Source organism: Aythya marila (assembly GCF_965140915.1).
Source record: "Aythya marila genome assembly, chromosome: 6".
Lineage (NCBI taxonomy): Eukaryota > Metazoa > Chordata > Aves > Anseriformes > Anatidae > Aythya > Aythya marila.
The window spans coordinates 16,701,258-16,773,346 of NC_139047.1; the positions used below are offsets into that span (position 1 = coordinate 16,701,258).

General features: G+C 41.4%; 1 protein-coding gene across 2 annotated transcripts; it reads right to left on the reverse strand.

Annotated features, from left to right (window-relative positions):
- Positions 1 to 24,641: 24,641 nt before the first annotated feature.
- Positions 24,642 to 57,014, reverse strand: MTX2 (metaxin 2). 2 transcript variants are annotated; one of them, XM_082762967.1, is made up of 10 exons: positions 56,856 to 57,014; positions 44,323 to 44,370; positions 43,316 to 43,362; positions 31,411 to 31,483; positions 28,587 to 28,663; positions 27,780 to 27,872; positions 27,011 to 27,049; positions 26,481 to 26,606; positions 25,822 to 25,898; positions 24,642 to 25,071 (listed from the first exon to the last, which is right to left on the reverse strand). In XM_082762967.1, the coding sequence occupies exons 1-10, from the start codon at positions 56,893 to 56,895 to the stop codon at positions 24,861 to 24,863; spliced, it is 831 nt and encodes a 276-aa protein (XP_082619093.1). In that variant the 5' UTR covers positions 56,896 to 57,014; the 3' UTR covers positions 24,642 to 24,860. The 2 variants fall into 2 exon arrangements, with proteins under 2 accessions (XP_082619093.1, XP_082619094.1); XM_082762968.1 differs by lacking the exons at positions 43,316 to 43,362; positions 44,323 to 44,370 and having other exon boundaries at positions 56,856 to 56,940.
- Between the last annotated feature and the right edge of the window lie 15,075 nt (positions 57,015 to 72,089).

The window sequence follows — 72,089 nt, forward strand, 5'->3', positions numbered from 1 at the left end:
GATTCCAGCTCAGAAATTCCATAGGAAGAAGACAACAAATGTTCTGCTGCAAGAGGAATATCTGGGGCTTACCACAAATACCAAATGACATCAGTGTTTTCAGTGCTGTGTTGACAGAAGTGCCAGTTGCTCTGAGTTGTATTTGCACGCCTCATGCTCATCATGGTATATCCCTACACAGATGTTTCGCACAGCAGGAAAGAAAAGAAAGAAAAAAAAAAAAAAGAGAGAGAGAGAGAGAGAAAAAAAAAAAAGGAATTTCTTTAGAGCAATCTTTTTGAGCTATGTTTTCAGAATCACAGACTTGCAGTACAACAGAAATGGTTTTGAAATGAAAAGTGAATATGCCTAAGAATTTTTTGGCTCAGTACTCTGCCTGACTACTTGAGTCACATTTAATTCTGCCTTAATTTTGACACAGCAAAGGAAGTCAAGAAATTTCATGGTCTGAGTTGTACAGTTTGCTACTTTAGGAGCAGCATTAAAGCATAGCTAACTGCAGCAAGTTTCTCCCTATCTGAAGACCATTTTCTGCCATTCATGTTTCCTGTTAAATAGTTTGCGATCACCATATTTTATGATGATTTAAGTGACTTTAATCACTGATGGTTTCATAAAGTTGCCCACATCATCTTGTAAGAAAACATTAAGTTCAATTGTTTGTTGTTGTTTTGTTTTTTCCTTGATTTCTCCACTAGTCTGTATAAGCTCTTGTACAGTCTTTACCACACTATCTGAGAACCACCCAGAAGTGCGTCAAACAACATGACTAACATTTCACATGTGGTTTGGTCTTTCTTCAGCCCACTCCCTGGGGAGAAAATTGCATGCATAATGGAACATTTTGCTTTGGCAGAGTTTTATTTTTTAATTGTTGCTTTTTCTTTTTTTTTTTTTTTTTTTTCAAGCCTGTGCCGTGTGTTTATTTGAAAATTGGAAAATTATGTCTTGTACTTCTAGCAGAAGTGGGTGATACTTGTGCTGATCCTGAGTTACTACAAGAGCTCATTCTTGGCTGACTCTTGAAGTTCTGGGTTCTTTAGACTCAAGCATTGTCCATTTATTACTTCAAAGACAAGGCCTAATGTCTGAAATTTCACTGGTTACCCTCTAGGAGTTAGAATAGGCAACAGAGGATTGATTTGATGTGCTTACAATGCCTGGAATTATTACAAATCTTTCCATATCATCCTTTCTGATAAATATGAAAGTACTGTGGGATATTCTTCTGGTTCTCAGTGCTGTTTCTGCATGGTATATCAGGCTTCTATTCCATATTCTGCAACTACATTGTGAGTTTCTTTTGAAGCAATGTATTGATTTTAAAATTGCTCTCTTGACTTCTTCATCATTGTCCATTTTTATTTAATTGATTTTCTTTCTACATAAGCTTCTGGAGGCTCTGTGAAGTAAAAGTGGGGAAAAAAAGACAAACAGCTGGTTTCTTGCTTCTGGTTAAAGGCCCCATTGAATTTCTCAGAGATAAGCTATTAGTGCTAATTTTCTAAACGCAACCATCTTTGGTTAATATTGTCTTCATCCCCTGTATCTAAACTCCAACCGGATCTCTGGAATCAATATTCTCTTGTGCTGTGTCTTTATGGCGTATCTTATGATGCTATGTGTTGTTAAAGCAGTTTATTACTATCCTCGTAGGGTTTGTTTATGCAAGGCAGAGCAGCTAATATGCACATTTGTGTGTACAACACCCACACCCACTCTCAGTCATACGTAGTCAGTAGTCAGTAATAAAAGCACTTTGCTGCTAAATAAATTGAAAATAGTATTAATGCAATAAATGTCCAAGCAGGATTGATTCTGTGTATTTTATAGCATCTGCTATTGCTCTTTGTTTTCAAGCTGCTAATATCTTCAAGTCTGCATAATATTGTTATTTCCAGATGCAATACTGGAGTTTGTCTGACAGTGCCAATATTGGCTTGTATTATTTAGATTTAAGCTTAGGCAGAGATTAACCACTCCATGTGTGAACAATTTCTTATAGCCTGCATTTCTAAAGTACATCTTAGTTCTTACTTTTATTCATTTTCTATCAAATGCAGAAAATGTATATCTTCTGTTCCTTGAATTTAGTAAAACCTACTGAAATTCAACATAAAAGATCAAATGTATGTGTAGTGAGGACAATGGTTACTTTAAAATTATGAAGACAAATTAAACTAGTAGGAGAAACACCTCTTTGTCCTCCTCTGATTTCTGTTACATTAGAGGAGAATGTTACATGGCATAATAACACACTATTATTCTATGTTTACTCCTTCCATGTAGTTCATTTACAAACACAAGGCACAAGAAAGCAGTGATTATAGTATATAGGTATGGAAAGGCATGTTACCAGTTAATGTAATGAAGCAGCATAATTCATTCCTTGCTGTCTACATTATGTAGAAGGAAGCAAATGTACATTAATCATGCAGAAAGCAGGAAATTGAGATGTATGGAAGGGAAGAGTGATATGATACATGAACCCATCCCCCAGCCTCACATAGCTGGCAACAGGTCCATTTTTGAATAATGCATATTTTGACAGATATGTCATTTGACAGGCAGGGCTGACCAGAAGGGATGTAAGGAAGCAGCCACTTATTAGGAAGAGAAAGGAGGGAACAGAGCATGATTACATCTAATGCAAGTAATACTGACCCAGTTAGCATCTGCTAATGCAGAGGTGCTGGCTAACTGACAGCTTTCAGGCAGCAGCCGCCCATGGGGAATCGTCACGGGGCGCGGACGTTCCTGGTGTGTGATGCATCCTGCAGGGGCTGCTACCAAGGTTAATGCTGCTCAGCGCAGTCCAGCCTCAGTTTCCAGACAGCCCTGCTCTGCATGATTCCTACACGGAGAGAAAGGGGACGGGAAGCTGACTTTGTACTGGTTTGTCCTGGGGCAGAAGCAAAATTCAGCCTCAGGATACTACCTGTGGGAAAAGCAAGAGTGCAGGCCCTGCAGCCTGCAGGGAAGGGGGCAGCCAAGGGGCAGAACTCATGCAGAGGGTACAGAAGCGCAGAGCAGTTCCCAGCCCCTCCACTCATCATGCTTGATGGGTACCCATGCTGGGCCTGCCCACATGGCTCACAGAGGGAGACAAACCCATTTAATATCCGCTGTGCCAAGCGGAGCAGCACTTGCATGTTTCTCCCAAAAACTCCTGCTCCTGGGGTGCGCGACCAGCTTGGTGCTTGCTGTGCTAAGACAAGCAAGACAAAAATCCGGAGTCTGCTCAGCTGGTCCCCAACAGAGCTGTGTCTTGGCATCCTTCTTCTGTCACCCTTTCCCCAAGGCAGAGCACCAGGGAAGGCCAGCAGGGTGGTATCTGGGGTGCCACTTCACTGCTGCACTGCAGGCTCCTCTGAGAAGGGCTGGCAGATCCCAGAGAGACTTGGAGCTGCTTTGACAGGCCTGAGCCAACCGCTCCTCCAAGATGTGCTGCAGAACCGCAATCCCTTCACCACACACTGCTTTGCCGAGGGAGATGAGCAGATCTTCACAAGGCCTCTGTCCTGGTATAGTGCCTTTATAACCTCCCTAGTGCTGTCAGTGGGGCAGGCTAGTGGAGGTGGGACATGGGAGTAAAAATCAGGAGCTTTCCAGTTACAGCACTGCTTCGTGGGCTCTGCTATTCCGCGCTGGCCGTGGCAGAAGATGACAAAGGGGCCCAGTGCTGCTGCTTGATTAAATTTCAATTCACAAAAATGCTTCATATGACATTCATATATTCTTTTATAAGCATACATACATTTATACATTATTTCAATTGAATAAGGTCATAAAAAAGATGAAGATTAAATAGAAAAATCACAGAAAAGAAAACTGCATCTGATGTTCACCAGCCTAGCAAGCTCAATGTTATTATGTTATTTTTTTTTTTTTTTTATCTGCTTCCTATTTTTTCCACCAGTTGTCACTTAAGGAAAGTTAAAATATTTTTTCTTTATTATGAGTCTCAAAAAGAAGATCAGTATTTATTTGATTGCAGGTTTATTTCCTTTTCCCCTCTCAGCTCTGTTTTTTATACCTGTCTTGATTTTAGATTTAGTTTGTGGGAATTTATTTTGCTTTTCCATTTCCCCAAATTCCAACATGCTTTATACTTAACAGAGATCAGATAGATCTTACCAAGGTAAAAGATATTTATCTTGCCTAGGTAGTCTTACACCCAGACAAATAGAAAGTAATAAAAATAAATCCATATGGAGAAAAATGATGCTCATGGAATTGTAGGCATAAGCATTGGGTAAGTCTAAACTCTTGCACTGGCTTTAGGTAACATATTTTTACATTTCCTTTATTATGAATTATTGGAGGGCTGTTAGCTGAGAGCTCTGGTTCACTTTAATGGCACACAGTCATTAAAGTCACTCTCCTTGATTTTGATTGTTCTGCCCTCCTTTCTCTTTTCCTCTTCTCCCCATATGTTCCCTCACAACAGGAACTGTAGTGTTTTGCTGTGGAAAAATACTTTTTCAAGAGCCTCTGGATGATATTTTCAGTCACATTTTTGCCACATCATTTTGTCTCCAGCTGCCAGAAGAAATTTGAAATGCATCATAGTCACTACTCAAACTGATAACATGTGAGCGGGCCAGAAGAAATTGTTTATAAAATTTCTGACACAGTATGTCTTGTAATGCTGCTCTGTGTCATGTTCCATAGTTTTATGTCCTAATCTGACATTATGAGATTACATAATGGATTCGATCTTTGAACAAGTATTCCTTTGAAATGTTTGACAGAGTTATGGCACTTCAGGTATTATTTCTTATTATGGACAGATAGGTCAAATCTGCAAACAATTTAATGGCCATACATCGCTACCCTTGTCAAATCAATTCTCCTAGCAAATGTGCTATCGGCAGTAGGAACATTTAGAAGCCTAATCCTTCAAGGTGCTAAGCTTACCCGTCCTCTTGGCTCCAAGTGGAGGTGAAGGCTCTCAGCACCTCACCAGAGTAGGGCTCCAATTAGTCTGCTTTTATAGTGATGCCGAATGCATGGACTTCCTGTACGTATAGGGTTCAAACTACGCTTTAGATTTACTTCACTGAAACATGAGAAGACGCTGTACAATTGTGGATTAAAATGGCTCCATATGCTTCTTGGCTCCAGTATGTGCTGAGGATTTCTTTTTTGCTCTCTCTCAGCTGAGAATTCTGCTTTCAGTTCTGCTGAGCTTAAGAAAAATGTGGTGTTCTCATTAACACTTTAACCCTGCTCCCAAATAAATTACCTCACACCACCATTTAGCTTAGCAGCAGCAGGCAAATTGAAAGGATTTGAGGTGTCAGAAGGGGACCAAACTTGACCTCTGAATACTAGGAAAGAAGTATTTCCTTATTTAAAGAATTGGAGGAAAGAATGGTCCCTGAAATGCACACAGCCTCGTGGAGCAAACACTGATATGATTAATACCTCAAAGAGGTTGTCCAAAGAAGTCTTGAAAGATCTGCTAGCTTCCTTTGTTAAAGCACCAACCTTTTGCATGTGTGCATTAGCTGAAGTGCTATCAGCAAGGGGATAGCATCGCTTACCCATTTTATCTATCTTGCTGTGTAATTTTAGGGGATTTCCTTTTTAACTCATCAAACTGACAAAAGTGTTAATGAAGCAAAGAAAGATCGTACGCAGAGCCAGATGTAGGACCTGTAAGATTTCCAGGGCATTTCTTTTGCTTTTTTAAGGCATCAAGGCAAAAGCAGCTCACATTTCAGGGCACTGTACCGATGCCACATCCCTGTTTCTCCCCAAAGCTGCCACTTTTACACCTCCTCCCTGCAGACATGTCACACACAAGCTTTGTATAGAAGAACGACTGAACAACTCCCTGTCAGAGTGACAGCAATAACACAGAGGGACAAGAGGTGCTGTAACAGCCATGAGGCACTGTCACCCCCTCTCTGCTCAGTGTACAGCGAGAGGACAGCACGCCAATGGAGCAGCGAATGCGAATGGCAGCAGATTTCACCAGACCCAGGAAGCACATCCTGGCCCCATCTCCCTGCTGCTTATCCAACACCCTTGGACATGTTTCCCTGCTAAACATTTCAGATATGCAATCCAGGGCTGAGGGAGAAGGAGACAGGGTCATGACCATGAAGTCTGAGAGGGAATGTGTGCGCCTGGGAGGCTGTGGGCGGTGCAGTATGTTCCCTCAAGCCTCATGCAGGTGCACTGAATAAATCAGCCCCAGATTGCTTTAAAGTATGCATGAACATTTTTGTAGCCACAGGACCATGTTGTGAGGGTGTCTGGGAATGAAAAGAGGGTCAGCACTGGCTCTGTATTATTATGAAAGATAAGCAATCTAAATCAGGGAGTACATGGTGGTTGTTGGGAGATTCAGATAGTCCTGGAGCACCAGCTGAAAAAGGAGGATGAGCAAAATGCAGGTCTGGTATTGGACCTTGATCTGAAGCCAGAGCTGAAGGTGATAAGACCTCTGAATACACTGGCTGCAAATGATTTGTTTCTGACTCTGCAAGGCCCTGCTGTGAAGAGCCCTGGAGTTGGCAGAGATACAATAAATTCCATAATTCCATGTCCTAATGCTGATTGTTTAATTTATTTTTTTTCTGAAGCTACTATAATAAATGTTTTAAACAGGTGGTTTAAAATCTTTTTTTCACAGTACCATGGTGCCTCTGCTTGCTAGGAAGGCGTTTGTGTTCACAGAAGAGCAAAATCAATACGCACCTATTCAGTATAAATATTCCAATATAAAAGTTCATTCTATATTAACAGATTCCTGAAGAAGCAGCATTTAGCTGTAGTACTGCATAGTGTTAAGTAGTGATGGCAAAACTGATGTTAGCATCAAATGAGAATGAATAAGAACTAAGTTGATAATGGGAAAATACCTTTCATAGCACATTCGTTAAAATGTATTTATCTAATTCTTCCCTTATATTTCTTCTGAAGTATATAGTTCATTGTATTTTCTTCTTGCCATTCCAGTTTATTGCAACAGTATGAATTCCTACTGTGCTGACTGAGCCTCTGTATAAATGTTCATGCACACACATAACATTCTTAAGGTGATTTGAACAGCTTTGGCTTTAGAATAGGTGTTTCAAGAATGCTCAGTAACTCTCAGTGAAGGCACATTGTAAAAATAAGGGGAGTGTTTTATTAAATCTTTCCTTCTGCATTAAGTAATTCTGGTTTCTCTTAGGAAGTGCATAAGAAGGGACATTTTGACAATGAACATAGTGAAATTACAGCATTTTGACACTGTTTCGAATAAACAGGAAGATATATCACCTTATTTCTGCATTTTTCATAGAGGTGTTGGCATGGTTAAAATCACCTCATATTTGCCATTACAAGACTGTGGTCTGACATGTTTATTGTTCTCTGAATTTTTAATCAGAACAGCTGAGATTTGCTGTGACTCACAATGATTTTTTAATCAAATAAAAATGTTTAACCATTCCTGATAATGAGTTGAGAGAAAAATAGGTTGATTTGTTCCTGTTAAAAAATAAATAAATAAAATAAGCAGATGTTGAAAAAACTTTTCCATGCATTGGCACAGGAAAGTTGTCAGGATACTTGTTCTGCTGCTCAGGGCCTGTCTGATCCTATTCTTGAGGAAAAATCTGCCACACTCGGCAAGGTTTCCAGCAAAAGCATTGCGCACACACACTCACACACACACACACAGAAAAAAAAAAAAAAAAAAAAAAAGAAAAGAAAAAAAAAAAAGAGCAAAACATTAAAGTAATTCAGCTTGTGTGAGTTTACAGATTCAGTCGTGTTTAGTAATGCAATCATTTAGATGCCACTAGATGTAGTGTCTGCATCTTGGCAAAAGCATTGTCTCGGTGAAGCTGCAGTGACCACGCAGCTACTACCCTTCACCTCTGTTTAGCACTGCGTTGCTCAACAGGTTAGTAACATGAGTTTTGCACACTAAACAGACCTTTAATCAGTGGCTGTTAGGAATTGCTAAGGCAAAATATTGTCAGTGCAACTTCACTTTATCTGCATTTTTAACCAAAAGATATAAATTATTTTTAAAAGCATCAGTTAATAAAGATGTGTATTTGTTATGAGGGATTTTTAATTTTTATTCACAAACCTCAGGAACATGATATTATATTGTATATGGTTTAATCCTGTATAAATAACATTCAGAATTGTGTATGTGTATCATCTTCAACTAGTAGAGCACTGTAGTGTGTGCTTAATTTTAGATATATAAGGAAATTCCATGGAAGTTAAATGAAATAAAAAATATATACTTTGAATGTTTTTCCAAATATGTATAGATATACAATGAGTATCTCAATCAAGTTCACTTGCAACACCTTAAATATAAATGAAGTAATTGCTCTCAAGTTATACTCAGGTACCACTTCTGTGCTTGCAAGACATGTAATATAGGCTTGAGAAAATTGTTGTAGGTTGATATTCTCTACAGATTACACAACCAGATCAGATTTTCATAACATTTTTGGCCATACAAATACAAGTTCTAAACCTATGCTGGCCATAAATGAGAAACAATTTAGTAAGTGAACAGTTTTCCTCTAACAAATAACCAGAAGCACCACTTTACAGATATATTCAGTAAAGCTGAGCCAGGTCTTAAAACTTTATCTTTCCTTTTTCTTTGTATGATCTACTGATTTAAATATTTACATGACTGCTATCAGTTTAATATGCTATCTTTGATCACATAAAAATATATGATTACGTACCTCAGTGGCTTTGTCTGTATATATCCATTTACAAAGGTTATTGTCTGAGCTCCTGAAAGCAAGATATCACTAAGGGTTTAATTTATTGGATAAGTAGCCATGTTTTTTCTTAGGGAAATACAGAATTGCATGTGTACCCTCAGGAGAATTTCTGAAGAAATTCATGACCAAGAAGTTTGCCTTCTACATTTCTAGACAGCTCAAGCAGTGAAGGACTAAGAGAGAGTTGAAGGCTCAGAGCTTATGGTGGGAGGGGACCACTGGTGTCTGTAGTCCAGCCTCATGCTCAGATCAGGTCTATTGCCATCTCCAAACCAGGCCAGCCAGAGCTTTGTATAGCCTCAAAAACCTGCAAGGCTGAAGGTTTGAAAAGACTCCATGGCTGACCTGCTCCAGCACTGTGCTGCCTCCAGGGGCATTGCAGCAGTACTGGTGTTCAGTATCCTGCTCAGCAGAAGTCAAAGGGCCATGGAGGTCGTTGCCAGGTGGCTTAGTAGAGGTTTGTAATTTATTTACATGAGAATTTTCTGCCGACTCTCAGAGAGAAGTAGCAAACTAGAAACCAGGAATTGGGCTGGCTTGTCATTTTTGTTGACTTCATTTTGTCTTATCTGAGACTTTCACTTACTAGCGGAGGTCTCCCAAAAGTGGAAAAGTTTGCCACAGAAGCAAACTTGGACACTGCACTTTGAGCGGGGTGGGACTGAAGTCTCACTTGTATTAGAGGGTCACACTGAAGAATCTCTGCAGCTTGATCCAGCAGCTCCTGGCGAGAGATTAAGCGAGCCACATGATCTAGCTAAAAGTCTTTTGTGATCCTGAAGATCTTGGAAATGTAAGCAATACATTCAAATGTAATGTTGGAAGCAGGTTGCTGCTTGCAAGCTCATTCCAGCCTGCAAGCTTGCTGCAGCTTGTGAATTTAATTTTAGCTCTGGAACTTGCTCCAATTTTGAAGGATTACAGAAATCCTGAAAGAAGCCAGATTTCTCACATGCACCAAGAATAGTGTGTTTTCTTAAGAATTAAGCCCTCTCCTCCCCCCTTAAAAAAGGAGTGTGCTCCCAGCACCAAGGTTTTGAACAGGCTTTTCCCACCTGTCAAACACATGCTGGGCCACCTGGCCATTGCTATGCTATTTGATAGCAATTATTGCTCACTCCTTTCTTCCCAGCAGCTCCGGCTTTGCTACAAGGATTTAATTAGTGAGCTTTTCCCAGCCCCAGAACAAGGAGACACAAAGAAGACCAGGAGCCAAAGTTGTTTGGTGCTGCGTTTTGTATTGTGTCCTGCTTTGCTTTGTCTCTGCCACCCGCATCATCAATAAAACAATAAGACTATTTTAAAAGTTAGAGCAGCATTTGTTTGACTAACAGCCTGCTCCTTCCAAAGTATTTGTATTTGAGCTATTGAACATTCATTATGTATTAGACATTCAGCCTTGTAAAATTGATCCAGGAGAGGCACACCATACCGGGATTTGCCTCGCCTACAAACAGCAGCTTGGGCTGTCATCCCCAAGAGATCGCAGTCCAAATCCTGCAGCAGGACAAGACAACAGGGCAGCAGGCTTGCCCACATGTTGAAATTGAGGAGGGGCCGCTAAGACTGACCCACCAGAAGCTGGGCTTTAAGGTCTGAAATAACCCTGCAGCCCTTAGACAGGGGCTGACAAAGGCAAAAAGGGTCACACACATGGCTCATGGGCAATGCCAGACTATTCATGCAAGCACAGAAAATACACATATAGAGAGATGGAATTAAATATATATATATATATTAAAAAAAAAAAAAATCTGTAATATAATCATGTAATCAAAGAATATATTGCTTTAGCTTCCACATTCAAGCAGATAGCAAAAGCTTTCTGAGGCAGCCTACCAGTAAAAGCACAATAATAGCTCTTTTCCTGACCATTAATTCACACATCATGCAATCAGTCAAATGAATCTGTCCTCCTTTGCAGCTCTTGTGGAGATTGCTGTCCTCTCAGCTCCAATGAAAGAGACCCCGACTCAGTAGCCTGTGTCTTCCTTTAATTAGAGCCAGTGATGGCCCACGGACAGGATCATTTTGCCAACAGCCATATATCACACGGCCGTCGCTCCCTGGCACCAGCAGATTGCTGTCTATAAACACAGCATCTTTGATATGGAGGCAGCGAGCATGGGAACACCCTGTGAGGCCACAAAGAGAGCTCTTCTAGACCTCCTCTCTGAGGCTGTCCCACACTGTCTGGCTGGGTTTTCCTGTGATCCCAAGCTTTAATTTTTATCCCATATCAGAGCTGAAAGTGGCCTGTCAGCCTTGAACAAGCCTTTGAAAATGCCTGTGTAGGCAGTCTCATCTCAGTTCTGAGCTTAACTGCTCCGAAGCAATCTGCATTTTAAGGAGAAACAGCTTTGTCAGTCCATCAACTTTCTTCTGTTGCTGCTGCTGCATATTTTATGTCACCACCATAATACAAAATGAATATTCCATATTGCAAAATTAATACTGGAAATGTTTCCTGTGCATTTTATGGAATTATCTGTGCTTAGCTTTCTCATGATTGTCTTACTTTCCTCTCTAGAGAATTAATAGGATTATTATCAAGGGCAAACAAGCCTGGAATTAATCTGATTTAATGTTTAATTATTACTTATGATGATTTTTAGATTACATACCAGCATTGTAGACTGCCATTTTACAAGCCAGAACAGAGAGATGCATGGTATGCTGGGGCACTGGGATTACTCTGAGACCTCGTCAGTGACGTTTTTCGGCAGCAGCATCAGAGACTGCGTGGGGTGAGGCTTAGTGCAAATTGCTGTTCTCTAATCAAGAGAGCAGGAACAGCACTTGGACAGGAAGCTGAAAAATAAATAAATAAATAAATAAATAATTTTAAAGCTGAACTGAGAGCCACCACTTGGATAATTCAGTATCAAGCACAGCTCAGGTCTCAAAGCCTTCTCTGGCAGCAGCTGTTGTCTGGGAGGTTGCACTGAGCAATTGTTATGGAAAGGGAAAAGACAGAACCCAAAAGAGTATTGTTGCACATGTGTTCATTATCACTTATGTAAATGGGATGGAGTATTTCTGTGGCATTTTAGAAAACTGATAGGGTTGTGGTTGTGTTTTTTTTTGTTGGTGGTGGTTTTTGGTTTTGTTTTCAGTTGTGTGTACCTGAGTCTGCCTTGTGTGGTGAAATCCTAAACAATACAGACGAAATTTTGGCCTCCCTGAAGTTGATGGAAAATATCCAATTGGTTTCAAGGACAGGGAGGCAGTAAGAGGCTGATTCTCACCTGCTCTTTGCTGTCTAAGAAGCGAAGCATCAAGCAGGACGGGTGTTTCAGTACCCACAGGAAAAAATTAATCTTTCAGAGGGCACTTTCCTCTCAGTCAAGGAGCAAAGGCAGACACCTGTCCATGCTAAAAGTCCTGTGGCAGCAGGACCTGCACCATCCCTACTGCCTGCATTGCTCTGCAGCAGCACGTTTAGGAACAGGTTGTGCCGAGAAGCTCTGTGTTGGGGTGAAACGGAGCCACAATGGCCCATAGGAGGGCTGAGCTCTGCTGGGGATGTCCTGAAGATCTTCTCTGCAGCCCGTGGGCAGCCTCTTTCTGGGAAGACAGGGATCACACATAAGCAAAATAGGTGTCTTTTTTTATGGTTTAGGGCTCTGCAGTAGGGGAATGGATGCGTGATGATCTCTTGAGGACTCTTCCTAATCTCTTTAAGCCCCCAAACCCCATGCCCATCAGTGTGTAGGCATCAAAATCAATAGCATGGCAGCACTGTCCCCATAAAGCCAGGGGTGCAGGCCCTGGGGTAGTGCTGTCTGCAGCAGGGTTCATGGTCTGCATTACTGCAAGGCTGGGTGGGAGCAGGAACCGTATCCTCAGGTTTAGCAGGGTTGGAAATACTCTGTTTCTACTCCCTTTACCCAGAAGAAAGAATTGCTCTTATATTTCTCTTTTTCTCTTCTTCATTTTTTTTTTAACTTTAAGAGTTATGGAGCTAAATAATGGAGCTAAAGGGTGACTAAACACTGAATGCAAATTTTTAATTTAAAATAGGACTTATCACCTCCCAGCAAATTCCAGACAAATTGTACCTAAAAACTCCTTATTAAACATTGCTTATTGTTGTTCACCTTTGAAATTTAGTTTACATAAAGATTTAGGGGTAGGGCCAAATAATTACATGGCAGGATAATCTGTTCTGCTTATATATGGTTATAATAATTTAAAAAATCTACCCATGGAGTAGTTCAGGAACAAATATTCCTCAGCAGCTATTTTGGGTCAACTCAATGCATAGTCTATTAGAGGTATTACTTCTGCTGCAGAGTAATGAATCATATTTGCAGTCAGGAAGTCACTTGTGTAATTGTCACTAAATATAATGAATACAGTGCTATTTAAAGGGTTTTGGGACTGCCTGATGTTATGGAAGGTGCTATTTCTCTGGAGCAGGAGGGTAGAAGCCAGATGTCCCAGCTGCCTTCAGTTCTTATAACGAAAGAAAGGACACTGCCAGGATTTGTGCAATGGGATGCTGTCACACTCAGAATTCCTAGGTAAAGTTTAAAAGGGGCTTCTTAACTTGGAAAATTTAGTTCTCAACTGCTTATAAAAGAATAGCAAAATTCCTCTGTGTATTAAACCCTAGCTTATTAGTTTAAAAATCGTTCCTTTTGATTATTTATTCTGAGGCCTGTGTTAACAGCGCTAAAACCCACATTGCAAATCGAAGCAGAGACTCTGAAGATACCCTGGTTGTGGCAGATAAATTCCCTGGTGCTTCGTTTGACAAAAAGATGGATTAGAACAAGCTCTGGAGTGTTATTATTACCACCTCCATGAAAGATTGTTTCTTTTATTTGTATTAATTAGTGATTAGTGCTTTATATGACTTCAGCTCTATCAGATATTTTGAATGAGATGTATTGCTTTCCATAGTTTCTTATCTGAAGGGAACCCTGACAGAAAAACAGTGTCACAGCCCATGGAGCACAAGGAAGCCATTCGTGTGGCCACACACTGCACTTGGGAACTAACATGTAAGTGGAGAGTCTCTGTGTCATGGCAGAAAGCCCAACCAAATTCCTCTGAGGGGAAGCAAAGCAAAGGGCAGCACTTGGCCTCCCCACCATCATCATATGTAGAGGGTGTGGGAGATGTCATAGCCAAAGGCTTCATAGACAGTGCAGCCTCTTACTGCCAGGCAAATGTTACGGGTTAGGCAGCAGCTCCTGGTCTTGCAGCTGTTGGTGTGTCTCTGAGTCATTACAGCTCATCCTGGAGGGCCTTCTTGTCCAAATCCTTCTGGCTTCACTTTCTCTGTTCAGTATGAGCAAAGGCCTTTTTTTCTGCCTGGGAAAAGGCACTTGAAGGAGAAGTTATGTAGGTAGATGGAGAAGGCTGTGTTTAAGAACCTTAAAGTATTAATGATCCCAGGTTTAGCCTGAGGAGTTCTCAAAATGGAAAAACACAAGGCAGGTTGCTAAGAGTTAGGCCTGCACTTCAGCTTCCTATCTGAGAAGAAAAAAGAGTCTTTCTGAGATTTCATGCCTTTTGTCCATAAAAAGGACCACATCATTGGATGTGATGAAGAGGGGCAGTTGTTTAAGGTACCACTTAATGTGGGACTGATATTTTGTCAGGTGGCTGTACAAAAGTCATTGGTGTGCCATTTGTGGCCCAGGTTATGTTACAAGGATAGTTTTAAAATAGTCCATTGTACGTCATCAGCTGATCTGTCATTTTCCATAATTCATGAGCACTGGGGCAAGATTAGACAATAGAGTCTTAGGCGAGAATTCATTAATTTCCTCCATGTTTTTAGAAATGTCAGAGGTGTAAAGCTGAGAATAATAAAAGTCAAACTCCCTAGATATATCTACTGTGTTAGGAAGAATATTACTCTGAGCATCCCTGATAGTACACAGTGTCTTAGTGTGCATGTGTCTTTAATTGGTATGCAAGGAGTTTATCTACTTTACTGCCTGCACTTATCAGAAAAGATATAAAATGGGATGGCGGTAATGGCTGCCTTCAAAGAAAAAGATATGTTCTTTCAAGGGTGTAAGTGCAATAAATCTTTCTAGTTTAAGGGCTCACTGGAAGCAGAAGGATTCTGTACTGCTGACAACTGAATGTGGGGAACTTTCCCAGGGGAAAACAAATCATGTTTCTCTATTCAAAATATAGTAAAAAGTCACTGAAATGCAGTACTCCAGAATGTATATTACAATATTTCCTATTGACTCCTTTTTCAATTAAGACACACTTGCATACTAAAATGTTTCTCAGATGGTTAATATAAGGTATCTGGCACTGGACATACTTAGAATACACTTGTGAATGGTGAATGTTTCCCACAGTAATATGCAGTTAAAAAAAAAAAAAAAAAAAAAAAAAAAAAAGTTTACTTTAGGTCTTTCTGTTTGTTTGTTTGTTTGTTTTGTTGATGTTTGTTTAACTATATGATAGGAATTAATTTGACTGGAATAAAAGAGACAGTGCCGGAATTACTTGCTCTTCCAGAAACATTCTGTGCATCTATGGAAAGCAGGGTTAATACTACAGGCACCTACAGGGTCTTTTGTGAGTTGAAAAGAAATAGGTGCATTTACTTTAGAAAACCCCACATTATTCATAAGAATCAAACATTGTGCCTGACTGTTATGGAGAAACAAAAAAGACAAGGGTATTTTAAATTGATCTGTCAGGATGGTGCTTGCCAGTGCTCACTTTGCTCATGCAGCCAACAACTGATGTTAGCATGAATTTGAATAATTCCTCTTGCTTTGAATAATGACCATTAAAGTTGAGTAATGGTACCTAACAAATTTGCTAACTTTTGAGGAACTGGGTCTTATCTGAGACTGTTTGCTCCTCATCTCCCCCTGACCCTAATTGCAGCGAGGTGCTCCACACAGCCTATGACTAAACATAATGCAATTTGATTTGTGTTGCAGTGTTCTCCAAAGAACAAATCTGTAAAATTACAGCATGTGAAAGCTTAACACAATGATATAAAATGGCAGTGGCATGGTTCATATCTTAAACTGACAGACTGATGGTGATTATTGCAAGGACAATGCCCTGCATATGTCAAACGATTTGCAAATAATTTATGTCACCTTATCCTCCATTATTGTTTTTGCAGAGGACATAAACTGTGTCACTAATATTAAACTGTCGGCAAAAAAAAGCCTACCTCAGCTTTTTCCTAGCTGAGAATGCAAAGACATCTGCACAGAGACAAACATGCATATGGCCATCATTTGTCCAACATCTTACACATTGTGAAGGTTTTTTACTTGAAATGCCAACCTATGTGGCAGATGATGTATGTGTTTCTTCAGTCCTGTGATTACCAGCACAGAGCTGCTGTGCAGTGCTCTTCACCTCATCAGTTCCACAAGCTGCACTCCAAGGTGTGTGAAACATTTGCAGGAAGATGGCATCTGACATGCAGCAAGGCGAAAGCATTCTGGTGTGAATATTTGACTCCAGATTTTGTTCAAATCAGGGTCAGATTCTGACCTGGAGAAATTAGTGTGGGTAGAGATTTAGCACTACAAAATAGCAATTTGAAAACTAGAATGAATATATTTTAAAGATTGGAAAGCAGAGGAAAGTGGTGCTGTCTCCTGGGTGACTCCCAAGGGGCTGCAACAGAGAGGGGAAGGGGTAGTCTTTATAAATGACCTGGGTTTTATTTGTTTGGAAATAAGCAGAGGACAAAGCAGTCTTGGTTATTTCTATTTGTTAAGTTGCATCATCTCAACTGCTGAGTTCTTTGTTTAGGTTTTAATGCTTCATTTATTACTACCAAGAAATGCCTTTGAAGGGTTATTTTCAGAGGTTGTTGTGGTTAAAAGAGAAGCAAAGAATGCAGTGCGATGGCTGGAGCATGGAGCTGGAAAGCCAGCCTCAAGCCTCCTGGTCTAGATTTTGCCCTGCTCACATTTGGGACAAATTAATTGCAACTGCTGTGGCTTGACTCAACTCTTCTGTCAGACAGGTTTTTAGATCTGACTCATCCACTTGGATAAGTTTGCCAAATATTTCGTAATCTTTGGCTAGAAATCACTCGTTTGATTGCAGACCAGTGACATTTCAAATGTATCATGTAGTGATGCATCAAACAACTTCTGCTGGCTTCAGCGCAAGTGATGTCTCCAACTCACTGTGGTGAGGAGCACAACATACAGAGAAACTCACTGATCTGATTTAAGGATTGAAAGGTAACTCCAGTCTCTTATTGCTACCAGTTTTTCCTCTTTTGAAAGCCTCATTTAAGCATTTCACACTTTTAACCCCCTCAGGAGTGAGGAATCTGCTCCTTGCCCTTCCAAGCTTTTCTCAGCCTGCTCCTCAGTAAATCACGTTTTATGACTACATTGATCATTTTTATTATCATAATACAAGAATGCCAAAGAAATTTGAGAGAGATGCATTATCCAAATGAGTTTTAATCTTACTTCCCATTATTTTGCAGTGGTGAATTTTGTCAAAAAAAAAAAAAATATATATATATATATATATATATATATATATCTCAATTACTTCATTATTACAATTTTTTATGATTCGTAAGTTAGAAAAGTAGATTTTAGGTATTACAGTCTATAAAAATACACCATGTAGCTGATTTGCTTTGTAAGCCCTCTATTTCCTGTGGAACCAGCATTTGGAGTCACTATTGCGGAAGGTGATAGGGTTGTAGGATGCTTCTTAGTCTGAGCAAAGCCTAGAAAGCATGCTGGCTTCTCTGTTTCTTCTAAGGTGATTTTACTGGTGTGAGGAATCTTGCTCAGTGCAGACTGGGTGATGGGGTCCACAGGCCTAAGCTTCTCTCCCCAGTGCAGGAAAACCAGGAAGCAGCACTAAGGGGGGGAGGTCTCACAAACAGGAGCTGTGAGGAAGGCAGGATGGCACCAGGAACATGCACCGAACCAAATGAAAGCTCCTCCTTTGAAACCAGAATGCACGAGCTGTCCTGTGTGTGTCAAAAGCGTTTCCATCGGATGATGGGCAGCATTACAGCAGTGTGTTTCAACACAGCAGAAAGACCTTTGCACTCATACTTGTAGTATGGAAGCTATGAGCCAGATCTAGCCTAATTCTGGTGATCTTCACATACATGTGCATGAAACTACATACCTTTTACAAAACACTATAGCATATGACAAAATATGCTGGGGATAAATTTATTTAAATAGATAAAAGTGTACCCTTCCCATAATGCTCCCAAACTAATGATCTTCATCAACTAGTTCCTTAAACATGCCACAACACAGACTTAAGCTGCAATTGAAAGAGATCTCGGTGATAGTCTGTAATCTTAGCTATACACTTCTTGGCTAGGAGGCATCATAGATCAAGATACTGCTCACTTCTGGGGGAAAGAGCCAACAGGAACTGCAGAGGAATTTTAGAGAGGAATTTGCAGTAATCAAGGTAGAAACAGAAGTGGACCAAAAGGGAAGTTTTTATTGTCTTCAGAAAATAAAGTGGAAGCTCTTAGCCCAACAGATGGCTAACATCTGAAAAATGAGAGGTAATTTTCACAGAATAAACTCAGGTGATAATCCTGGGCCTCAGTGACAAAACTGCTGATCACAAGAGTGAGAGAATGGAGTGACCAGGAATAGATAGCTTCAAAGTCAAGAAAACCTGGCCAAAATTTTACTTTGGCATTCTCTCATGGATAGTGGCAGATGTATGACCAAGGAGGTAGGGTGGACCAGCTGCTGAAGTAGTTCTTTTCAGGAAGTGGTAGAAAGCGTAAAGCGTTTCTGAGAGAAGTTCCCCCCCTACAGTGCCCACACCAAGGCTCATTCAGGTGCCCTCTGATAGCTGCCTGCTTCCCCTAGGAAGATGATCTGTTCTCCAAGCCCTTAGCTGCTGCTCTTACTTTCTGTGATGGAGCATTCCTTTCATTCTTGTTTCAGATCCTTGTCACTAAACTGGAGTCACAAAACCTAGAAGAACAATGATTTGAGCAGCATTTGTAGAGGTGGCCATCATGTCCCACATCCCAGAGATCTCTAAATTTCTTCTCAAATGCAAAATAAACTCTTTGGTAAAAATAAATAAATAAATAACATAAGGAGGCATTTATGTGAGGCAAAGCTTTCTTACAAAAAATAAATAAATAAATAAATAAATGTCTTTATTAGCAAATGGGAATACTGTCAACATTAAGCCAAACAGGAAAGGCATGAATGAATTCATGCTAACCTCTCATGTCAGCTCACAGTTTCAAGTCAGCCTTTGTGCATGCTGGCTTGGTAGACAGCAGTAATTTTGGCTGCCACAGAAGTCAGCAGGAGCAGCCTGCCTGTGTGGACTGTGGGAAGCTCTTCTCCTCAACCAGCACCACATTTGATGTCTGCAGTGGTAGATCAGAACGTTCAATGCTCTCTGTGCAAAAAGCCATTGTCTTCTTTCCAGAAAATGCATTAGACGGAGCCAAAAGGGGCCTCTAAAATGTGTTTTTGTTTGTTTGTTTGTTTGTTTGTTTTGTTTGTTTTAAGCCAAAAGAAACAAAAAAAAAAATTGAATCCAAAGTTACTGTTCACTTTCAGTGGTGCCTTGTCCCTACTGGCCTGAGTTCCTCAACCATATTCGAAGCTGACAGTAAGTTTTTATGTGTTTTTTATGAGCCCAGAAAATAGAGTTTCTGTGGACAACTACATGGTCAGCTCCTCAGCTCCCTGCAGGAAGAGAATGTGGCATGGTATGGTGGCTTATGGCTATAATAGTACACAGAGACCTCATTTCCAGTATCCAGTGTAGGCCAACCCTTTTTTATTTACATGTGAAATAATTCTGATCAGGTGGTTAGATTTATTTATTTATTTATTTATTTATTTATTTTTATCCAGTAGGTAACTAATGTCCCAAGTACATGGAAACAGTTACCTGGTTATAGGCTTCTACTGATGCTTATTTTGATTCTTGCACCCTATTATTGCCTTCACACAATGGTGTTTTGCCAGTCTGGTAGCTGTTCCTATAGCAAAACCTTCCAGCCCAGACAAGCCCTGAGTTAAAGTTATTTCAACATTTCTTTCGAGGTGATTACACAATGGGTCTTGAGCTGCTTGCCAAATGCTACTTTTTGCAAAGCTGGCAATGGGGCGGGAGCCAAGTATTGCAAACCTCTGACGCAGATGAGTGCATGTTAACAGTTAGTGAATGACAGAGGAAAGATCAGCCAGGAAAGTTTCAAACTACATCATAGCAAAGCCTGACTTTGCTAATGCTTTTTACTTCCAACTCCCACTTTTATCCTAAGATCAGATAACGAGTAGCACTTTTTCTTTGTAACAATTCATTAATCAGAGAAATGATCCTTGCTAGTGTTTAGATGTTTTACTTAATTTGGTACTTCTGGCCTGCTGCCCCAGCAGTGCCAAAATTATTATTTCTCACCCAGCAGGTGATAAATAACAACTTCAGTCATGATTAATACCATGAATTTCTCAACCTGACTAATGCAAAAAACTTCAAACCTGCAGAACAAGTGGGTGATAATTGTTGTGAGAGCCATTGGAGCTGCACTCTGCTTGTAAAGAAAGAAAGCCACAGGAAATGAAGCGTTTTCTAGCAGCAAGGCTGATCCTAAGAGGCATCATTAAGTGCAGCTCAGCAGCATTCGCCATGTGCAGGGCTGTGCTAGGCTCTTTTTTCCACTAGACTGAGTTTTAAGTACTTTTAAGAAGCAGGAGATTGCCTGGTTATTTTTTTTTCCTTGGGGAGGAGGAAGAGAAATAAAATACAAGGCAGAGAAAATAGCAGATGTATATCTCATTAACACCACTCAATACTGCAATTTTTACTGTCTGATGTATGGAGTGATAAATCCTAGGAATAGCTGCTAAAACTAAAGATCCTTTACCTAATGTCTCTCTGGTAATCCCACCACATTATAAAATGCAGCATCAGAGGCTACCCCATCCAGGAAATCTGCCTTCAGAGAGGCACAGGAAAAGCAGGGGCTCAGGAGAAGCTACCAGCTGAAAACCAAGATCCAGCACTGTGATCTGAAATACCTGAGGCTGAAATCCTAGCCACTTTCACATCACGGGCTGTTTTGCCACTGCCTGCAGTGGAGCAGGATGGTTGCTCCATTTCCCATGTCGTACATGCAGCTCGTGGGACCCACACCTCCACCTGCCAAGCTCCTGGTGATAATGTCCATTCACTTGTAGATATGAGTGCCTTTATGACTTTGTACCATTTTGGCTGAGTGACTCTTGCAGTTCATGGTAGAGCATATTTAGAGGATGTACACTGGTACATGGTGCAGCTGCTTCTGATGTCCCTCTTGTTAGAAATTGAATTTTCATCTTAATTTTAGGAAACAAGAAGTTCCAGCTGTCTGCTTGCTTCACCCAAACAGCCTCTGGGAGTTTAGGATTTTTGAGCTTGAAAAGCTGTAAAAGAAAATCACCATCCACACTGTCCTGCTCCATGAGACAGACCATAGGCCTCCCTGACCTGATTCCTGCTTCTGGTGCAGTTGTACTTCACTCGGGGGCTGTCTTCTAGAAAAAGACACAATCCAAGTGTAAAACTCTCAAAGACTGCACGTTCATAGCGTTTGTCTCCTGGAGGGCTATTCAGACTAATAGAAAGACCTCTTTGCTTTGCCTTGGATGAGGCAAGTAGACTGACTTGCTCAACTCCCTTGTTATAAAGGTTATTAGGTTTGGGGTTTGTTTTTTGTTTTTGTCTTCCACTTTTTATTGCTGCTCATGTTTCAACTTTTCTTTCTTTTTTCTTGAGCTGTGCACAGCGGTTCAGCAGCAATCAGTATCCTTTATATGACTGTGACTTCCCCGTGTTAAAGCACGGTGTGCAAGCTTGGGTCCTCAGTGTTCAGCTCAGGCTGCTCTGTAGCAATACGCATGCTAGCAACATTACTTAAAGAAGCATCACATCATAATTTCTTGATTTATGAAGAACAACATCCTTTGCCTATGACTTAAATAGCTATCTTCAGCACTGGCACCAAAGCCAAGATTTTTCTTAGTTTTAAATTTAGATATTGCCTAGAAGGATGTGCAGTCTGAACATGCCATGTGAATAATTTTGCTCTTAAGGAAGTCAAAAATAGCCCTTCCCCTTTAAATTTTGTTTTACTAATGAAGTTATCAAAGTCGCACTAAACGAGCAAGGAGAGGGTGGTTAAACTTTCAGATCTCAGTCTCTGCATGTCTTCTCACTTCAGTATTGAAAACTCCAAGTAATTTGCCTGTCTCCATATCCCTAAGTGTAGTCTGAGTAGCTGAGATAGATTTACAAAACTTTGCTTGTAATAAAGATCACTATCTTTTGCCAAACCACTTCCACAGCATTTAGATGAATTTCTAGATGAGACATTCAAAATGGGTTCATGCATATGGCTACCTCAGTAGTTTTTTTGTTTGTTTGTTTGTTTGTTTCCCTCTGAAGTTAAAAGCGCACTAGGTGTTACCACACAAAATTTGCAAGGACTATCTGTTCAGCATTCAAAGTTCTGTATACCACTGCTTCTTCCTCATGGAAACCTGTTCTTGCCAAAATGTAAAAACATGGCTTAATTTAATGCTGTCATTTCAAAGCATTCTCTAAAATTTGGTAGCAAATTGGCTAATGGCCTCTGCAGCCTTAAAAGAGGAGGAACACATGGCCACCTGCAGTGCCAAGCTGTATGTAAGTTAATGCCTGCGCATAGGTGGCTTTGAAGTCCATCAAGTAAACTACTGGTAGCAGGATTGCCAAAACCACAGAAGCTAAGTTAAAACCTTCAGTCATAAATGATGCTCTGAACATAATGGGAAGTAAATGCCAAATGTAATCACTCTGGATTAAGATACTTCATTTTTTCACACAGGATTCCCTACCACCATGGCACTGCTAACTTTAGAGACCATTAGAGAGTAGTTTTCTCTCAAAGTCGCATTTATCACAATATGCCATTTTCCACAAATTAAGAAAAAAATATATTTTTTTTTCCCAAAGTTGCATTAATGCAGAAAATGCTAAAGGATTGTTTGGGATCTTGGCTACCGCCACTCACAGCAGAAACTGTCATGAAGCAGTCAAGAGTTGATGGGGTTTAATTTGAGAAGATATTCAGACGAAACAGCTTTGTGAAACAGACAGAAATGCAGAACAATGGAGATTTTCCTCTGTTGGCAAGTGATTTGATAGATAGCCAAGCCCCACTTATGCATGGATACTAACCTTAGTTTAACTCCAGTATGAATCCTGTATCAAAAAGAAGGCAGTAGGAATCCAGCTCCCTATTCCAGTTGAGCTGGCAATGCTGGTCCCTGCAGCATGAGTAAGTAGCAGTGGTTCATGAGCCACAGAGCCAAGAGAGCCCCAGCCAACCCAAGGCACACTGATACTTTCTGCTCAGGTTTTGAGAGGAGGAGGAGGTGGCAGCCAAAAATCTCGTGACCGTTGCATAACAGTTCGAGCCTTTAAGTGCTTTGACACTGAGAGGTGCAGTCAAAGGAACATGTTTCGTAGGAACAAGGCACAACGGTTCCAACCAGTCAGACTGCTCAAGCAAGTTCCCAGTTGAGCACACGGATTAGTTTTGGCACCAGCACATTTCTTGGGTTGTTAGCAGTTCTGGAAAAGCATCAAGCACAACCAAGAAAGCAGAGCGAAATGGTTATGTTTCATGTGTTCAAGGAAATACCACTTAGAGGCCTACACAGGCACCATCCCTTGAAGAGTTCCAAGTTGCCAGGGGTTTTGGAGCACCACAATTGTGTGGTTTTGCTTACTGTTGTATTACTGTGCCCACATACATCACAGGACAGGGAGGCAGAAGGACCAGGGCATGTCAGCCCCAGTCTCATACCAACCCCTTTGCTAAGAGAACCACCCCAACAAGTACTTCAAAGTTTAGAAGCAGCACTAACATACTGGAAGTGGAAACAGCTAGGCAGATGCTTAGCTAGCAAATTCATTTTAGACAGACCAAGACAAGCTGAGGAGAATAATTGGGAAATCATGGGAAGGAAAAAAAATGCAAATCTGAAAACCAAAGGTTAACAATAAATAAAAGCAGGGGCAAGACACACATAACAAAAAACCATGAAAGCCAGAAGTTACTTTGACATAAAATAAGGACTAAATAAAATCACATCAGTTATACGCAGCAAAGCTCCAAGACATTTTTGTCACCCAGCCCCTGAAGGCATTTTGGCTGAGGAACGCAACTTAAATTCTCTAATGCATTCGTTTATTTCCAGCTTAGCAATTTGGACTATTTTACAGCTATCCTCCAGGTGTCCTGTCAACAGGATCCCACTCATCTAGCTCACTCCTCCCATGGCCTGATCCCCAGATGTTACTGCTGATGCAGATGATGACATTGCTACCAGCAGTCCAAGCAGAGGATGAGGATAAAGACCTTTTTTCTTCCTTACAGAGTATCTGTCTGGGTCAGCACCAGAAAGCTTGCACTTCTATTGCTCATAATTAGTCTTGCCTTCTGTAGTGAAAGCTTTGACTTAGGTGCTAACTACCCATCTTCCACAAGTGCAGCAGATTCTTATTGTATTGCAAGGATGTAAAGAAAGGTTGAAGTGCTACTCTAATAGGAATAGTAGGAGGGGAGAAATAAAATAAGAGCTAGAGCTCTATTTTTACCCATTAGTTTATAAATGTTGGTCCCTTTGTCAACATGTATTTTTGAAGTGCAAGCACACAAAAGGCTGGTGAGTACAGGGAGAAGGAAGAAGTATTTTCTCATCATTAGTTTTATTACATAGTCAAATTATTTGTTTTCTATTTCAAGCAAATTGCATTCCTTGTCTTTTTGCTATAATGACGAACAGAAACTTCTATTACATTCACATAAAGCTCAGTTAAAAAAAAAAAAAAAGACATTTAGATCAGATAAACTTTTTAAAATATTTTATTTATTTTTAAATACAGATACTATGCTTTTCAAAGGTCACTTTAGAGGCAGTGGCACATAGCCAATTAATATGGAATTAAAATGGAAGTGCCCATAGTCATTTCAGGTTAAATGTGCACAGTATGTTCTACAACACAAAAACTATATTTAGAGTTTTTCTTGACCCAGAATGATTTGCAATCCACTCCAACCAAGTAACTTTCTTATCTCAGTAAGGACCTCTTAGCAGATCTGGGTGCAGCAGTTCCAGAGTTGTCCTTATCATGACCTTCAAAGTACTGCTGCTCTATTCGCCTACAAAAGGCTGTGAGATTACCATAGTTTTTCACTTTTTCAGAAAGTTCATCCGTGGTTAGTTGAGTAGTGAGGATTGTGAACAGATGTCCAAATACCAGAGCATCTAATTCAGTTGGTCTGTAAAAACAAATGGAAAAAAAAAAAAAAAAAGCAGGTATTTTGTCAAGTAAGGACTGATTAAGAAAAAAAATACACTGTTCTGAGTAACTGTTAGACAGCAATGCAATCTAAGAATGGGGAAGTAATCAAGCAACACTCTAAATTTAACAAATACATGAAAAAGTGTGTGTGTGTGTATATATATATATATATATATACATATATAACTATGCATATCTATATATGCATATATGGATATAAATATATAGCACATATAACAATGCAGAAAAACTGTCCTAGCATGATGTACATTTACTGTCCTGTACCTAGTATAGAATGTTACTTAAACACAGGTAAAGTTTGTTATAAAAAAAGACACATTTAAAGACAACTGCATAAAGGTGTAAATTTTTAGACTATATGAGATGTGGTAGACTCTATAGAAAAGACAAACAGGAATAAAATTAAATCAACAGAAAAAAATAAACAGATTTTCCTTTTAAAACCTATAATTACTTTTTTTTAAAAAAAAATATCATGTTTGTATTCCAGTCACACATTTGAATTTCTTCAACCAATAACACAGAATTGAAATAAACCAGGAGTTTTTTATATTTATATATTTAAAGTATACATGGTGTGTGTATATATACATATATGCGTGTGTACATTCATATGCTTTATATATATATTTATTTACACATACCACATGTACATTTTACAATATTTTTAGGGGTGGATGTAGCATTTCAGAAGAGGGTAACTTACTGCTTATTGAAGAAATATGGTTGTGTTCCTAATCTCTGGGAAAGAGCCTGACAACACTGATCTACATCTTCAAGCACCTATCAAAACACACAGGAGATAAGGTAATCATAATGTCAGGGAAGACCAACATTAAAAAAAATAACCTTCTTACTGTATTTGTCCTGATAGAGGGAACAAAGAATACACAATGTTGGCACATCAAAAGCTGCTAAAGGTAGGTGGCTAAGTGTTATTTAATCTAACATTTAACATACATCAAATTAAGTGCTTTCCATAAGATTTTTAACTTAGCTTAATTAAAAGTACTAACTTACACCTCAAAACTGCCTTTTTCTTTTTTGCTACAATCCTGAAAAGCATGACTATTAATACCACAGCAGGTGGGGGACTGTAATTTATAAATTATTTTCAGGACCATGGCGTAAACTAACAGTAGCAAAAAATACACATATAGCAAAGCATCTTTCTTCCCACCCCATCAGAATGCATATAATTTAAGATATATTGCTGCTGAAGGTAGATACCTGACTCTAGATACTGTTAAAGTACACAATATATATATTTCTATTGCTACTGTTTCAAGAAAGCATTAATTCTCTGAAATTTTAAATAAAAGAGGAAAAGGCGGTGAACAAATCAGCTTCACCTTTCATACTGACCTGCTCAAGCGACTTGCCAGCCCATCCAATGGCTTTCATCTTCCGCCTTATCTCCCACTGCTTCTGATAGGCCAAAATGCGGTTAAGAGGCCACGGGTATGGGGAGCCGTACCTTGGGTGGGTAATCTTTGTTTTAGAAACAGAAAGGTACTTAGTTATAACAGAAGAAATGCAGATACCTCTGTTTACAAAATAGCTAATATTCACACGTTTCTGCCACAAAAGGAGATGTAAAGGAGAAAGGGTTTTGCATGACATGTTGCAACTATTTGTGCAGAATTTATAGTTTGCAGTACTTAAAACTATTACCATAGAAAATTACACAAAACCCACATCTATTTTGCAGTCATCTACCTCCAGTAAAGACACAACTTCCCTAAAACGTATATGCAAACAAAATTAAAGCGAAAAGACTGTATCATTAATGGCACAAACGTCAATGTTTCATTTATAAGTAGGGACTTGCAATTGTGAGCAAAAGTGTTTCCTCATTAAATTTTAATTACGATAAATGTTGCAGAACCACTCACCTCCTCTACTGTAACATCATCACACCACTGGAGATACAGCTAGGAACAGAAAGAACATTTACTAAACTTCCTAATAAACAAGAATACACATACAATCATTTCTCACCAGTAGATTTTTTTTTTCTATATTACATTAAATTTAATTTCTTCTATTAGATCTCAGAATGTAGAAAAGAAATTAAAACTGGAAGCCACATGCCCAGTTGCTAAACCTCAGTTGGCCAGCACCAGTGCAAAGCTGAGGCCGAAGGCCCACCCACTCTCTTTGTCTGTGCCACACACAACTCAACACGCAGGTTTCCAGCCCTCAGCTACATGCTTGTGAGCATTTCCAGTGCTGGAACTGCATCATGTTAACTGGCCACGGATGCAACCCATGGGTAACCCAGCTTCTAGCAAGGCACATGAGCACATGCACTATGAAAGGCAACAGTGGGGCTGCCCAGCCAGCCAGGGGATGGGGCAGAATCCCAGGAACTGCTGACATTTTCCATCTGCAGAAATCAGTCGCTTCTACAGCTACACAGCACACTTCAGGTGGGTGGGGGAATCATACACGTGGCTTGAGTTTACAGGAATATTTCATCAAGTAGTCCCATAGGATCCAGAGAATTTATTCCTGCCTCATTTCTCCTCCAAAGTTGATGACCTAATCTAAGACTTAAGTACAGGAAAAAGTCCCATCCTTTCCAGTACAGGAAAAAGTCCTAAAGCTTTCTTGCCTATAATCACTTATGAAAGTGTGTGGAGTCACTATGGCTTGCTGTACCTCTGCTGTCAAGAGCATATTATTGACTAATTCCATGTAGGCTTTCATCTCAGCTTTTTGGACTTCATCCAACCCATCACTGAGAGAATGGCCCTAATGGGGAAAGAAAAAGAGAGACATGTAAGAAAGGATATTGGAGTATTCAGCAATGCCTGACCCAAGGACCTCTGAAGTCAGTGAGCTTTGGCTCAGATGCTGATCTCTTACATAAGCTCAATAACAAATTACATATGTACTTTTTACATAAAGTGTATTTAGAATGAAAAAGAAATCATTGTAACATGATATAGTTAACCTACAAGAAACGTAGGCTATTACCAGTAACAGTTTAACACAGTTTGAGCACACAACCTCCCAGTTAGTATATGTTTGTGTCAAGAAGTAAACAAGTTTACATCTGTGATACAGCCTTATCAAGGTGCTCAGTGAAAAGACAAACATTTTTGAAGGAAAAAAAAAGGCAAATACAAACAGTATCTGACACTTCAAAATTTAAACCAGCTATTTCAGGGTTTAAGAATTCTGAGAAACTAAGACAGGGCACATAGAAAAGGGTTCTCAGAAAGTGATGTTGGTATGTAGACAGTCTGCACAGAACTTATTTCCACAATTTAAGGTAATATCAAAGAAAAACATTTCCACCTCAACGAACTCCCACTTCAGGGTATCCTTCTTTTAAAATGGCGCCTGATTTCCACACTGCTTTAAAAAATGAAGTAACAGCCTAGAGGAGCACACCAAATAAGCACAAGTGCTAAGGAGAGCTAACGCACTATTCAGTAATAGATGAAGACAATGTATGATTACCTTGGCTTTTACAAACTGTACTATGGGCCCGAGTTCAGATACTACTTGATTTCCCACGTGAATAAAGGGCACTTTGCCTGTAAAATGAAAAATGTATTTTAGTAAGAGCTTTTTATGCATGTAAAACAACATTTCATATTTTCAAAGCAATTAAATATTATAGGTACACCTGAACACAATTTTTTTTGTTGTTGCTTTTGGTTTTATTTTTAAACAAGCACAGGTAAAGTTTTTAGATACATAGCTCACACAGTTTTAATTTGTAATAACAAACGTAACTGCCTGATCTTCCTCCTCCTGACCCACTTTTACATGCAGGACTTGCAGTTGTGTATTTCAAAGTTATTGAATGAGATCTATTGACTTGTATTTTAATAATGGGTTTTGTTTTGCTGGAAAGACCAAATTCAACATTTGTCTGAAGTACAGCTGGGAAATCCCAGGAAAGCAGACAGAGCCCTTGGCTAGTTTGACAACAACGCGTTCCCACCCTCCCTTCTAACCCACTAGCAGGGAAAGGACTGCTGAAAGAATGACAGGAGAGGTGGCCCTGTGCCCAGAAAAGCAAGCAGGGGGAAGCGAAATGCACACTCAGCAAGGCAGGATTTTGACTCTCCCTCCTCCAGTTCTTCAGATTTCCAGCAACTGGGCCAACTGGCTCCTGACAACTGCCCCAGCCTTCACCCTCTGGTTGTGAGTGAGCATTTTTTTTAGGTCACTGTGGTTCTGGGGTCAGGAACAGCATTAGACCCACATTTTCCCTGTTGAGGAGTTGGAGGAGGTGGGGAGCTTTTTCATTGTCATGGAAGCAAAACCGTGTTAAAGCTTAATATCAGAAAAGATCAACACTCAGTCTATATAGCTCAGCCCAGAAGGCCAGGCATGGGGCAGGACTAAAACCAGCCAGTCCACAAAAGGGATCTGGGAAGTGACTGTTAACTGGTGGAACTTGTGATGGTGTGAAGGAAGGCTCCTGAGCCTGTATGGACCGTGTTCGCTGCGTGGTGACTTCTGTTACACACAGACCCAAGCGGTGAGGAAGCACTGTTACATGCAGCAAAGCACAAAGAATGACAGAAGTTGCCAAATGCCCCTTTTTCACAGCTTTAAGCATGCAAAGTTGAGTGCTCCTGCTTCAATCCACCCTAAACACACTGCTCATTCTGTAAATCTTCATCCAAATGCAACTGACAAACTCCACCCTTAAGTACCATGTTAAGTTTAAGACTAAATCTTATATGACTGCTTACATGACTGAAGTGGGCCATCGAGTGGAGAGAAATGCTGGACATTTTGTATCACCAAAAAGGCCCTCATGACTAAAGACAGCAAACAAGCCTGCCCAGTACAATGGGGCACAGCACATGCTTTCCTGTCTCGTGCTGTGGGCAAACTGCTTTCTACAGAGAGCCCAAAGAGCAAGATCCATCAATACCTGCCTGACTCCAAATATGTTATTAGCAATACATGCATTCCTTTCCACTGAAACACATAAAACCTAGTGTTAGGCCTAGTTCAAACAGAGTTCATGCTCGCAGCATTCAGTCATGGTTTTTATCCCGAGATTCCCTTTCACTGGCTCAGTTGGCCTAAGGGTAATAAATGAAGTGCACCACACCAACAAAGGCTCCATCTGCATCCACACGCTGCATACTGCGAAAGGAAACGCAGACCTTCCTGAGCTGCAGAGTTCAATGATTTCAGCTGTGCTGCACTTTCCACACAAAGACAATCCTTTAGTATTCCACTTTTGACTCCCTCAGAATGGATTTTGTCATTACGACGACAAAGTAAATAACCTTCACCCCCAAGCGATGAGATGCAGATCTCTGTCTACCACTGCTAGAGACAGAGGGTGGTGGAAAGGGTGCAAATACAAACTTTTTTCGAATTATCCTTACAGAATGAAAATGTGGTAAAGAAAGGAAACTGGGAAAATGTCAGATGCCAGCAAGTGTGGACATGGGTTATGGAGGGCATGCAGCTGCCACCAGTCACACTCCTGCAGATCTAAGAAGCTCCTCTGTGTAGATACTCAGCATTCTAAAGCTATCTTTACCTACAAAAGGTAAATATTTTGGTATTTTTCAATGCTGCCAAGCAGCTTTCCTTCTTTCTTAATAGTATAACTCCAGCTGCTTTGACTGAAATATCAGTAGCAGCAGCAGAACTCGTACAGTTGGCTGACAAACTGACAGGCCCTTCCATATGGCAAGCGTCAGCTAGAGCCAGGCAATTGGCAAATAATATCTTGTAACCCAACAAAAATTGAGCAGGAGCGCACTGACTGCCAGACTTGCGAGCCCTGCATTCAGCAGTTTTCTCTGGGTATCCAAGAGAGGTTTAAAACCACCAGGCACCCGTAAGAGTGACAATGCATTCTTCCCCTGTATTTACTTACCTGCCACCATCTCCCAGACAAGGTAACAAAAGGTACTCTCTCCAGTTTTGTCTCACCCCAGGAACAGCAAAATACAGTACCATTCAGCAGGAATATTCCTTGGATGCAGATTAAATGCATTTTTGGAAACATAAGTCTTTGTTTCAACTCACAATCCTCCAGCTTTTTAGAGAAGGTTGCCACCAGGCATTTGAACTGTCTGCTACACCTAAGGATGGCATTCACAGGCTTCCTTACGTATTGTACCATTGTTACTTTACATTTAACTGTTTTAATTGTTTACAGGAAAGAAACCGCACCGAAGAGGAGGGGGAAGGCATCCCAGACACGTAGCACGACTGACTTATCAGCAAGACAAGGCACAGTTGCCATGGCATCCAACTGGAGGTGTAATGTAGTAAGCTAAATGAAGGCCGCACTTACCAGATGGGGACATGTACTCGGCATTTGCCCTGCAAACCACCCGGACCGGCAGATTGCACATTTGCAAAAAGGCCTGCAAACAAAGCATTTAAAAAGCATTGATACACCAGTGACAGACAAATGTGTTCTAGATACATATCACTATGTTTTAGCAAATTCTTAGCACATACCTATGACGTATAGTTCCTTGCACACTGCTTTTAAGCGAAAAGAAAAACACGGTTTTCTAACATTTTTAGACAATTGTTTATTGTCCTGTCATTGACTGGCATTCTTCTAATGAAGTTTCTTTCCCCCCTCCCCTCAAGAGGAGAGAAGAAGCACCATCTGAAAGACACAACTAGTGTTGTGGCTGTACAGAATTAAGTGACACTTGGCCCATCCTGAAAATCACAGTACTTGCTTCTTGCAGCTAGAGTTGGCTAACCAAACTCATGCTGTGTAACACAACAAACACACGTAGCACCTTCCCACATTACAACAGTTGCCAAAAGTTTTGCTTTACAACACTCTAAGAGCACCAGTCTGCTTTAGGGGAAAGAATTTATTATCTGTAATTTATGTGAATCACGGAGAGCGCAAGTCATCGATTTACTGTTTCTTTCATCTCTAACCTTGGATCCAAAGCATCCTCAGTAGGATACTGATTTTGTCAGCATCTGCTGTCACTACCAAATCCCTGGTGTGTTTCTGTTTAAAAAGCAAAGCATCAAGACAAATACCTACAATTTAGAGGTATCATGGCACATAAGGAACCTCTTAAACTGTAAAGTCTTACAACTGGGCTGAAGTCCTATCATTCACTTTGTCTTTGCAAATAGAAAGGTTGGGATTGCAGACTTCCAACATTACACCTATTTATCCACCGTGGCTTGAGGTTCAAAAAAGCATACTCCAAGAATACTACCAACCATGAAGGAAAATGCTGCTTTATCTTGAGGGAAGGCGTGGTCTGCATTAGCTGCAAGTGAGAAGATCAAAGCCAAAATGTTAAGTGCCTCGGGTCCCAGAGAATGGCAAACAGCACAGCATACTTTTAAAGCTCTTTTAGAAACAGCTCTCCCAGCTTGAGTGTACTCTATTTGCACTTGGATCTCATTTAGGAGATGGAGTAGAAAGCCAAAGAAAATAAAGTAGATAGCACCCAGCAAGAGCCCTGTCAGATTCCCAGAACGTGACCTAACCATAATTACATTCAGGAAACCAGTGCCCACAGCAGGTGTCACTGGCCACTTTCTGCACGAGCTTCCTCCTAGTTACAAGATCTGGCATTAAACTGTGCTCTCACAGTTTTAGATGCTCAGGCCCTAACCACAGACATCAAACTAACCCAAATCTTAACTGCACTGAGACTGCTCGTCTCCACATGAAGTCCGTAAGGCATTAACTAACACTGCCACCAGCACTCTTCCCAACTTTGTGCCTTCTGTAGTATCCATCAAACAATCCCCCTCCTCTCCCTCATGCTCTTCAGGTGCTTTGTTCCCAAACCCTAACCCAAGCACTGACACTAACTGTACCCAGGGAACAAAAGCTGAAATCTTCAGACCCTTTCAAAGCCTCTTCCAACCAACCCAATAACCACACAGTTCATTACACCTTTGGCTCGTGCATTTTCAGATGAGCTATGGACGTGAACTGTTACAAAGACACTGACTGCAGCTGACAGCAGCCTGCCTCTGAGCTCTAGAGGCTCTGCAAAATTCACTTGGATAACTTGGGTTTCTACAGATTTCCTCAGCCTAATCCTAGCTGAAAGCTCTGCTTGGGAGCCAGTTACTACACAGCCACATGCAGATCTGTGTGTGTGTGTATGTATATCTGCCAAGTACTACAAGTCTTGTACTACTCAGGAATAAACCGGTCCTTTGATGGCCAAAGCCTCACCCCTACCAGAACCTCTACAACTGCTTAAGGCAGCAACTATCACCCATAGAAAACACAGGGCACTGCTCACATTTGACAACATCCCACTTTTTAAGTGTGCAGCATGCCGAAGTCCACCACGTATCAAGACTCTTGCAGCCTCAGCTTCCCAAACTCAAACACAAAAGACTATTTCTTAAACAGGAATGTAAGGCATTGGTCTCAGTCCCAGACCTCTTCCTTTGCCTGTTGGTTCTGCAGGACCTAGGAATGGTGCAGAGTGTTCCAGCTACCGCTATATGTATCATGTCCTCTGCCCAGACTGGGGCTCTATATGCAACTTACGAAATATCCTCAAGACAAGAATTTGGTGATTTTGGTTCAGATTAAATACTCATTAGTGTGCCACTGCCAGATGCAGTGTAACCTGCTGAATACATATAACAACTCCACTGGAAGGCAGACTTGGTTCTTCCTATACCTCTGTCAGTTACAGCAGGATGCAAACAACCTCCCCTCAGCAGCTCTGTGATGTGGTGGAACTGCTGGCACAAGGCAGCAGATTCAGAAGGAAATTCATCCTCGGGCAGGAGAAGGGGGGATTGAATTCGTATCATACTACTTCATCCTTAGCCATTGAATTTCACCTCAAAAATATGTCAAGTTTCATTTTATCCGGGCTTACCAAACGAATTCCCTTTGCAGCAAGGCATTAAATTAACTCTGCGATTCTGCATTAAGCTAGAGATGAATTTTAAGACCGCCATGTACTATTCTCACTGCTGGTGCAGAAGAGAATGTCTGAACTGCACTGGAGTTCGAGTAACACATGAATAACTAAAGAGCTTGCGAGTGCAGAGACACATTCAAGCACGAGGAAGTGAATCAGAAAACTATTTTTACTTTTCCATATCAGTGTGTCAAAAATGAGATATGCCAGTACAGAACACTTAGGTTACATGAGTTCCTTCAGCAAATTATTGCCTACACTGTACATAGGCTCCTACACAGTACAAGATTACCACAAAAAATACAGTTTGTAAATGTGAAAAGCATTTCTCAATAGAGGCTAAGCTATAAATAAAATCTTATTAGTGTAAAGAGTTCAGCCAAAATTCCATCAAAAATCTAAATGTGACCTTTCTCTCTCTCCTTCTCCTCAATAAATATCCACAGACCACAGAATATCGACCTTTATTATATTTGGCAGGAAAATTCCACCTCGGTCTCTGGCCTAGTTCAAAGTGGACTGAGAACACATTGCCATTGGGACATCTTAGAAATGCAAACACACGGGGTCCGTGTGCCTTTTCAGCACTTAAAGAAAAGCACAGAGAGGAGGTTAAACTAGAATTGAGCTCTAACGTGGGAAGAAATTTTAACTGAACTAAACAAAATGTTCGCTACTCTGCATAACAAAGAGCAGACTCTAGCAAGCATAGAAGTCAGCTGGTCTACCCTCAGCAAGCTTTAAAAAAGACCTTCAAAATAACCACCAACACAACACAATAAGAAAACATCTGAAAATGGAGAACTGCTATCATGCCTTTAAAAAGTTAAAAAGGCAGGGAATTAAATACCAACATGCTTGACTGTACCCAAAGCAATCTTAAGTGCTCCTTAAATATTCCTGTGCAGGAAAATGAAAAGTAGAAGGAAAGTTCCACACTGGGAGCTTCCACTATAAGGGCTCAGCCTAAGAAACAGACCTTGCAATTAGCATCACTGCCGGAGTACTTCGATTCTTTTATCAAATGACTAAGAAGCTTTGGATACTACTTGTATTAACAACACAGGTGGATTCCTTTTCTTTTTTTTTTTTTTTTTTTGACTTTTGAGTACAATGAATGTTCAAATAATTGTGATTTCTTTTAGAGAAGAGATGGACAAAAGTTTTGACCAATGCATCCTTGTAAATATTTACTGCCTGAAAACCTCAACTTTCTTTCTGAGATACTCAGCTAGATGAATTAGATTTTAGCCAGTAACTGGCTAAGTGGCATGAACACTTACCAAAACAGTTGAAAATGGCACAAATTAAGGAAATCCCACAGAGAAAACATAGGAGAAAGAAGACAAAGCAGCAATTTTTGTGAGGCATTATCTCCTGTAACATTTTAGCTCGGTGATCAAGGGAGGCTATGTTCCCTTTTTGCCCACTCACTAGAATGTTAAGCACCAGCACATTTGGTGTGCAGATGGTATCAGACCACTACGGTTTCCAACCCCGTGAAAAGATGCAGTGGGATACTCATTATTCCAGCTCAGAACATCTCACTCTCCCTTGGATACGTACTTCACATACACATCTTGAGCAAGCCACCAGGAAACGGGAGTGAGCACCACTCCTCCGAGAGCTTTTGGAATGAAGGCTGGAACCACCCCACTGCAGTTCTGCTGAGATTTATGAAAATATCAACATCCCTTCAAAGACATCGCATCAAAAGCTGAGCGACCTGAAAGATCAAGGGCCTAGCCTTATTCTAGTACATCAGAGATCATTGTTAACATCATAAATTTGGCTGATCAACTTAAAAAGACCGAAAGGGGCCAACTGAATTTGAAGATAGTTAATCAAACCCTACCAAAAAAAAAATCATCTAAAAACTGGTAAGCAAGGCAGCAATGGTAAAACTAGAAACCTGACACTTAACTGAGCACAAGCCTAACTGTCATACCTTGCAAAGATGCTTTTAATTCCAAAGAAAGGCATGGAATTCCCCTCTCTCCTTTCCTCCTCTGGGAAAAAAAAAAATGCTACCACAGAATGAACAGAGGGAATCCACAACCTGGATCTCCTCCAGTATTTAGGACTCTCATGCAAGAATATTAAAGCAGTTGCTTAACAACTATCCAAAGAGTTAACTACTAAGATGAATCAAAAAAGGATTAATAGTCTTATTTCCCTTTGCACATGTTACAAAATATCAGAGGTGACTGCCCAATACACTTTATATAAACAAAGAAAACTTCATTCAGGCATAAATATACAGAATTAACTACAACTGAAGGACATCAAACCAAAATGCTCAGGCTTTTAAAATAAATGAGTAATTTCATGGTTCATACTAGCTAAGACAACATTTATGAGAGCAATAAAATCTCAGGTTGGGAAGGACTGAGTTCATTCCACTAGAATCAGCAGGGCTTCCTCCTGTACCCATATATATATCACTGGCTATTTGCATTTCTGTAAATTTAAAAACAGGGGCCTGACTTCTTGTTCAGTACCAGCATTGGCCAATGACTGAAGCAGAAGATGGGAAGACAGTGCAGGTTAGCAACTTATGTCCAGTGTAATGTCTTCTTCAAAAACCTTTCTCCCAGTTACTTCTGGAACAAAGACTGTCCTTTCTTTGAATGAGGTTAATGTGATAAACAGAGAAAGGTATTAAAAACAAAACAAAACAGAACAAAAAAAAAAAAACATTTGACTTAATGGGGTCTGTCATTATCTCTTACACGTGTGCTCTCTCCCCTCTTCTTCCTTGAGAATCACCCCCTTCTCATACCAGTCCAGCCTCTGTACCTGTAGCATCACCAACTCTTCTGGCACCCGGGAAAAGCAGAGAAATGTGAATGGTAACTTTTTAGCAATGCTACTGCTACCTTCTTCCAGACTGAAAGCTCTCAGTCTCAAGTTTTTACTGCTTCTGTGCACCTCATTTTTAATGGGAGGCTTTGCTGTACACTGCAAAGTGGAGAGCTGCTGCAGATCCATGGGGAAGAACAGAGGAAGGGAGAAAACATGCCACAAAATGAATTACATTTCTCCTTCCCTGTCCTCCTCATATTTAATGTTACAGTCTAGGGAAGACAGAGTCTGGGAAAAAGGACAGTAAACTAATAAAAAGCAGAGAAGCCTCTCAGTGCATCTCCTGTCCTAACGCACCCAGACTGGGCTGCTGTGTTCTCCTCCCAAACTGTGGCATAAGTCACTCTGTTTTGAAAGTCAGCATGGAACAAACCAATTTGTATTTTTGCTGCAAGAGAATGAAGAATCAGCAGCTATATGAAAAAGGTTGATCTGAAGCTTTGAGATGACACTTTTTACAAAATTAATCAAACAACTTATGCCTATCACTCACTTCAATCATGGCAGGTGACACCTGACAAAATCACTGAGGACATTTACAACAGCGTTGCTTAGAGGACACAATCAACTGAAGGCTTGTTTTGTTTTCTTACAGTTTACCCAATTTCAAATTCAAAATGTAAAGAGCATGTCAGATTTCAATTACCTAAAAAAAAATTACCAGTGCCATCACTTTTGTGCTGCTTTGCCAAGGCCCAAAAGCACAGAGCCCAGAACCACTGCCCATCGCGGGCAGCTCACCCCAACCCTCCCTCTCCTCCACTTCTCACACGAAGGACGTTTTCAGCTCTGCTGCTGCCCTAAAAACAATGCAAGAAAGTGATGCCATTGTGTCTTCCTACAATGACAAGAATGGAAAATGACTGTGCATGAAGTACAATGGGAAGGACTAAGAGAAGAGAGGTGAGAGTTTTGTATTTACTCCCTCGGTGACCTTCACTCTCCCTTCCTCTTTGCCCTGCCCCACAAAGATTGGGCACTGTCAGAGATCCATCACAATGCTCTCCTCTTCCCCTCCAGCCCCTCTCAGAATAATACATGTGAGCAAACACATATACTCATTAAAAATGAGTTACAACTTGATGTAAATCATATCCAGATTGCAGTTGCTGAGATCAGAGGAAAGAATGAAATTACTTATGCCAAGACTCAAATAGTTCACAACTTACGTCCCCACATGAGGAACGCTATTTTCAGATGGCACACACTTCAGGCTTCGTTTGAAGAAGATTTAGTCATGATTAGATTTTTAATAAAGAACGAACTATTCCAAGCAACTCTGTTCAGCAGCACTTCTAGAAGCACTCACACAATACTGTTGTGAAGAAAGAGTAAAAGGCATTTTCTGTTTTCATTCTTACATTATTTCATGAGCATACAAAGGACAATATGTGATGACAACTAGAGAGTTATTCTCTACTTTATTGCAGGAACACATTTTAAAATTAAAAACCATGAACAAATCTACAGAATAATTCAGTTTTCATATCAAACAGCTGCAGACCCTGTAACTGAAATAGTATGTCTAAGGTTATAAATGAAAACTGTTCAGTATCATTCTTTGAGTGACAGATTAAATTCCTAATCCAGTTATGGTAATGGCCACATTTGTAGTTTAACATAAATTAAGAGCTTAATTATATTTGTGACTATTTTAAACAAAATAACAAATTCCTTTGTACCTGTGAATGTAATTTATAGCAAAGCCACGTTCATTTTCCAAAACAATCTATTTTACACTGCAGCCCAACACTGCTCTAATGGTATAATGTAATTCTAGTTGTAGAATGTGGAAAGAGTAGATTCACTGGTAGCACAGAGGTTTTGAAGATAAATGAAGATGCTATTCATTCAGGGGTAATTTCATCTTAGAACTATATGAAAGATGTTTCACTCACAAAAGGTACCTGTATGGCTTGGGATTTAAGCATGTTTTCAGCTACAACATAATGCTGCTAGATTGATTATGTTGATACTGCATTTCTCATCATGAAGAATTCCAGCTTTTATTCTCTTTAAAAAAAGAGACCGTCAGATTTTCATTTCACTATGCCTTTGTTCAAACCTCTGCAACAAGTTCAAATTTCTCCTAATGTTTTGTCTAGAGGAAAACCAAACCACAATTCATACACACACACACAAAAAATCACAAATCTGTAGAGAGCAATTAATCATGTGTGATTTACACATTTATTTGATTACTTGTTGAAGTAAATAAGCAGTTAGTCTGTGTAACACAATTTTAAATTGCCCAAACATCCTTCTGTTATTCAGGACTAAGAACAGACAATTCTAAATGCACTTTCCTGGAATATATTAAGACCATTTACAAGGACATCAATTGCACTAGCAATTAATACATAACTTAATGTAATGAGCTGCAGGCTGTATAACCTCAGGATAGCTACTAGAATTTCCACAGTCCTGAACAATCTAGACAGCCTTTTAAGCAAGACTCTAACGCTACCTGCATAAATATTTCAGAAGAATCTGCAAGGACAGAGGTAGTCTAACCACTCACATTCCTCCTCCTGACAAGTTGGGACAGCACAGAGATGCTCCATGCTGCATTTGAGGCCAGAGGCCCAGCAAAGCACAGCTGCATTAAGCCCCATCCACCTCCTCTGCTCCACCAGTGCTGCCCAGTCGCTGGCCAAAAGGCTCTACCTGCACCCAGTATCAGTAGGAAGACAGGGCCTGGGCAGGCCCTCTGCTTCAGGGCGAAGCATGGTCTCATTTGGTTATCACATTTGATCCAAGTTCACGGCTGAAAGTAAATGAAAAACTGTAGCCTACTTGCACAAGAATAAAGCTGTATCCTAAAGTATATAAAACTCAAAAAGAAGTGTTTATAGACTTACAAACACACAGCGGACCTAACTCACCATCTGTAAGAGATGAAGACACAGGTGGCCTGGCTTCTGGAAGGCCTTGGGTCTGGTGATCGTCCTTACAGAAAGGCCCAGAACCCACTTCTTAAATTGCACAATTCTTTCTTTTACTTTTCCAGTTGACCAAGCATTACTGAGGTCTCTCTCTCCCAGATACCTCCACATGAAGTATCACAAAAAAACACCATGTTGCAAGAAATTATATGCAGAAACTCATACACATGCTACCTTCTGCTTGTCAGTGCATGGCAACAGCATCCAAAGGCACCAGACCTACAGACCAGACATGCATAAAGGCAGGCACAGCAGCACCTCAAGTACCTGGCAGACAAATGTAAATAATAATAATAATAATAATAATAATAAGGTTGAGAATACAAAATGTATTTACATTACTGAGAATGAGTATTTAACATTCCTTTTCCCTTCTTCCCTCTCCCCCACCCATGGTCTGATAATGGTAACCCAAAACCCCCCTAACAAAACACCTTCAGTTGTTCTGTGACTGACATAAGTTCTGTATTTGCTTCTGGTTTTTGGTGCCTTTTTTTTTTTAGTATGATATGACTGATAAGCAGGAATGCTGTATAATTGAAGCTGTATAATAAATAAAGGGAGAATGCTTTTAACCATGAGTCACACTATCTAGGAAGTATATGTATTTTCATTAGCTTTAATGAGAACGGGGCTGAACATCCCATGAGAAGAACACAGCCTTCATTCCACATACACCATTCTCATTTCTGTAGCTGGAAAATCATTGCTGACACTAAAATCGGGGGAAAATACTAACTGCTCTGCAGTGAAAAGAGTTTCATTCAATATCAAGACTCTGCAGCCAAAGATCAAATGGGCTTCATTTTCAGCAGGACTGTATAACTCCATGTTAACGAACAAGAAGTGCAAACACCAAGATGTAAGAGAGATAATGCACTAGCTCATTTGAAGTTATGTTGCATTTTCAGCAAATTTAAAGGACCTGAACACAGTAAAAGACAAAGGAATTCGTAAACCAGTCTGCTTTCAGGAACAACAATGGGTAGAAGAGGAATTAAAAAACAAAAGCAAAAAAACTACCAGAATCAGCAGAAAGATTCCACAAGATGAGAGGGATTTTTTTTTGTTTGCCTAGCTGCTGAAAGCACCACTAACACAGCTGCCTAACAATTCCCAGAAGACTCTGTCCTCCCCTCTCTTATATGAGATATTGTTATAGTCAGGAGCCCAGACTGCACTGCACACGGAGAAGTCCTAAATCCAATCGCTATCAGAACAGCAAGACAGAACCAACTTCCTACATTCAGCCTTCAGCCCCCACTACCCACCAACTCCAACAAGATGCCCACAACAGCCTTTGTTATACCTCCACTGAGATCAACTTGCACTGCTGTATGCTCGCTTTGCTGACTAGAGGTACCTCGAGCACCAACTGCACTGCTGGGTCATCAGTTTTACAACTGCCAGCCTCCACTTCCTACAGCATTGGATTTTATTATTTATTTTAGATCTATCTCTATATGGGTTCTCCAAGAGCTATCCCAGAGCAGCGTGCTGCAGAGATGCTGCAAAGAGATTGAGACAGATCTGAAAGACCAGTTACAGCACACGTAGAGTCCTGATGTGAGCCGCGTTCCTTCAGATTTGATGGCAGCTGACTCCGTATGCTCTTTTCATCAGATGTACTCTGATGCATTTTCACCATATGGAAGTTCATCAAGCCATGAATGAGCTACATATCTCTCTGGTGATATTCACTTACACAGAATCTGTAGTAGGGACAAGGGAAGGGCAATTGTGGGAAAAAAAGCCCCAGGTACCAGCCCCTATTCCTCCTCCTATCCTCCCCCTTCCTTCCTCAGGGAAGAAATTAAAAAAAAAGAAAAATACACAATAGAAAAAGATATGCAGTAAAAAGATAAAGGTCCTCTCATCAGTATAAAAAGCAAATTCTGAAACAGAGGCACTCAGCAATTTCCTTATGCAAACCACACTGGTATATTTAAAGCTTTCTGATCACTTAGCTAGTAATACATAACTACAGATCGTAATATCATTTCAAAATGGATTGAATACACCAAGGATAACTATTCTTTCACAGTCAGTCTTGTTGCACAGATTCATCCAAATAGATGTGATTCTCCAATATAAAATTGTTCTATAAAGTTTAAGATCAGATATCTACCAGAGCCATATTTATAGTCATGGCTACTATCAGCTGTCCAGCTAGAGAATATTGAAGAAAAACAAGCATTTTTAATATATTATAGCCAATTTATCATCTAAGTGGCATGTGTAGGATAACAACGGACTGGAAACAGTAAAGCAAAATGATGCATTAGAAAAGGAAATTTTAGGGTTATGTTGTTTCTTTTGTTTGTGTTTTAAATACAAGCCACACCTATATGCATTGCTAGATGGTAAGAAAATTCATAAGAACCACAAAATATAAGGTTTCTGGACTGAAAGGGAACACTGAGATCAAATGGGCAACAAAACTACTTATTTGCTTTAGTGTGATGCATGATATAAAACACACTGCCCAAACAAATAAATATTGCCCTATTTATTTGGTATCTCAGAGATGACTCATCTTTCCAACACGAGATAAAGGTACCTTTTTGCTGTGATAGAATTTTACAGTGTAGGTATTTCCTACATTGCCAGACTGGAATAAAAAAAACAGTTAGAGATCCTATAAGTAGTTACCACAATCAAACCATCCTAACATTCCTACCAGTAACACCAGTTACAGTCTTCAGTGTCCCTTTTGGATAGCCCTCAAAGATCCCTTGGTCAAGCTGCTCTGAGCTCAACCACACACTAAAAGCAAGGAGCAGGGGAACAGTGCAGCTCCCTACTACACAAAGCAGAGGCAAAGTTGCTTTCAAGAACAGGAACCTTACAGGCATCCGGCTCACCACTTCTGACAGCCAGACCCTCTCTGCTAATGGGGAAAACATCCCCTCGAGATTTGGGGTTACCAAACCTAACAGGTTAATGGAATTTACTCGGACTTCACAGCCACAGAGGTGCTTTTAAGTCAATTAGAGATGCAAGCTTGTCAATTATATGGACTATTTCTAAAAACCACATTGGATCTCAACTACGTATACATGATGAAATTGAAAAAAACTGTCAGACACGTGGAGATTCAATGCTCACAATATGAAGCACAGATGTCTTGAGTTGGGGGTATGAATATGCAGCAAGCATCATGCAAGATATTACAAGAGGAACTAGCATGCCAACTGACAAAAGATGGCAACCACACACGGGTCTTTGATTAGGCAGGCAAGAAGATTTTGTATGATATAATACAATATAAATAGGAGTACAAGCAGACACGCTGTATATAGAACGCTCAAAATCCTTGAGGCTCTGGCACATCAATGACAACATAAAACACATCAGATGCAGGAAGTAAGTCATGGATTTTCACAGAAAGAATTCTTAAATTATTCATTTAGGTAAATACAGTTATTTTAGCTAGAAGATAATCATTCAAATATAAAATGTAATTAACACCTTTAGTTTAGAAAAGATGACATTTTACCTGAACAGCAAGGGAAGATGCATTATCAGAAAGCAAAATTTGATCCTCTGTTGAAAGGAAAAAAAAGAAAAACAAAACCCACGATTACAAAAAGCAGTGCCCTTTTAGCTACCGACCTGTAACTGTAAGTCATTCTGGGTTGCATTTCTTACACATAAAACAAGATGCACATACATAATTATTATGCAGCTGGACTAGAAAACCTGTGATATGAATATTAAAAAATGTATCAGGAATATTTCTCCTGCAAATGCAACAGCATTTATCATATTATAGCAACAACGTACAATAAAAATGCTCACAATTGAAAACCAAATGCTTGAGTTTTATGCCAATTACTCTTCTTCTAATCAAAGTTAAATAAAACCGCATCTTCATAACTCCTCTGGCTAAAAAGTAAAAGCATTCAGAAACCTATAAAAACGGCTTGCAGTTAATATTGCACACTGTGTCTAGGTCTGTCACACAAAAGAAAGATGACAAGTTCACTGCAATAAAAATTCCATGCTTAGAAGACTAGGGCTGCTACCTATTAGTCTTCATTACTTTGCAGTCTTCTGACAACTGTAGCAGGCTGCTGAGCCCCAAATGGGGGCCATAATGTGATCTGATGATATATGAAGAGCTGCTAAAGGGAGCCTGAACCATCCTAGCCTATACATTTTAACAGTTCCTTTTTACTGAGAGCCCACTTTACCACAAGACTTCAAAAATCTGCTGCCTCAGCTATTGGTGCAGTAAATCTGCCAACTGTGCCTGCAACCACATCATTTTACACTGCCTACAGCAGCCAATATAATGAGTCAATAATAAACCAAGGACCTTATAGGCCATGAATAGCTGGTTTATATTGGCAGATGAAAGCGTAGCAAAAACCTCTGACCAGACAAACAACACAAAGAAATCTTTTAACAGTTTCTGTGCTTCCTTGCAGTTAATTATCTTAGTGCATATTTAATGTGTTTTTAACAACAAAGTAATTACTAATTGCAAAGAAGTGTACCCACCCTTCAGTTGCTGATACAATGCAGCATTTTCAGGCCAAGGCTCTGCGGCTGTGGAAAGAAGAAGAATTAATTAAGCAAGCCAAATGACAATGCGCCTGCAGATGCTAGCTGAACACGAACGCTACCTAGAGCAGGAACTCAAACTGTAAGGATGCTGATGCAAGATTCGACCTGCCCCAAAAATGTCCCACTGCCATTCACTTCTCCCGGACTTCTTTCTGCTCACAGAGGGACACCACAGGGCAGAAAATTAAGTCCCAAAATTGAACGGTGCAGTAAAAGCTAAAATTCAATCTACTTTGCAGAATGGCCCTGCAATTATCAAGCATCAAAAGCAGATAGCCTCCCTCCGCCAGAAAGACAACATGTGGACATTGCCATCACAACTCTGGCCACTCTCTACCGCGATTATTTATTAAGGTACTAAACAATGAATTCTGGAAGAACAGAACAAAACACAGAGGAGAGAGGCACAAATCTCAAAACCAGGTGTGAAGACTGCTTCAGAGAAATGGAAAAGCTTTCTGCCTTTGAGGTTGTGTCCTCACTGGTCCAATATAATACTCACAAAGCCAGGTGCTCGGGCATGTCAAAAACAAACCCGCCACAAAGACCAGAACTACCTTTTGTTTTAAATTATGTACCAGTCAACCCTAAAATGGGAATGTCAATATTCATTAAAAAACCTGCATCATCAATTGTTCAAAACAGCTGAACAGTTGTTCAAAAAAAAAGCAAAGATATAGAAGACAATAACATCTCCCAACTGAGAACTGCTGCACTTAATCAATCATATACCATGTGAATTTATGGGAAAACAAAAATAATAATCAGTAGTGATTTACTGTTAATGCTAGCATTAGGATAACAGGTCATCATATTTGTTTGGTCTCTGTCACATTCTTTAATTCATTTTAGAAATCTATTTTTAAATACCAACTCAAATTTGGATTCTATCCAAACTAGCTATTTGTAAATAAAATTAATGTTCTAATCCCATAAATAAAGATTTTCTTAAGCAGTGAAGTCTACAAATAATTATGTGTGCTTCAGACAGAAATATGCCACTGGCTTCCGTAAGGTCATTCTCTGTATCTTTGCCCTCAAACGCCAAGAAAATACTCCAAGTATTAACTTTTATGGAAGTCACATAGAACTGTAAAGCTGGTAACACTGTGCACAGTTTTACAAAGGTCACTACCTTTAACATTAAGGCACAGAGCCTATCAAAGCTATACTAGTATGGGCTTGAGAAAGCAACTAATCACACTTAAGTGTCACGAAGAAATGTTTTATGTTTTATTGTAGCAGTTATTGGTTTTACACCCCTCCATTAAAGTTTTGCCCTGGAGTAAAAATTCTTGAGGTGGAAGCACATTTACTTCTTTAAATAAAAAAGAGACTAGATAGTGTCTGCAGTACTACAGCCCTAACTGTTTGAAATAATTTATCTAAAATACATTTCTTCAGGTCCACTGGAGTCTTGCTATAGCAAATGGAACAAGGAAATTAAGAATGTTATTACTGTACTTAAGCAAACTTGCAGTGCTGAACTCTGAGATACTTACAAAAGTAACTAAGTCACAAAGGTACACTGCCAGCAAACAGAAAAAAATCCTTTTTCCATGCCCAAAATGGTACTGAGACCCTGAAATTTCATGAGCCCATTTCAACTGATAGTTCCTGCCTGACCCTTTTCAGACTGGAATGTCAGATTCATATCAAATTCCTGGATTCCAGCCCAAACTGGAAGCAGCCTGTTCTTCCACAATCATGTGGCTGAACTATCTCAGGCCCACTAAAATTAAATGAACTTTTCATGTTTCAACAGAAGAGCTAAGTATGTCTCAAGAAGTTCAAACACTAATTGCAGTCTGATCTTGGCATTAAGCTACAGGCAGCCCTGTAGCTTAATGCCAGCTTCTTAGCGCACAGAATCCAACAAGACACCACTACTACAGCATGCCATGTCTATGTTATAAAAGAAAACATGTTTGTGACATAAAACAAAATACAAGCAGAATAGTTTTGAAATACGATGGCCCTTATCTGCCTAAAATTGTCATCCACGTTCTACTGACCACGTACAGATTTTCACAAATTGTATTTACTGCGGATTTGACCCTAATTTCATTAATCATGATATGAAGTCTTCACCACATATAGTCTTAGCATATACAGGAACACACACCAAACTAAAGGGAAGGAAAGCACGAGGGTAGTTTTAAATCTTTGCATTTGCTCATCCACCACCCAGCTGTGTACTAACACATCTTTTGACAAGTCAATGACGCAAGGCCAAAGAGTTGCACAAAAGTCAGCCATTCTTATTAGGACACCTTAACTCCAAGTTCCAACAGTTGTAAGAAAATAAAAGAGTAATCCCCCTGTTCCCAGCCTCTGACAGGCTCCAGAGGGAGGTCACAACTCTGGCCACGTCTGGACGAGGTGGACACATGCCCGTGACCCTTGAACCGAGGCCTTCAGTTCTTCTCGAGTAGAACAGACCAAAGATTTTACTGCCACTGTACAGGTTGGATATTAGAACAATCAACTTCACACTAAGATTCACATTTTATTAGACATACCCTAGGAAATGTATTCTGCAGCATAGTTTCAGAATTGCATGCAGCACAGTCAGTGTTCAATGAGGTACACACAAAGCCTGGGCAATTCTCTGTAGGTTAAACGCCTAGTCGCTATCTGTCCCTTGTCTTCCAACTTCTACTTACTCTGTCTTCTCAGATGTTCTGAGTATGAAGTATTTTTTTCTGATGATTGAGAAGTTTAAATACACATTGCTGCATGAGATGTCCGGGTTTGTGAGGAGCAAGCTAAGTTCAAAGAGCAGCCCCACAGCTGCCTTCAGGCACTTGCAAGGCCAAAACCCACAGCTCGGGGAGCCCAGAGGCCCGCTGGGGAGCCGAGGAGGAAGAGCTGCTGAAGGGATGCCACATGCCTCCACAAGGAGAAAGCGTGCAACATCTTTAATGTACGGCAATGACTCTCGCCTTATGAATGTAGGTGAAGACATAATTTGTAGAGTAATAGGCACTAATATTACACGCTGCTTCAGCTCTGTCATATTTCCAATCCATCAAGTTGATTAATGCTATAACTCCTCACAAACTTATCATTTGCGCGCTAATAAAGTCAAATCCAGTTTATCCTTCGGCAACTACAATCTTCTGGTCAGTAGATGCTAGTTTGCTAGATAACAAAGGCTACTGTGGCAGTACATAAAGAGAAAATTAACAAACATTATGGCAATTCAGTTTCAGAAGCAGCTTTCAACACAGCACCACATTTACGTGTCAGATCCTATGCAACATACATTTTTATCATTAGCTGCTCACAGGATGAGGCAACTGCCTGGAAGTATGCCTTACAGGAACGCTTCTCTGCATACCTTAGCAATAAGGAACTCTTTGGTTCTTCCTTCTGCCTCCAGAACCAGAGGAACTACTATTGTGTGGTTTTCAATAGGTCTGTCTCTTGGGCTTGCGATCTTTATTAGAGGTTGTTTTCCCACCTTACTGATTTTTTCCCATGCCTAATGAATTCAAATATTCAGTCTTTCATGTGGATTGCCTTCTGTTTGTTCAGGACAAGTGAACCTCATCCTGTTATCTTTCCCTGCTTCTTCCCTACAATACTGTTTGTTTTTATGTCATTTATAGGAAATAACCCATCTGTGGGATCAGCCCTCCTTATTAAAATTACCTGCACTGTGTTCACAAGTTACTGGGAAGTGAAAATTAAAGGTACGTGGACACAGAAGGCATCACCACATAAGCCTGGTTATCCCAGGAGCTGAGAATTCAGCAGATGCAGCAACACGAGAAGCAGAGAAGTCAAATGTCAAGCAGACTGCCTACAAAAAAAAACTCCTTTGGTTTTGTAAATGACTAAAAATAAATGAAAATTTCACTAAGTTCAACGTATTTGTTAGTCAAAGCATTTTACTTATTAACAGTTTAGCATAGAACATGCATATTTCAAAGAGTTAACAGAGCTCTTTGGTATCAAATTAGAATTTTAGAGGAAATCTCTGTGAACTGGTGTGTTTCATGTTCCAGTGGAGTTTTAATTACTCAGGTTTACAACTATCAAAATAGATCCCTAGCCTCCTCATGAGGCTAGGAATGACTTACAAAACATAACTGCTCATAGAAAAAGTTTGCAAAGCACAGAATGAGGCACAACAGCTCCATCAAATTCTTTGCCACCAAAAAAATATTTTATCAGGTGCATTCTTCAGATTTGGGGATGAAATGTGTTACTTGAGCTATGCTAAGGGCAGAGATATATTCAATTAGCATTTTGCTTTCAACATTTCCAGATGTTTCAAGGCTGTCATTTCAATTGTAAGAGTTTATCCATCCAAATACTTTTGGGACAGCGAGAGTGAAATATGCACATATGCCCTAAGAAGAGATCATAGAATCATAGAATCATAGAATATCCTGAGTTGGAAGGGACCCTTAAGGATCATCAAGTACAACTCTTGACACCGCACAGGTCTACCCAAAAGTTCAGACCATGTGACTAAGTGCACAGTCCAATCTCTTCTTAAATTCAGACAGGCTCGGTGCAGTGACCACTTCCCTGGGGAGCCTGTTCCAGTGTGCAACCACCCTCTCTGTGAAGAACCCCCTCCTGATGTCAAGCCTAAAATTTCCCCTGCCTCAGCTTAACCCTGTTCTCACGGGTCCTGTCACTGGTGTTAATGGAGAAAAGGTCTCCTGCCCCTCGACACCCCCTTACGAGGAAGTTGTAGACTGTGATGAGGTCCCCCCTCAGCCTCCTCTTCTCCAGGCTGAACAGGCCCAGTGACCTCAGCCGTTCTTCGTACGTCTTCCCCTCAAGGCCTTTCACCATCTTCGTAGCCCTCCTCTGGACACTCTCCAACAGTTTCATGTCCTTTTTATACTGTGGTGCCCAGAACTGCACACAGTACTCGAGGTGAGGCCACACCAGCGCAGAGTAGAGCGGGACAATCACCTCCCTTGACCTACTAGCGATGCCGTGCTTGATGCACCCCAGGACACGATTGGCCCTCCTGATACTTAAGAGCACCAGGCTTCAGTATCAGTATGGGATGAGCAGCTGACCTGAGGCTTACACACATCTCAGCTCCAACTAATGCTCTGAAAACAGGATGCAGTGTACTTTTCTGGGGTCTTTGCACAGAGGTGAATTTCAGTTCCAAAAACTGGTTGCCACAATATTTGCCCAGTGATGTCTGTGGAAGAGGAAGGCATCATGTCTCAAGACTCTCTGCAGAGCTTCAGCCCCACCAGCAAATTGTTCCAGGCTGTTCAGACATCTTATTTAGCGTACCAAACTTTGTTTCAACTCCTACACTCTAATAACTGGGAAACTATTCATCCCATGTCAGAGCTGCCTGGATGGATGGGGGCCACAGACATTTTCATCCCCTTTCCCCAAGCAGCTTCACAATGATGAAAGAGTTGTAATGAAATAAATGGCTTACAGTTAGGCCTTTAATCCCGTTAGTTAAAAACTAAGTCTGACTGTAAAATAGAGAAGACGAGAACTCTTTACATGTTAAATTGTGTAATATGCTAAAGACCAGTTTTGCAGTTTCAGAAGTCTAGTGTGAAGAGCCAGTTTCAAGCAGTTTGGTACGTGATGTGCTTGCCTTGCTAGCCAGCCACTCCTTCAGCACACGCTATCAAGCTACAGCGTTCCTGAGTATCGGGCACAGGCACATGCAGGAGACCACCAGGTCCAGTCATCAGTGCTCTCTCTTGTGTGGGAAATGAAGTTATTAAAAGATTTTGCAGGACAATGTTCAACTTGAAGTTAAGTTGTTCCCAGCTCTCAGCACTACCACAGAATTTGGGTGGGGCAAGAACATTTTCAAAAGGCAATGCAGAGAGAAGTTATTTTCAAACTTCTAGCTATAAAACCAGCATACACTTTCTAAGAATCAAGGCTAAAGAATTAACACCAAATGTTATTATCCATAGATTATTTTTCAAGTACTAAAACTACACTGTGAGCCAAAGGAGTAGTAAAACAAGACACTCTCTGCCTCAAATCTCATGTAAGCCAGAATCTACTGAATTCTCACTATGCCAGTAACGTATCCCTCAGCATCTTCTTTCTGCTTCTGTAAATAAAGCTCTGAATCAACTAACCACCTTTTTCACGCAGTTTGCTTTGTGCTGCTATGTAGGTGAAGGTGGGACCTGGCCTGGGAACACCTGATCTTCTTGGACAGAGCAATTTCCTGAAACATTAAGTGGAAGTTCACAGACCGTGCAGAAACAAAGACTGCTTCTCTGAACTCACCAGGTTTGCACGGATCATTTTCCTTTCTGCTATATTCTTCTTAGGCACCTTCATATTAAACTTGCATAAAGAGGAGGAAAACTAAAACATCTGTATTTACCAGTTTGGTTCACATGGCATTAAAGGCCTGTTGAAACAGCCAAGAGGCAAGATACCCTCTATTAAAAACCAAAAAAGTTGGCATTAATTTGAATCACTGTATTCCAATATTACAGCTGGAGAGATTAACTTACACATTATTTCCACATAGTTTCCTTCAGCCTCTCCCTAGGTACAAAAGTGATTAAATTATAATGAGATACCTCAAAACTGTTTTCTCACAAGAATAAACACCAAGAAATTTAGCCTTACATCTGGGCAACAGCCACATCCAACACCATTAATTACAAGTCCCCGGGATGTTACAAACGTCACATCAGGTGGCAGGAAGGCAGTCAACCCGCTCGGCTCCCCAAGACTGGTGCTATTGAGGGGGGGGACTGCTGCTCCCTATATCCCAGGTGCAAAAACCCAAACAAAACCACTCTGGAAACTATCCCACAGTTCAACCCACCCACACCGAGTACAGATCAATTTCATGTAATTGGCCTGATCCTGTAAACTAACAAGGGCCAAGAAAAAATGAAAGCATCAGCAACTCCCTGGCTCTGCTGACAAGGGATCAAGAAGCGTCTCACAGAGCCTTGCCAAATGCAAACCGACTTCCACGCACGTTAAACAGCATGCATTAAATCATGTATCAAATAATTACATCACTTGCTTAAATCCATCCCAGGCCTCCTTCTTCCAGATATTACAATTCAGATAAATCATGACTGTTCAGTAATTATTGATCGAGCACACGTGTCACCATAAAGACTCAATCTCAGCGGCAATTCCCAAACTCAAGCTTCCTGTGGCAGGAGCTCTACAAGAGGCTGAGCGTGACACGACTGCAGCAGCTGTTTAGTCTGACACGATGTGCCCCTCAGACCTCCAAGAAAGCTATGAATCGCATGTATCCAAGCGCTTGTCCGACTCTGTAACTGCCCTTGTGCCCACAGCTGTGCATCAGCCCTGCACGGAGCCTAGCGCCCTGGCTGCTGGGGGTGGCTCGGTGCCTCCGCACACACACAGTCACGTCTCACACTCACCAACGGGGCCAATGGAGCTCAACAGAATCAAGTTCCCACCTGCAAATCGTTCCTAAACCAACATTTGGATTTCTCCAGAAAAGCAGGGAGAGTGCCAGCTCAATGACCTCAAAAGATGTATTTGTCAAGTCCTGACAAGCTGGAGCTATTTTACTTAGTCCTGATGTTCAGCATAAAGGCTCCATTTCCAAGAACCTCTGCAATTCTTAATTATAGCTTTTAATAGATCTCTAAATCAGCCTCTTCCCTTTGTGCCACTTTGGCCCTGATTCAAGATGGGAAGCTTCAAGCACAGGGGCTGTCCTGAAGAGAAGGACAGCGGAGGTATGACACCCAAGAATGCCCTAAGTGCCTTACTGGACTAGGACGATTCTGAGCGATGTTATCTACACCCATACACTTTAACAGTCCTTCAGAAGCTCTTTTAGACAGAGCACCCCTCCTCTGCAGCAGTCTGAACTCCTTCTCCCCTAAGGACGTCTGGCAGGCAGTTTGAAAACCCCTTCTGCAAAGTGCCCCGAGGAGCTTGCTGCTTTCTCATCTGCAGCGCCTCTGATCCACGACAGACATCCTACACGTCTGTCCCACCACACAGACCTCAATAACCCCTATCTGCTCCGAAAGCTACTCCCCATGCATGCTCTTCCTGCCCACCTGGCCCCTGCAACCTTTCATTAGGGCTCCTCATCGTTCTCTCTTTTCTCTCTGATGTCCCGCACAGCGCCCTGCGCACACTACCACAACGTGCTGGCAGCAGACCGAGCCGGAGCCTTGAAGTGCCGTGACCGCTACGCAGGGGAGCACCACCAGCAGAAATGCAAGCAGGGCTAGTAGCAAGGGGAAGATGTCAGTGCCTCTGCTGTTGCTTTAGGGCTCACAGTCTTCAAGGCAACCCCACTTAAAAAAAAAAAAAAAATAAGACAGACAACAATATTTGCAGCAGTATCTCTCTGCCTCCTCCTCGCCTTCGCCAACTCCCTGCTTCAAAATCTGAATGTATTTATCCCTGTCTCCTAATCATACCCTCACAGTCTTCCTCATCTTTTTCTCGAGACTTTTTCAGCGAACAAACTCTGCTGTCCCCAGAATTTCTGCAATATGGCATTCAAATGCAAAAAAATATACACGTACAGTTGCACAAAACCTCTTAGAAAGTTCTTGCTAGGGACCTGAGCATTACATCAGCTTCGATCTCATTATACAACAGCTAGGAAGGAAGACAGGAATGAAGCTTTCATTCGTTCTTGTAAAGCTCATAGGAACCTATAGAATAAGACCAGGTTAGTGCCTCGGGACAGTGCGAGAGGAGAGCGTCCTGAGTGCAACAAAAGGGTAGACAAAGAAAAACCCGTTTCCTCCCCAAAGTCAAACTTCTGGGACCTCTCCTGAGCCGAAAAGTTAGGCTCCCAAAGAGCCTAACATACCTGACTCATCTTACAACAGGTGAAACCTCACTTGCAGATCAAATTGGACAACATCAAAATAAGCATTCCTCTTCAGTTACTAATTTTATTGTCGTATTTCTAGAGCAATACACTTTCCTGCCGTGGGAAAAACGAAGATACCACGTTAGCAGAAAACAAGTAATAATAAAATCCTGATTAGAGGAAGAATGCTTGCTCTTAATGGAGCCAGAAACAACTGCAGAAGGATATGATTTTATAACCTGTAATTATTTTTTAAGAAGCAATATAACTAACTCAAAGTGAAATATGTACTGTACTGTGATAATTACGAAATAAACTCATTTTTCCTCTGCCCTAAGAAAAGGCTAGACAAGCAATCCACTCAAAGGATTGGTTCAAATCAAGTCATAAAACATGTGCCTGAGCACAAACTGCCAAGAGCAGCCTAGGAGATTTGTTTATTGAAACTGAACAAGAGTTAAAGGGAATCCTTTTAGTTTGACTACACCCATACACACAAAAAATGCACATGTGCATGTCCCCAGCCTGAATTACACTGTAAGATAAAATCAAGTAGCTTAACAAATTTGATATTTTCAAAACCATCTCTTGGCTACAAGTACCTCTGTAGCAGGCTTAAATAAGCTGTGCTGCAGACAATTTATTACTAAGCAAAAATAACTATTTTTTCACCATACATAGACAGAAGTTGATAACATTTACGTATGCACATTCTGATATGCAAAAGATTTAAACTGAGTATGCATTATGTCCTTTATGTGCAGGAACAATTTAAGAGGTCAGTTTTCATTCCCTATGTTCTAAGCCAAGTTGCAGCTTGTCTTAATACATAAAACATGCACGTAGGAGATTTACTTCTGCTCTGGCATATCACACTGGAGGTAGACTCGCTGTGAATGTAAAATATCTAAAGGCAGAAGGGCATCTGTTTTTCAAACTGTATTCATTTCCCTTAGTACTAAAACCAGCCTAGGACCTTTGGACATAACTCAACTGCAGTAAACAGAAGTAATTTTCCACAGATCAAATGACAAGCAAGGATATTATTTTCTCTTTTTGATCGCTGATCTAAAACTAATGGGGGAGGGAGAAGGGGGAAGAAGGGGACTAAGCATATTGAGCAATTTAGTGATCAATTAAACAACTTTTCAACAATCTCTTCTAGATGATTTGAGCTGTCAGCTTCTCCAAACTCCTAGAGTTAGAGACATTAATATTCTGGACCACTTGAAAGCTGGCATTCTAATTCTTCTTACAGTATAAACACTCATTTCCTATCCTGTTACAGTGTGATTGATGCTAAGCTACACTAAACAAATTCTCTACCATATTATGCAATTAATATTTGCTACAGTTCAGAAATCAGTTATTTAAAATGTGGCACAACACGCCTGCAATTCACAAAGCTATGGAAATATTTATTATTCCTTGAGACACAGCATCAACACAGCATTTCCACCCATACATAATAGAATAACAGTGTTCACAATATAGAGATAAGGCACTATTAGAAAAACTTTTGTTAAGCTGTACTTTTCCTTCCAGACACACCATTTTTCTTCCTCAAAAATATCTGTGGGACATATATATCTTCTCAGTAGCAGAATGAAATATTCTGTGTGTCTGTGCAACATCCCATTGTGGTGGGTATTTGCCAGGATCCTGGATAACTTAATTTTTTATAGAAAAATTTCCAATATGAAAAAATTGAGCAATTTTGCCTTTACTTAGTTTCAGTCTGGGACTGATACATAATACAGATGAGCTAAGAAGGCCATGACCCACTGGCAAAGGTATTTTCAAGGTAGATAAATGCTTCTGACACTGATTTGCTTTTAGGAAAGCACAGGCAAAGTTGTAATTTTGTTTTAAAAAAGCATCCAGTGGACAGGTCCACAACAAAGATTTGTACCACACCTTAAGTCCTGAGCTGCACATCCAGCAGAAGCAGATCAACGAAGCAAGCAAGAGCCATCTCTGCTCTGCAAAAACAGTGAAGCATTGCCAACATTTCTGTATTAGCTACTCACATAGTTCTTCACCTAGGAAAAGGAGCATCGCTTAACCCATGACTGCCAAGTAAAAGATGAGGTGTTACTGTCCTAGGCCTGTTATGTTTTAGGAAGGTCCAGATGTACATGAACACCTCTGATACCCTCAGAGCCCCCACTTTAGTAGCACAAGTGTTTCATTTGTTTGTCTGAGGGCATGCAACTGCCCCAAATGGGAGGCAAGAGTCTGCCCAGGAACAACACAAGCACAGCTTGGAGAGATGGCAGAGGAAAGAGACAGGTGCTTCAGAACTTCATCTTCTTGTTTCCAGCTTTTCAAATATGCATTTTTCTTACACTATCACTGTACAGATGCCTACATGCAATACAGTTTTTGAGTTGGTGTTTGTAAATCCAGTAGAACGCATCAGCAACCTGTTGACCTAGGATACTCAAGAGTCCACAGAGCAGACAAATACAGCCAAATCAACACCTATTCACATTTGTAATTACCCTTGTGTTTCACAATATAAATGAATAAACTACACTAAGATTGTGCCAACAAACAGCACAAAGCAAAGCAATGCTGAGGCCCTAATCCCCATGCCCTGTGGAAGCAAGGTTCTGGCCCTCAGAACGTGAGCTCGACCCATGCTAATGTCTATGAATTAAGAAGTTCCAGTCCAAGAGCCTAGCACAACTTTCTGGGGTGCCTGTGGGTCTCTCTGCACACATGGACTCAAGGCCCACTGTCTTTTCTCTAACGAATCGGTCCCAGGCAAGCCTGCTCTGGAGTCTGTAAATTGACATTAGAAATCCAACTTGGACTCCCATGTTAGAGCCTGTGGGAGACAATTCAGCTCCTGGGACAAATGCCAACTTCTTCCTCAACAGGGTGGCAGAGATAAGCATGCTGTTCCCTTGCAGTGTGCATACTTTGTGAGTCTGTGTAGCAGAAAGAAACCAGCAACAGTGAGAAATGAGCAGGGAGAGATCTGGCCAAGGCACGGACTCTCAGCGTGCAAGACACTAAGTGGATTTTGAACGCCTCAGCAAGGAATAATCGGAGGTGCATGTTTCTCCTTGGGAGCACGTCTGGCTAATGCACTCAGCAGCGATGCACATCACTTGTTTTACGACCAGGCTTGCAGCCAGTTTACTCGGCCCAGCTGCGAACCACCAGCGAGGGCAGCGGCATCCTCAGGGCTCTCAGCTCCCAGCGCAACACCCGCAGCGCGGCACATGCCCGGGGAGGGAGCGGGGCACCAACCACACCGAGCTCCCTACAGAGGGAGGCTCGGCTGCAACGGCCAAACGGATAACACGAGGCACTTTGGACCACGCAAGGGCCGTGATTAATTAACCAGTCATTGCGCCACGGTGACGGCGCCCGGCAGCACAGCCAGGAGCCGCAGGCGGTGTCGGAGCGCAGCCCGCCGTGCCCCGGAGGGATCCGATCCGGCAGGGTGCCCGCCCGCCGCCCGGGGCGCGGGGACAGCGACATCCCCAGCCTGGCCGCCGCCACCCCGCCCCCGGCCGGAGCTCCCCGGCCCCCCCCCGCCCCGCTGCCCGAGGTCACCCGGGCTGCCCCGCCTGCCCCGCGGCTCCCGGGGGACAGCAGCTGGCGGCCGCCGCCCGCCCGCCCCGGCCCTGCCCCTCACCGGCCAGCTGGTTCATGAAGGCCTCCGCCACCAGCGACATGGCGCGGCCGCGCTGCGGAGGGCGAGCGGGCCCCGGCGGGCGGAGGGCACGGGCAGGAACTGGGGCCGCGCCGCGGGGCCGACTGCATCCGGGGCCTGCTCCGCCCCGGGACCGCCTCCCGACCGCCCGGGGCGGGGCACGGGGAGGGGCCCGCGGCCGAGCCCGCTCCCCCGCCGGCCTCGCGGGGCCGCTGGGCGCCGAGCGCGCCGCGGGCGGGGCCTGGGCCGAGGGGGCCGCGGGGCGGGTTCCGCCGGGTCGGGGGGGAGAAGGGAGAGGGGGGCAGCGCCTCGGGGCGCCTCTGGGCCGCGGGGCCCGTGGGCAGTGCGCGTACCGGTGAACAGCCGGGGAGAACCTGCGTGGGGTGCAGCGGCGGCTGGGGCTCCCTAGCCGTCCTCATGGGATACCTCGTGGAGCTCCACGCATAGCAATAAAGCTGAAATCCAAACCCTTCAAGATGTGGAAATGCACTAAGTCAGACAGCCTTAATTCAGTCAGTTGCGTTCCTGTTCTGTGGGGGACTGAGAAACCACGCTGCTCAAGTCTTCACACGTGCTCCAGGCCATAAACCACAAATGGCACATTGCCACCGATTCACGCCATGGTCACACAGCCTCTGGTTTCTCTGCAGCCCTGTGATAACCACACAATTTCATACTTCTTAAAAAGCAGGCACAAAATGGTGGAGGACGTCTTTGTGTATTGTGATACACATTTTCAGTTGTACAAATATCAACAAAAGAAGCTCTATGTGTCTCTATGATTCAACTGCCTTTTCTGAGTATCGTCGCTGTACATCATTGAAAAAGAACTTTTCTTTAAAGTGTTTAGTGGGTAGAGGATAGAAACTTAGAAAGACATACAAGCAAAGTGGTGTTTTGGGACTTACGTCTTGATCTCCTTAGTTAATCCAGTCTGAGAAAAAATCTCTTCAAATTCGCATCCAATTGGAATGTTATCTGAGACACAACTGCATACTTAGGCACGGTGTAATAATTCTCTTCACTTGGAAATATAATCACAAGGGGAGTGAAAACACAACTGCAATCTGTCAAATGGTAGCAAGAAATGCTGGCCAATATCATGATAGATGAGAATATTTATCCTAATTCTGAGTATTTTGATAGATTCTTGGGTTGACTATTAGCCACATCTCTACCCAGTAAACAGTAGTAAAGCGTATGCTTGGGGAGCAATGACATTGGTTGTTTAACTCATGGCAGATGCCAAATCCTTCAGCAGTATAAACATGGCTGAATTCTGAAATATTGCAGGCACTTCAGATTTGTACTTGTAGAAAAATAAGTATACAGGGAAGGATAATTGCAGATGCTTTGCAGCTCTTTGTTTTATATTATGTGTACACAGCTTTGATTATGATCCTATGGAGAGGAGTCAGGGCAAGGTTACACTGGGCTGGTAGAACATCAAAGGACCTTTAAATGTGCTCTGGATCAGACAAGTCCCCAGTCACAGGCACTCTCTACTATTGATGGAAAGTCAGCTTAGCTAGCTTGCTTCACATGACATGTAGAGGCAATATCTAAGGATCTGAAAGGTGTGAGTTCAGGCTATTCCACATTTTTTGGATGAAAGGATCACAGTGTTTTTCATTTTTAAATTCAGTGTAGAAAGAGCTACTGGGAATGCTGTAACCAGCCCTACGATCTGCCAAGAAAGGCAACTCAATCCATCTTCAGTTCCTCTGGCACTCAAGCTATATGGAGCTACAACACACATGAGGATTTAATCCCAATAGTTCTCTGGAGATAATGGAAATGACTAAATATGGTTTAGAGCCTGAAAGTAGAAAAAAGGTTAACCTCTAACTGCCTGAACATGCCACACTAATTGCAAGTTAGAATTCTTCCCTGAAATTAACAAGAACAAAGATGTTAGGTATGGCTGTACATCCCTGGAGTGTGTATCAGTTGGACCATTAATTTTTTGACCTTTAAAACAAATGAGCAAAGAGGAGAGGCAACATGAGCATAAAACGATCTGAATTTGACAGGAGGCTGTTCCAAGAATCACAAGTGCTTTCTTTATGGATCATACCAAATAAGTTCTTTTCAATGTACTAAATTAAAACGCTTCCTGAAGTGTCTTGTGGACATGAAGATATAACTAAAGGAACTCAGCTAAGGGTATAGCTGCCTTTTCTTCATCCCAAGTTAAGATTCCATATGTAAGACAAACTTTGCATTTTGAGATGTACATCTTGCCTTTAAGGCACCGTTAATTTCTTAGTCTTAATTGGATATAAGTTTTAGTCTTTGGTTATAAAGACTCTCCAAAGTTTAGAAAAATGCTATAACATTAAATCATGAATCCAATATGCAGGTTGCAGAGATGTGAGTGGAGATGTGAAAGACTTAGTTATACTTTAAGAATACCTGATTTTATCAAATAGACTTACTGTACTGGAAAGGACAGATAACACAATAATATGTTTCAGTCTAGGTAGGGTAAGATTTCAAGTCTTGTTTACTAGTACATACCAGAAGATAACTGTGAAACGGATACAGGACAGTATTAATGTTGCAAAGTACTTGAAATCCTCTGACAATTAGTATTTAATTACTCAACGTTGTTACTAAAAATAAATTACACTTCACATGGGAGTGGAAGAGTGCTATTAGAGCAGCAACAAAAGCAGAAGAAAATACATGTATACTGTGACATGGACTGAAGCAAGTATACAGGGACAATGGACTGAAGATTGAAATCAGTGATGTGAAGAGGACTGATTATTTTAAAATGCTGATGAAAGCCACATTTCTAGTTAAAGTTGTAAACTGAATAGCACCAAAATTACAGAAACTGAGCAGCCTTGAGAAGTTGAATGGCTTGCATTAAGAGATGAAAGCAGTCTAAATTAATCTTAAATTAAGTACTATCAGTACTGAGAAGGCCAAAAATAAAATGGTGCAAAAGTTGCCCTGGTAAGCCTGAGTGTGAACGAGGTATGAGCTAGGCCAAATGCATGTTAGCACCTACCCAAAAAAGAAGGTTTCTCTGTAGAGCTCAGTTTGGTACAATCAGCTCATCTCCAGAAATGGAGATGGATGACGCAAACTAACTCAGAGAAGAGAATTACAGAAAGAATCCAGCAGGTATTGAGTATTACATATGAAGAAAAATATACCAACAAATCCAAACGAGTAGCCAAAATTTGAAGAAAACTGCTGTGAATGGAGCATGCTCCATGCCTTCAAAGTGTGGCAGGACAGAAGTGTTCAGGCTCCCTTCCTTGGGATTGGAGATTGGGGTAGTGTTTCTTGTTTCTGTATTAACCATCCTCCTCCCTGCTCCCACTGAAAGGACCATGAATGCAGAGTATCTTAGGAAATGCACCAGGGAGATCTCTAGTGATGACAGGTATTAGAAATGAAGCTGATTCCATCACCACATTTACCTCTATTCAACACGCCTCTCTCCTCCCCCTTGCTCTTTGAGGAAGGGAATCGCTCCTGCTGAGCCTGGCTTCCTGCAGGGCCCGCATGCAAATTGTTTCTTCAGCTGGCCACACATTCACAAGCTTCTTTCTGGTAATTCTTGCTTCATACCATGGAAAGCTTCCCAGCTTTCACAGATTTTAAAGGCATAACAGCAGATCCCAAGGAGCTAATCACTCTCGTTTCGACACTGAGAGAAGAATGCACTTTAAGATAGAATTTCAAGGGAAAGCAAAAGACAGGATTAGACTATCCGTGGGCTTTTTATTACAGAAGTTCAACTGGAGCAGCTATAGCAGAACCATTACTCCTTATTAAGGGTCTCACCTTTCATAGGCGTGCCCAGAAGATGAAGCACAGTTTTCTCATAGCTCACCTCTCCACATGGGCTGCCTTTACCAGGTAAAGCGTTAATTGCTAGGGTTGAACTGTCCACCAGGGAAGCAGGACTAGGTCATATATATGTATACATATATATATATACATATATATGCTAAATTTAAAATTAAATTTGAATAAAGATTAATCTACTACCTAGAAAATCCCAAGACTGTTCTTATTAGTTCATTTAATATTATTTGGTCAGTTTGTAACATAGATATTTAATTTGCATCACTTTTCTGTTCCATGTTAATATTTAATAAAATGCACAGCACCGCTATCAATAGCACGTACCAATAGCTGCCGTTGTAAATACCAGCTTTGCAGTTAGCATTGCATTGTTGGGAATATTTTTACAGGAGGAACTGGGAGATGACAATGAAAGACTACGGTCTTGCTTTAAGATGCTTAGATTTTAACACACCCACTATTGCTGGCCATACAACTTAAAGTTTAGCTGGCAGCTGCGTGATGGGACATAAGATTGAACAAATCCCCAGAAAGGGCAGGAGTTTGAGTTTCTCCAGACTTGAATTCTGCTCAGTTTCATGAGCGCAGTTCCCAAGTTCATGAAACACATCATAGGGTAAATCCAATTGAACGCAATGGCATTGTGTGCCAAACACCAACAGCAAGATTTCCTCTTCAGAGCACCACAGAGGTGGTGGTGGATACTACAGAGCTGTTCTGTGCTGCTGAGCGACCTTTCTTCATCCCAAGACAACTGCCTCAGGCCACATGCTGCTTGACAGACCCCTTCAGAGCACTTTCTCAGCACACGACTGGGGAGCTCTGCCCAAACTACTGCTCTCCATTTCCATGGAGCAGGTTTCTAACAACTCAGGCCTTTCCAAAACACGGGAGGAGTGCTAACAGTCGTAGATTCAATTAGGAATGGTTCTTTCTGAAAGAGAATTGTGCGGAAATTTCACTGGTGAGTGAAATCTCTGAAACAGACTGCTTGTGTGGTATGGCTGGTGTTTGAGAATAGGCCAAGTGGTAGCGCGGGATTCCTCTCATTTAGAGGCAGCAAACAAACCAGCACTGAAACGCCTTCTCCTCGCCTGGCCTGCTGCCAGGCTGCCCCTCTGGTGTAACTTAGGGCATCCTGGGGGCTGCTCTGAATTATGCTGCCTGTCAGTGTCTTTAAAAAGCTATTATGGCTGCTGGGAATCTCTGCAATGAAGGAAAACTCGAGCATGTCCTCCCTGCCAACACATCCAGTGCCAGGCACCAGCAGGAGGGTGTTTCTAGCACAACTTCATGCCAGAGGTTCTCTGTGCACTAAGCAGCCTGGCAGAGCATACGGAGAAACAAACAGATGGATCCAGACTAACGCGATCAAATAGATCTCACAGGGCATTTGGTATACTTTTAATGCAAGTATCTGCCTGTCAACTGTTTTGCACAATCCACTGTTTTTCAGTATGATGAATGGTGCCAAAATCACCCAAGTACAAGCCAAATTCCAAGTTTTTCAATCACACGAAGTCCTGAGTTTACTCACAGGGTTAAAGGAGGTATTGCTCTATGTGGGAGTCCAAAGACAAACCTGAGGCCTAACTTTGATCTCCACAGCTCCTGTGTACTTCCTTGAGAAGCTGACATGCATGTCTTGTAGTAGAATTCATGACTAAGCAGGGAATAAAGGTGTTCCTGTGAAAGTCCAGGTGTATTTTGCAATAGACTTCACATTACAAATATTAACTGCATGTTGGTCACAGTATTCCCTTATTTTTATCACCAGGCAGATACAAGTTTTGGTCTAATAGTTGTGCAAATAGAATAAGGTATAACTTCTAGGAATATGCTTCTATAAAAATACAGTAGTCAGAGTATTAACACTAACCACTTTGCACTTATGGAAGACACCGCATACTTAATTCACAAATCAATTAATGCTGATGCATTTCCAACAAGCCACATGAGGACAGAAAGAGTTTGAAGACAGAAAGAGTTTTCATAGTTTTAAGAGGTACAAAAATAGCATTTCTGAAAGCAAACAGGGGATCTCAAACTGTGTATGAAAGCCATTAGATGAATCATTTTCTCCTCCCTTTCTCAACTCCTTTCTTGCCTTCTTTTATTCAGCAGGGTCAGATTTTCAGGGGTGCCAAGTCTGTTTTAGCACATCTGTCATACTCACAGCTGCACTGAGCAAGCATCAAAGCAGTTGTGCAGAAATCCTCGCTTCACTTTTTTCCTTACTGGAGGCATCATCAGCCCCCAGGCTTCTGCGCATTGCTGTCATTCACAGCAGCTGCTGAGGAGATTTCCCCTATGCTGAGAAACAGCTAGATCTTGAAGTCAGGTCTTGATCTTCCCAGCTTTACCTGAACCTCCATTTGGGGGCTGCCCGCAGGTGGTGTCAGTGCACAGCAAGGGGTGGCAGGGCAGAGCCTCTACAGAAGGCCCAGCCCAGGGCACCAGGCACTACCATGGGGACAGGGACATCAAGCCATAGATGAGGGCACAGGCAAGCATGAGCTCTATCTAGGTAAAGAGGGGCATTGCCCTTGTCTGAGCTTTAAATAGGTGTCCCGGGCCATTGGGCAGGGTGTGGTGAGGGCCCCAAGTGGGGCTTATCAGGCCCATCAGTGTACACAAGGTCCTGACAGAGCCTCAGCTGCACATAGAGCACATTTCTCCATGCAAGTGGTGCATTCAGAGCAATAGTTCCACATAGTTGGTGTTATATGGGATCAGGTTTGGACTCTTAAACGAGAACTCCAATCAGAGGGGTCTGCAAGCAGGAGCTCCCAGCAGGGAGACAGCAGCTTTGGTTGGACTTTCCCTGCACATGCTCTCACATGGTCACTGCTGCTTTCCTCCAGCTTCCCTGCCACGCTGACTCTGTCTTTGGCTGCCTGAAGTTGAATCTGTAATAACAGACTGCTTCCATTCTTGTCCATCTTTTTTTAATCCCTAATTTATCAGACACAATATATATATATATATATATATATATATAAAGCATGGATCATGGTTGCATCATCAAATCTGCAGGAATGTCAAAGTAGCAAACATGGCTCCAGCTGGTGGTAGCAATGGCCCTAAAGGTTCATCCTCATGTTTATGTAGCTCATACTGCAGCAAAATCCTGAACCATCTTGCCAGCGAAAGTCAGAATAATTGTTCACAGTTTGACTGTAGGCACTTTTTAGGCAAGTCTTCTCAAACTCTAAAGATGTTATCTGGAAAATTAAAGAGCTGCAATTGAGCTCAGTTTCTGGACAAGTGTGGTAAATTCTGAGGAGGTTTATTAACACCTTGTGAGACGATCTGAATCCTTCTCTGGAGGCTAGCATAGAAAGAATCAACTTTCTTCTTCTTTTTCCTGTAGAAATGATCACAACTGCCTCTCCTGCATGGAGGGAAGAGGCAGCTGTAATGAATTATTTATCCGTAGCACACTGTAAGAGGGATGTACTGTGATTAATTGTAGAGCAGGGCAGGAAATGGTTTCCTTCTCCCAAAAGATTTTTGAGATTAGAAATGTGTCACTGTTTCACACAGGGATAAAACCAAAACCCCTTCAAAAGATCTTAGAAATAGAAGAGAGAAAGCAAGACCCACCTTAAAAAAAAAAAAAAAAAAAAAAAAAAAAAAAAAAACTTCTCAGTCCTATGTGTACAAGTCTCTTGCAAAACAGAATTCTGACAGATATGTATAACATCTGAGAAGAAAGTTTACTGTGAAATTACAGGAGTCCTAACCATCCCACTCTACCTGCATAGCCCTGGGGAGTGCTCTAGTGACGAGGTTTTATGGCTGAGGGCTCTGCACAGACCAGCACACCAGAGTAGGGACACAAACATCTCTGATCTCATGTGAGCACTCTCACTGCTGAGTCAGGATGGGACGCAGCTCACAGCTTCTCATGCAGGAGGCATTGTATGACTCACTGCAGCAGAAGAGTAGTGACTGGCTTGGCCCAATTACTCAGTCTTCAGAGAGCGATCTGTTGTCAGTATGGACCTTTCAGTTTTTACAGAAAAATGCTACAGAGCTGAGTCATATTTTATAAACCTGTTTGCCTCCAGATGTGAAATCTCCTTTTTTAAAAAGCTTACAGGGAAGTGAATTTTTATTTTTCTGAATCATTCTCCCTGTATGCCTCATAAATAAGAAGCTTTTCTCTAGATTTTTTTTTTCAACACTTCCAGTTTAAACATGTAGCCTGGCCATACAGGATTGTCGTGGTGTATTTCTGAGGGAGGCCGAAAATTGATTCACTACATATGATGTAACATAAACTTCAAATGTTGAATCTATTCCACTTACAGTCACTGTCTTTTTCCATAAAGGGAATAAGAAAAGCTTTGCCTTACCTTCATTATAGCTGTAGAAGTTCTTACTTGACATTGTTTCTCCCCAGGGTACAACAGTGGTAAAGAAAAAAATGATGATGACTGAAATGACTTGAATGTATATACATTAAAAACATATGGTCTTCTAATTGTGGGTATGAGCTGGTGAGGCTGGATACCTCCAGAGATCAGATAGATTCTTTTTCTGGCACCAGTAGAAGGATGTGAGAAAAGCACCAGGCATCTCCTTTGGTCCTTTTTGAGACAAGTAGAGAAATAAAATGTGTATGCTGTGTGAGCAAACATTGCTCAGTTAGCAGTGCAGCAGTGATTTCAGAATGTTTTGCAAAGAATATGCACTTTGAAGCTTTTTTAACACTGGGACATGAAAATGGAATGTCTCATTCAGAAGTGTTTTGAGCCGCATGTGCCAGCTTCAGTTTCCATAAACGTGCAAAAAGCAGAGGCTTGCTGAACTCCAGTCCAGCTACCAGCCACATGTAAGTGTGACATGCCCTATTCATTATCTCCTCTTAATTCCCCAAAGGCTGGCAAAAGTTACAAGGCTAATGTTGTTAGAATCTGAAGTCTTCTTAGTCAGAAGCTCAAAATTAAATTTGTTTAGTAAAATGAATACCTGGGCTTGCCAATATATCTCAGCTCTGGTGCAGGAGACTTATACTGATGGGTCAGATGGTCAGTCAGCCTGCACTATCAGCATAGCTGCAGTCTGGAAACAGCATGAGAATGCATGAGTGATAATGTCTCTGCAGCATGGGGTGTCAATTATAATGCTGACCATGCAGTCTTCCTCTAGGAGGCTCAACTACAGAGTTGTCATCATCATGGTGTTACGCACAGAAGAACAGAGTGACATTTCAGACATTTCTTCCTTCCTCTGACAGTGCTATCAAGATGCACAGTCACTAAGTCACCCTGGAACTTCCACACCTGTCTTAAGCTCCCTGAGCCCATCTCCAAGTGGAGCCTCATGATATTCAAAAATCAGAGCTATGCATGATGGAAGGTCAGAACACTTTCACAGTTTCACCCATAAGGACCCCTTTACTATCATTAGGTATCAGTATTCACTTTGGGCTTGTCCAGGCTGCAGAAAAAATGCTATAGCCCAGCGCATCAGTTTTCCCACAGTAAAACCTAGATAAAGAACAAATGGTCTTTAAAACTGGATAGACATTTTATTTATTTTTTTTATATAACCATAAGATTTGGCTAGTTCAGTACTAGGTTCCCACCCAGTGTGGTGTATCGCCATCTGCATTTGTCTGTGAGCTAACAAATGCCCTTTAGTCATTCTAAAGTAGAAATTTGCTTTCAGAGATAATGAAGAAAAAATTCTTCCAGAGCTCTGATCACTGGCTTGATCATAGGGCCTCTTACCTGAAAGACAGTTCAGGTTATGTGGAGGGGGAGACCCTCTCTCTACACGGCTGGTGCACTGCCTTAAAAACAGAGCACATTTTGATGCAGCCCCAAGAATACAGTCTCGGGTTATCATGGCTGTTGACATAGGCAGTTTCACCTCTGGGTTCATTTATGCTTCTCTCTTCTCCACTTCTTATATGAAGGGATTTAGGAAATGAATTGCAGGCTGGTGGTGACTGCAGATGTGGGTGTCCCCAGCCTGGATGTGACCACTGCTGACAAAATCCAGACATACTATCACCTTTTTATTAAATCCAACAGACTTTTTATTCAGGAAAAAACTTCAGAAGAACAGGGCAGAGCTGTGCTCTTCCAGTTTGCCTTTGAAAGCACAACCATCTGCCTCTGGGGTAGGTGAGATCACAGATGATGCAGCAGCACTGTGGATCATACTGACAACATACAGACAGGGTATTTTTGTTTTTGTTTTCACATTTATGATTAGCCCCAGAGTTGCGATGGTCCTTTTCTCATGTCGCTCTTGCTTTAACAATTCACACCTGTGATGTCTCAAATCATATTACCGAATCAATTTGATTTGGTGCTATTTCTGAAAAGCAACCAGAAGCACCAGGTGGTCCATTTCTTGAGTGAGACGTGACATTAAGGGTGTTCAACAGTCCTGTACCTTTTTTTTGTTTGAACTGGCTGCCTGGTCACATTAAAGTGAAAGTTGCAGTGCTGGTTACAATTATAAAATTTTACAAAATCACGGACTTACTGCAGCACATCGACACCTTGTATGCACATGTTTTGGGGTCTAGTTTCTCCAGCATGAGGAAATAGGTGTGATAACCCATTGACATCACTTACCACACATTTACTCAGATGAATTATTAAAGAGATAGATAGATGGGGTTTATTGACAGGCTTTTAACACTGTTGGATAATTGTCTTTGGATTTGATGTGCTCAGGTGTTGGAGAAAATGTCTCCATATATAAATGGCATAATTTATAAATCCATAAATGTGCGGGTTTTAAAAATAGTTATTCCAATATCTATGCTTAACATATGGATTTGATACTAGCGAGTGCCAGGAATAAAAGCTGTGTCCATTATCTGAACAGTAACTGGGCAAAATCTGATCTTCAGTAGCCATTAAAAAATTTAGTGAGATTTTTATCTATTTTCAAGTACCACTCTAAACTTTATTGTCTTTAATCTAGTTTCCTTGTTAAAGAAACATAAAAAGGGACATTAGGAATGCAGATTTAGTGTCTCACAACAGTCAAGATGAAGAGTAATGGCTGGGAAGTCTTAGCTCTCAGGTTCTACTCCTATACTAATGTCACAAAAATCATATTACTGGGACACAGACATCTTTCATAGGCTGTAGAGGCAAAATGAATGGCTCCTTTTGCCGAGCAGAAGCAGCTCTCCTGATCCACTGAATTCTCATCCAGCTGTAATTTTATGCACAGCCAGAGCAGCACTGATCAATCCATTGCAAAGGCCTTTGCTCTCCGCAGAGCTAGGCAGAGGTGCAAGCACCCCAGTGCATTGTATCCCCATTTTCTGATGGGTTGGGGGTTTCACTGTAAGGCCAGGGACCAGACAACTTGAGTACAGTTGTCTTAGTATTTACATAAGGCATGGTATGCCATCCTGGCTAAAAATGCCCTGATCTCCAGAAAAAAATAAATGAAATTTATTTTATTGTTTGCAACATTATGTTCTCTGACGAAGGGTAATTAAAAGACTTGTTTTCCAGGTGGTGGAAAGTCTGATAGATTGATATATATTATATTAGTTCATGTATTTGTTTACTTACACATTTGTTTTTCAATCTGTTTATCACCAGGGGCTGTTGTCATTTCAGGAAACAAGAACACGAGAAAAAAAAAATGTTTATGAAAAGCTCTTTTGTGGGCCCGTGGCCCAATTTTTTCAGTAGAGAGGAAATCTTGTGGAAATTTTGTCCTGTTCCCAAATAGTTCTGAGGGCTGTATCTCTATCTGAGAGATTTTAGCACTCTACACAGGTGTTAATATAAGTCACAGAAGATTCACATTTTGCCCAGCTGAGGGTTACTTTGCTCATCTGGCTCAAGAACAGCAATTAATTTTTGATAAAAATAAAATACAATAGAACACTGGCTCTGGGAAGGATATTTTCCTATGTATTGCCCAGAATTAGTATGGGGCCCCTTTGTAGGGGTATGTTGGGGGGTGGTTTTGACTAACAGATGTCATTATGATTAGAAAACACAAATGTTACTGCCTCACCTCTTTCTGTCAGGGGGATTTCCTGGCCAAAGGCTCCTAGTAAACATTAGTGCTCAGTGACATTAGGAAAAGCAATAAAAAAAGATGCTTACGTTTGAGCGACTCACACATAGAAGTAGGTAGCCATATATCAACAAGAGAAGGAGTTTCCCCTACACTTCAGTCACCTGTTAATGCTAAACTGGTAACTATCATGTCTTACTTGAGGTTACTCTCCATACCTCTCTCTCCTTGGTCATCGGGGATTTGCAACCGTTCTCAGGATTTACCGGAATTTAGGCTAACGGAGCAGTACAGGACATATCATAAGTATGATTTATTAGCTGTTAAAGACAAATAGCTGAAACTACAAGGAGGTCTTTCCATTTTGTAACTTTGCCTGCAAATATTTTTCTTAAAAGAGGTAATAGTCTGTTTTACTCTGTTAATAATCTGTGCTGTTTTATGTGTAAGCCACTGTTCCAGGTTTTACCAACAGAGGAAATGGCACACTTTTAAAAGAAGATTAAAATGTGGTGATTGGGTTGCATATTTTTTTGTTTTCTGGCTTACTGTTGTGTTCTTTGATGCTCAAAATAAACTTGTATATGCAGCTGATACCATAAACCAGAGTAGTTGGTCTGACCCTCAGCAAAGTGTTCCCTGTGCTGTGTTGGCACGTGACCACACACTTTTTCTGTTCTTCTTGGGCAGCCAGATACCAAAGCCAGCCTGGCTTCTTGCCTGAGCTCAGCTTTCAAAGATGTGTGATGTTCTGTTATCACTTACCCAGCCAAAGGATATCAAATCTATACACTCACATATACTGCTTATGAACAGTAACTTAACAACTTTTTTATTTTCTTTCTCTTTGGAAGCCTTCCATATATTTTTGTTCTTCCTTTCTATTCTGTTTCAAGCAAAATGGGAACACATAAACAAAATTATATTGTTCATATCCCCTTGGTAGCCTGTGGCTCTTTGAGCAATAGTCAGTAGGCAAAAATTAATATAAGACAGAAATAGAATGGTCTTTTTGTGGTTTCTAATGATGTTTGGGGGAAAATAAGGCCAGAAAATAATATTTGTATAGTTTGTGATAAATTATATGGTGCTGGGTATTTACTGAGGCAAGTCTGGAGGATTTTGTTCTAACTCTAGTGAGAATTACAGCCCATGCTCTTACCTCTATCTGCATAACCTAAAACCTGCTTCCAACTGTTAGGCATCAAACCGAACATGTGTGAGAGACAACTCTTGGGATATTAAATGAGTGAATCTTAGACCTTATCTATCATTTATTTGTCTCATGTGTGCACCCATGTATATCGGAGGCATTTTTATTTAATTATTCAGGAATTGGCACATGACTTGCATTATCTCCTTCCTCTGGGTATCTTGCTGACAGAACAGTGTAAAGGAGTAATATCTTACACAGTAAAAACTGGTTGTGAGGAAGAGAGATGCCATTAAACTGTCCCTGTTGTGTGAGCAGAAATTACACTTAATACTAAGTACCAGTTTTTTAAACAGAATACGTTTGTGTTCATACCAGCAAATTTATTCAGACAGCCATAAAAGAGTTGTAAGGTTTCATCTTAATTTGCAAGTAAATCTCTATATATTCAGGCTGTGTCATTTTGACTGATACAGAACTGTGCACTGCTACGATGCTGGCACGTGTATTTCTTTAGTCGGGAAAATATATGGCCTGAAAACATTCTTTGTAAAAGACTTAGTGTGGTCTAACGGCCTGGTCAAGAACCACCGAAATCAATGAGAATCTTTCTTTCCAGTTTGATAGTGCAGGAGCATGCCACCAGTGTGGAAAACTTTCCTCTGGCCTGAAGTTGACTAGCACAAATGTCAAAACCATTAAGAAAATAAAAGGCTGAAAAACCAGCAGCCCCATGGGCATGTGACGAATTTGGAGGCAACTGAAAACACAGCTGTCTTCTGAAGTTTGCATGTGAACCATGCGCTCTGAGAAGACAGCTTATAAGCATATAAGCTTATTCTGGCTGCATATATGGGAGCATTTTTTGTTTAGAAACAGACTATTAACAGTAGACTTGGTGTAAAATGTACCTTAAAAGCAGCTGAAAATAGTTGGCTTGGAGTTGACTTGCTTTTAACGATCAGATTGAAAAAACAAACAAACAAACAAACGTTATTGACATGAATTTCCATGAATTTTACTACATCTTACTCTGTTTTGCTTCGAGTAGTTTCTTATCAAAAAAAAAAAAAAAAAAAAAAAAGCTGGCAGAAATATTAGTTCCTATTTTTTTTAAATGAATGATCATCCTGCCGTATAAAAGGTCGTTTGGTGTCACTGCTGCAATAAGGAACTGCACCCCATTTCTTTCGGTTGCTGCGGGTTTCATACGAGCAGCTCTGCCTTGGGAATTTTTCCGTGGTAACCTGTGAAGTGCATCAGCTACTTGGAAGGAGCCGTGACCCTGTGTACAAAACCAAAAAGTCTCTGCATGCATGCACAGCCGCCAGCTTTATTGTACTTTCCAAGTACAGTGGGGACACGGTGTGCAAGCACAACACGAGGCCCCGCAGCTGTGGGAGGCTGGGGCTGGCTCCCAGCTGGGGACCCCACGCTCTGGACCCCCAGGATCCCTCTCCCCGCGACTTGTTCTTCACCCCGAAGTCCCACAGCCAGATGAAGTCCAAAGCAGAGGGAAAGTCGTCCAAAATTGTTTTGTCCTGTGGATCCAGAGACGTCCCTCTGTGCGCTGCCACGATGCTTGCCCAGCCACCGTCCAGGTGCTGGAGAAGTGTTTGGGGTCGGCTGCTCTGTCCTCTTGGATACCGCTGCTTTACCTCTGGGAGAGGTGAAATCCGGGGAAGCGGGAATCCCTGGTGACTTTTGCGCTTCTGTGGAGCAACCAATGGCTGTCACTTTCTGAACCGCTACTCCGAGAGAAAGACACAGGAATCCCCAGGCTCCTTCTGCGCTTTAATCCGTTTTGCATACGGATTTAACGCGGTGCAGTTTTTCACCCGTACACAACAAGAGAGCCCGGGGGAGGCGGGCGGCCGGGAGCCGGGACCGGGGAGCTGCAGGAGGCCCTGCGCCCTTCCGTCCCGTCCCGTCCCGTCCCTGTCCCCCCACCCCAGAGGTGCCCGGAGGAGAGCCGTGGGAGGGCACCGGCTGGGCCCCGCCACTGTGGCCCCGGGGACGGAGATAAGGGCGCTTGTCCTAAGGGGGCTCCGCGCCACGCTTGGTACCGGCGCGCATCCCTCCCGTCGCCTTGAGGGGAAGCCCTCCGCGCTCTGCCCTGCCCCGTCGAGGCTCCCCCGGCTCCTGCAGGAGCGCTGCCCGAAGCCGTGCGCGCCCACCCGCCGTGCCGCCGCCCCGCGCAGCTCCCTTCCCACCAGATA

What these genes read in the sequence shown, in the direction of transcription:
- MTX2 (XM_082762967.1), bottom strand. Translation starts at nt 56,895, where the DNA reads ATGTCGCTGGTGGCGGAGGCCTTCATGAACCAGCTGGCCG. An exon ending in TACAGTTTGTAAAAGCCAAG is followed by an intron (nt 27,873 to 28,586) that starts GTAATCATACAT and finishes TTTCCCCATTAG; the next exon opens with GGCCATTCTCTCAGTGATGG. An exon ending in CTGGCAAGTCGCTTGAGCAG is followed by an intron (nt 25,899 to 26,480) that starts GTCAGTATGAAA and finishes GTGTTTTGATAG; the next exon opens with GTGCTTGAAGATGTAGATCA.